Source organism: Salvelinus namaycush, chromosome 20 (assembly GCF_016432855.1).
Source record: "Salvelinus namaycush isolate Seneca chromosome 20, SaNama_1.0, whole genome shotgun sequence".
In the NCBI taxonomy this organism is placed as follows: domain Eukaryota; kingdom Metazoa; phylum Chordata; class Actinopteri; order Salmoniformes; family Salmonidae; genus Salvelinus; species Salvelinus namaycush.
Window position 1 is genome coordinate 38,543,512 of NC_052326.1, and position 60,948 is coordinate 38,604,459.

The 60,948-nt window shown below is 42.5% G+C and overlaps 2 protein-coding genes and 1 pseudogene across 2 annotated transcripts; 2 read left to right on the forward strand and 1 right to left on the reverse strand.

Annotated features, from left to right (window-relative positions):
* Window positions 1-4,611: 4,611 nt before the first annotated feature.
* Window positions 4,612-6,825, forward strand: fmoda (fibromodulin a). The gene is made up of 5 exons (XM_039015499.1): window positions 4,612-4,983; window positions 5,113-5,235; window positions 5,468-5,608; window positions 5,784-6,051; window positions 6,674-6,825. The coding sequence occupies exons 1-5, from the start codon at window positions 4,612-4,614 to the stop codon at window positions 6,823-6,825; spliced, it is 1,056 nt and encodes a 351-aa protein (XP_038871427.1).
* Window positions 6,826-22,891: 16,066 nt separating this feature from the next.
* slc6a14 (solute carrier family 6 member 14) lies at window positions 22,892-50,747 on the forward strand. The gene is made up of 15 exons (XM_039015400.1): window positions 22,892-22,915; window positions 28,404-28,551; window positions 37,884-38,015; window positions 40,548-40,709; window positions 40,943-41,081; window positions 41,218-41,350; window positions 42,718-42,858; window positions 42,939-43,074; window positions 43,215-43,307; window positions 43,410-43,535; window positions 47,472-47,590; window positions 47,696-47,795; window positions 48,445-48,554; window positions 48,688-48,855; window positions 50,586-50,747. Exons 1-15 carry the CDS (start codon window positions 22,892-22,894, stop codon window positions 50,745-50,747), a joined length of 1,893 nt encoding a protein of 630 aa, XP_038871328.1.
* Window positions 50,748-51,627: 880 nt separating this feature from the next.
* Window positions 51,628-59,473, reverse strand: LOC120064801 (annotated as a pseudogene).
* Window positions 59,474-60,948: the final 1,475 nt, after the last annotated feature.

A 60,948-nucleotide genomic window follows, 5' to 3' on the forward strand; every position in this document is an offset into this window, starting at 1 on the left:
TCTGGACAGGGTGTCTGTTGATCTGTAGCTCTTGAGGTGTTGGGGCTGCGTTTGAGGGCGATGTCCTTCAGGTTCCAGGCAAAGGTGGGCACTGCTGCCTTGTATAGGTGGACCGGGTCGTAAAGGATGTTCAAGTCCAGGGTGGAATTGTGGGCCATGTAGACATTTGGTTTTGAGGCACAGTCACGGGAAATACTTGCATTTACCTGCTGTATGGTAGCAGGGTGAGAGTGTTTTCATGGTAGCAGGGTGGAGTTAACAAGAAATTTGTGGAGTGGTTGAAAAACAAGTTTTAATGACTCCAACCTCAGTGTATGTAAACTTCCGATTTCAACTGTAACTATTTGTTCAGCACTTTTGAAATGTACAGCGATATAATTCAGAACATGGGCAATTTCCCTGTACATCAAGCCAGAACCGTAGGATAAATAAAAGGGCCATATACGCAAACAACGAAAGCTCTTGCAATATTTGATGAGGACATTTCTCTAAAACAGGCTATAGGCTACATGTGCACCACCAAGTCAGAACAGTAGGCTAACTTATGAGGGGGAAGGGACAACATTATTAGGGTGAGGCACATGGACTACTAACAGCTTAGCTACAGTATAAATATATCCTTGGCATATTACATAATTTATGCAGCAGCATAGAATACATTTTTGGACTCACAATTGTGCTGTGCAGACTCGAACAGCAAGGTGGCGCAGCAGTCCTTCTTCTGGGTAAATTTTATCACCACACTTTTTCATCAAAGTGTGGCATTCTCTGGATTTATGGTGCTTTTAAGACAAATGGAAACAAAAAAAACCTAACAAGGTCAAATCATGATGTCAGTGATTTTCAATTCGGAGCTCTAGAAAGAGGCCCAAGTTCCTGACTTGGAATTCCGAGTTGGATAACCGTTCAAAATGTATTTTCCCAATAGTAGCTCGTTTTTCTCAGAGTTCCCAATTGTCTTGAACTCACTGAGGTTTGAGATTTTCCAGTTCCAAGTTTCCACGGCAGAAATCATACTGGATTAACAGCATGGCCAATGTATTCAACCTTTTCTGGCCCATGGTGTTGAATGTGAATGCTTGCATTTAGCCACTGACTCCTTCCAAACCACTCATTGTTGAATTTGCGATGACCAACTTGTTGTGTAGTGTTTATGTCCAATGGCCGATGAGCACCGATACGTTTTATCTATAATTTATCTTCATACAACAAAGATTGAAAAGGATTTGCCAGTGGATTGCAGATTGTGATTCATGATGTTGACTGATTGTTTAGCTTGCTAGCTAAGATTTTGAAAGTATGATGTCGACATGTTCAGTCCAATCAAAGCTACAGTAGATATAATGTGATTTGACATCATTTTATCTGTGGCCAATGACCTTGAGCCTTCTTGGATGGGCATCATCAGGCTGGAACACCTGCATTTTGGAGCTGCCTTACTCAAGAACGTAAAAAAGAGACCATGAGGGTATGCGGCTTTATTAAGTCAATAATTATTGTATTTTTTTTAACATTGTCTGCGAACTGATATGTGACATGTATTCATGTCAAAATAACATGCAAAACAGGATCATTTTTTATATATATATCCTATGTATATTGTGTCTACTGTCTGCTCTCTTCTCTCATCATCGTCTCCCTTCTCCTCATCTATCCTCCCTCTCCCTCTCCCTCTCTGTTTTTTATCTCCTAACAGCTGCCCATCCCATCTCCTCTCATCAAAACCAGCAGGATTCCACTGGGAAAAGAGAGATGGATAGAGAGAGGCACAGAGAAAGGCACAGATAGACAAAGAGGCAGGTAGAGAGATTGACAGGGGCAGAAAGATAAAGAGAGGCAGACAGTGGAAGAGAGAGATAAAGAGAGGCAGACAGGTAAAGAGGGAAATGAAGAAAGACAGACAGGGACAAAAGAGAGACTAAGAGAGGCAGACAGGTGAAATAGAGATAAACAGAGACAGACGGTACAAGAGAGGTAAATAGAGGCAGACAGGGTAGAAGAGAGATAAACAGAGACAGACAGGGAACAAGATAGATAAAGAGAGGCTGGCAGGGGAAGAGAGAGATAAAGAGAGGCAGACAGGTGAAGAGAGAGCTAAAGAGGCAGACAGGGAAAAAGAGAGATAAAGAGAGGCATACAGGGAAAAAAGAGAGAGACTAACAGAGGCAGACAGGGTACAAGAGAGATAAAGCGAGGCTTACAGGGTAAGAGAGGCAGACAGGTGAAGTAATAGATTCAGAGAGGCATACGGGGAAGAGAGGCAGACGGGGAAAGAGAGAGATAATGTTAGCAGACAGGGAAAGAGAGAGATAAAGAGAAGGAAGACAGGTAAAGAAAGAGATAAAGAGAGGCATACAGGGTAAGAGAAGTAGACAGGTGAAGAGAGAGATTCAGAGAGGCAGACAGGGGAAGAGAGAGATAAAGAGAGCCCTGGCAGGGAAAGAGAGATATGAAGAGTGAGGAAAGTAGAGAAAGGCCAAAGAGATTCAGGAGAAGGACAATACTGTGGTCTTTTAGGAATGCTTTTACGCCAGGCTTAATTTTGTTCAGTTTCTATTGAGTTTCATGGTTGAACAGCTTTTCAGACTCAGTAGAGTACAGCATCTGAATGTGTTTTCCAAATACAGTATTCAGCTTCTTTCAGCGATCGTCTTCTTATGTTCTGAACAACCAAACACTCTGCCTGTTGAGACAAGAACAGAGACACTCAGCAGAGGAGAGGAGGGAGCAGATGGGCAGGGTTGTGTGTGGTAACAGGAAAGGGTGAGGGAGGAAAGAAAAGGCAGGGGGACGCTAGCAAAAGTAGAGTGGGGGGGGTCGAGAGGAATGGAATGGATGGGTGGAGAGGGGGATGGAGGAGGGAAGGAAGTGAAGGAGAGAGAGGTTTTCATAAAGTGTTTGGCAAAGACCCTCTCAGTCCTGCACAGCCTCTCAAGAGGGACTCAAGAGGTACTGGTTCTCACTGGTCAGGTAGGTAGGTGTGTGTGTTTGCATGTGTGCATGAGCATTGTATGTGTGTTTTCTTGTGTGTGTGTTTGTGTGTGTGTGCGTGTGTGTGTGCATGAATACTGTATGGGTGTGTGTGGACGTGGGTGTGTGTGGACGTGCGTGTGTGGACTTGTTTAACTACCAGAAGTCCGCACAAGAATAGTAAACAAACAAACATTTTACCAAGTGGGGACATTTTGTTGGTCCCCACAAGGTGAAATGCTATTTCTAGTGGGTTTATGGTTAAGGTTAGAATTATTGTTAGGGTTAGAATTAGGTTTAGGGTTAGGTGCTACAGTAGGGTTAGTTTTAGGGTTAGGGTTAGGAGCTAGGATTAGGGTTAGGGTTAGGAGCTAGGATTAGGGTTAGGGTTAAGATTAGGTTTTAGGGTTAGAGTTAAGATTAGGGTTAGGGTAAACGTACGGGTTAGGGTTAGATTTAGGGTTAGGGTAAAAGTACGGGTTAGGGTTAGATTTAGGGTTAGGGGTTACAAAATATGATTTTGAATGGGACTGAATTGTGTGAAACAAGTTTAGCTGTACAAGAGTTATTTGTCTGTCCCCATCAGATAACCCTTTTTGGTTCCAGATAGAACCCTTTTTGGTTCAAGGTAGAACCCTATTAGGTTTTCCCAGAGGGTTCTACATGGAACCCAAAATAGTTCTACCTGTGGGGACAGCCAAATAACCCTTTTGGAACCCTTTTTTCTAAGAGTGTACATTCTTCTCTTTTTTTACATTCTCCTCTGTGGATCCATTACCTGATGAAGAAAGATCCTTAAATATAGCCCCTGCAGTAACGTACAGTATTTAACATGCAGTATATCTAGTGTTGAGTCAATAGTGCCTGCTGTTTGGATGGGCAGCTGCTCTTTGGCTTGTTTTCATATCTGTTTTATGTGTGTGTGTGTGTGTGTGTGTGTGTGTGTGTGTGTGTGTGTGTGTGTGTGTGTGTGTGTGTGTGTGTGTGTGTGTGTGTGTGTGTGTGTGTGTGTGGTGTGTCTGTGTGTGTGGTGTGTCTGTGTGTGTGTGTGTGTGTGTGTGTGTGTGTGTGTGTGTGTGTGTGTCTGTGTGTGTGTGTGTGTGTGTGTGTGTGTGTGTGTGTGTGTGTGTGTGTGTGTGTGTGTGTGTGTGTGTGTGTGTGTGTGTGTGTGTGTGTGTGTGTGTGTGCTGTTCATGGAATCTCTTTTCATGTGGTGATAGATTACATTTTGATAGATAACATTTGACTTGGGTTTTTCTTTGGTTATGGTGTTTTGATGTTTAGCATCTACATTTTACGGTCATTCCAGGAGTACATTATGTACTAAAGCTCTGGCAGCAGGAATGCATTATGTTGTTTTTACAAAGGGGGGCAGAGAAACGTCTTGATGGTAATTTATGAGTTTCAACTGCCAATGGGAGAGTGGGTCCTATACAATGTTCTCTCATTTCTATGGGCCCCTTTTTTATACAGTAGGGTCAGGTTGGTTGATGATTATTTTTCCACTGTCATTTGGAGTATTTCCCAGGATGTTCAGGTAGGTTTAACTCACATTTCTGAACACTGGGTAAGTCTCCTCTCTTTCTCTCCTCTTAGCTGCAGCAGATTTGTGTGTGAGTTCTTTCCTGCGTGTGTGTGACCATGCGTGGTGTGTGCGTGTTCCTTTTGGCATGCATCATGCCGCTATCCGTCGCCATGCCAGACAGGCAGGACCCGTTTCTCTGGCTGTCCGCCCTGCATGGTCGCGGTTACAACGAGGGCTCCCTATTGGCCGACACCACCGGGGGGGAGTGTCCTGATGAGTGTGACTGCCCGCCCTCCTTTCCCATCGCTATGTACTGTGATGGACGGGGGCTGACAGCCATGCCCACAGTGCCCTCCAGGATGAAGTACCTGTACCTGCAGCACAACGAGATCACCGCCCTGCCAGACTCCGCCCTGGCTAACACTACTAACCTAGTCTGGGTCATGTTGCATCACAACGCGCTGTCTACAGACAAAATCGGCAAGAGGGTAGGTTACTCTATATAACATGACACGTCACTGCACGTCACAATACAGCACTAGACTACACTACACTAGGCTTCGATCAACCAATCAATACATAGATTATAACATCATTTCATCATCATTGTATTCCAGGCGTTTGCCAAGCTGCAAGGATTGGAGCGTCTGTACCTACAACATAACAACCTGACTGGTGTTCCCCCCAACCTGCCACGCTCACTACGAGACCTCAGACTCAACAACAACAACATCAACAAGGTAACGACATCATTCAGACCCTTCATCACCGCTGCACTTTCAAACACTTGTATTCTTCTTCATCTTTATTCAGTCTTTATTTTGATTGTGAATTGCATCCAGATGTTTTTCAATCAAGTGTCAAAGAGGCATGTAAAAAAACACACTCTTGGAAAGACCACAAGCGTTCTGGGCTTCATCACTGTTTTTATGCAATCATTTCAATAAAGTTTCCTTTGTTGTGGTTGCCTAGATTACGCCAGAGGCCCTGGAGGGCATGGGCAACCTGACCATCCTGTATCTCCATGACAACGCTCTGACGGAGATGGGCACATCTCTTAGGGGGTTGAACTCACTCACACTCCTCGACGTCAGCGGCAACAAGCTGAAAAAGGTACCATAATGTAAATGGTGTGTGTGTATGTGTGTGTGTGTGTGTGTGCTTTTCACTTTTCTGTCTTCTCTTTGTGAAGCATTTAGTCAAAAATACCTTTGTAAAAACACAATATATAAATACATTTGTATTGATTGATCAAGTGATCTATTGATTGACTGACTGACCCCCCCAGGTTCCAGACAGCCTCCCAGAGCGCATCCACCAGCTGTACCTGGAGTCTAATGCCATCAGCGCTGTCCCAGAGGGATTCCTCAGTAAGTTCTCCCAGCTGCAATACATTCGCATGGGCCACAACCAGCTGACGGACAAGGGCATCCCTCCCAACACCTTCAACGTGACTGGCCTGGTGGAGCTGGACCTCAGCTTTAACCAGCTGGAGAGGATCCCCCCCGTCAGCCAGACGCTAGAGCACCTCTACCTACAGGCCAACCACATCAAAGGTGTGTGTAATTAGTGATGTCTGACAACCTAATTAAGCATAATCAAAACTAATTTATGAGTCATCTCATCATGAACTACGGAGGCCCCTGAGGATCAACAGCAACCACATATCATATCCTTAAACTGTATACAGTATGCATGTTTGCATGCAAGCAGAACATACACATGCACATGTATGAGCACAACATCTTGGCTGTCCATTGAAGTCCATGATGACAATACTCCATTGAAGTCCATGATGACAATACTCCATTGAAGTCCATGATGACAATGCTCCATTGAAGTCCATGATGACAATGCTCCATTGAGGTTGGGGGGAAGCTAAGTTACAGTAAGGCTTCTGGTGCTTGGGACACGTCATGTGGTTGTGCAGCATAGTGTGGCTGTGGTGCACAGATGCCCTTACACTCTGCTGCAGGTAGGACACGTCCAGAGTCTAATGACGTGATTCCAGCAGCACTTAGAAGTTGAAGAAACACATTTGCTCTTTGTTTGAATGCCAGAATTTGTTTGAATGCCAGAATGTAAACAATATCTCTCTCTGTCTCTACCTCTCTCGCTGGCTCTCTCCCACACTTGTCTCCTTCCCCTCTCTGTTGCTCTCTCCCTCTCTCTTTGTAGAGTTTACCCTGGGTAGTTTCTGTAGTGTCGTGGACGTGATTAACTTCTCCAAACTGAGGACGGTGCGTCTGGATGGGAATGAGATCAGCACCGGGGATGTCCCCTCCGACTCAGTCCTTTGTCTGCGCATGGCCAACACCATCGAGGTGTAACACTCCCCTCTCACCACCAGGCTACAGCACCATCAAGGTGTAACACTCCCCTCTCACCACCAGGCTACAGCACCATCAAGGTGTAACACTCCCCTCTCACCACCAGGCTACAGCACCATCAAGGTCTAACACTCCCCTCTCACCACCAGGCTACAGCACCATCAAGGTCTAACACTCCCCTCTCACCACCAGGCTACAGCACCATCAAGGTGTAACACTCCCCTCTCACCACCAGGCTACAGCACCATCAAGGTGTAACACTCCCCTCTCACCACCAGGCTACAGCACCATCAAGGTCTAACACTCCCCTCTCACCACCAGGCTACAGCACCATCAAGGTGTAACACTCCCCTCTCACCACCAGGCTACAGCACCATCAAGGTCTAACACTCCCCTCTCACCACCAGGCTACAGCACCATCAAGGTGTAACACTCCCCTCTCACCACCAGGCTACAGCACCATCAAGGTGTAACACTCCCCTCTCACCACCAGGCTACAGCACCATCAAGGTGTAACACTCCCCTCTCACCACCAGGCTACAGCACCATCAAGGTGTAACACTCCCCTCTCACCACCAGGCTACAGCACCATCAAGGTGTAACACTCCCCTCTCACCACCAGGCTACAGCACCATCAAGGTGTAACACAACCATCTCAACACTGGAATGCAGCATTTCCAGTACACATCTGCAACTCTCCTATTTCCTGAACGGAGGGCAGCAGTTTGATCGTCACTAGTTACCAAAGCCACAAAGTCATAATTATGGCTAAACCCCACCTATTTCTATAATATATTAGCCATTCAGCAGACACTTCTATCCAGAATGACTTGCAGTCATGCATGCATACATTGGGTTGTCCTGGGAATCGTGCCAAGCGCTGCCAACTGAGCTACAATTTCTCTGCCAAAAATCGGATTTTAAATCTAACCCTAACCTTAACCACACTGCTAAACTTATGCCTAACCCTAACCTTAAATGAAGACTGAGAAGCACATTTTTGCTTTCATTAATTTTGACAATATAGCCAATTTTGACTCTGTGGCTGTGATAACTAGTGACAAAGCAGCAGTCCTAACTTTAGCATCACATTGCAATTCACCAATCTCACCAAGAAGGGGCAGCAGAGGGTTATGAGACACAAAGGCACACCAAGTTTATTTTGGTTTAGTTTGTTTTACTAATATCATTCAAAAGGACATTATCATACATCTCCATATCAGGACAAGTTGTTTTCTAAACTTTAGAAATAGAATGTTCAAAGCATGTTCAAAGTCAACTTCATGTCAACTTTTGACGGTCAGAAAAAAATGATGGACGAATGGTGGTTCTGGCCATAATTTACATTGTCTGACAACATATGAGCCTCAGAGAAATGCCATTGGCTCAGATCTCTGTGTTCCGGCCCTAACCCGAGTAGGGATGTAACTGTTGTGATTTATGATTGAGATTTATGATATGAAAGACATGTAGGCCTACTGCATGTATTGGTATTAGTATTGACTAAGGGCCTTGGTGTTTTGATGTCCTTTACAGGGCTTTCTTATTGACTTAATAAAGGTATTCATGTTTTACTAAGACTTAACCGGTTTTGATTTTGGATTATTGTTTAGGTTCAATCTCTTGTTTCACAAAATCAATATAGTTTTCGGGACAAAAAATGTAACTTGAGTGCCACAGTAAACCCACTGGGCCAGACGATACCCAGAAATTAGCTTTCATTGGGTAGGGTCTGCAGTTTGTATGTGATACGAGAGACAGAGGCAGAGACAAGGACAGGGACAGAGGCAGCGACAAGGACAGAGACACAAACAGAGACCCGATCACCCAACTATTTCTCTATGGCGCACACACATACACTCTTACAAACACACTTTTTTTTATAGACTCACTCTTTCTGCACACACAAAATCACACACTTCCAGTCATAGCCAAGGTAAGTGCTTTGAATGGTAAGGTGGGAAAACCTTGTCAACAAATGTGGGGGGGGGGTCAATGTAAATAGTCCAGGTGGCCATTTAACAAATTGTTCAGCAGTCTTATGGCTTAGGGTAGAAGCTGTTAAGGAGCCTTTTGTTCCTAGACTTGGCGCTTTGGTACCGCTTGCAATGCGGTAGCAGCGAGAACAGTCTATGACTTGGGTGACTGGAGTCTGACAATTCTTTGGGCTTTCGTCTGACACTGCCTACAGTAGTGTATAGGTCCTGGATGAAAGGAAGCTCGGCCGCAGTGATGTACTGGGCCGTACGCTCTACCCTCTGTAGCGCCTTACTTGCAGTCATGCATGCATACATTGGGTTGCCGAGCAGTTGCCATACCAGGCGGTGATGCAACCGGTCGGGATGCTCTCGATGGTGCAGCTGTAGAACTTCTTGAGGATCTGGGGACTCATGCCAAATATTTTCAGTCTCCTGAGGGGGAAAGGTGTTGTGGTGCCCTCTTCACGACTGTCTTGGTGTGTTTGGAACATGATAGTTTGTTGGTGATATGGACACCAGGAACTTGAAACTCTCGACCCGCTCCACTACAGCCCCGTCGATATGAATGGCGGCCTCTGCCTCTATTTGGCCCGCCTTTTCCTGTAGTCCACGATCAGCTCCTTTGTCTTGCTCACATTGAGGGAGAGGTTGTTGTCCTGGCACCACACTGCCAGGTCACTGACCTCCTCCCTATAGGCTGTCTCATCATTGTCGGTGATCAGGCCTACCACTGTTGTGTCATCAGCAAACTTAAGGATGGTATTGGAGTTGTGTTTGGCCACGCAGTCAAGGGTGAACAGGGAGTACAGGAGGGGACTAAGCATGCACTCCTGAGGGGCCCCAGTGTTGAGGATCAGCGTGGTAGACGTGTTGTTGACTACCCTTACCACCTGGGGGCAGCTCGTCAGGAAGTCCATGATCCAGTTGCAGAGGGAGGTGTTTAGTCCCAGGGTCCTTAGGTTAATGATGAGCTTTGTGGGCACTATGGTGTTGAACGCTGCTGAGCTGTAGTTAATGAACAGCATTCTCACATAGGTTTTCCTTTTGTCCAGGTGGGAAAGGGCAGTGTGGAGTGCGATTGAGACTGCGTCATATGTGGATCTGTTGGGGCGGTATGGGAATTGGAGTGGGTCTAGGGTATCCGGGAGGATGCTGTTGATGTGAGCCATGACCAGCCTTTCAAAGCACTTCATGGCTACCAAAGTGAGTGCTACGGGGCGCTAATCAATTAAGCAGGTTACCTTCGCTTCCTTGGGCCCAGGGACGTTGGCGGTCTGCTTGAAACATGTTGTCACGATCGTCTATGGGTGAGAGAGAGGACCAAGGCGCAGCGTGTGCAAAATACATCTTCTTTTATTTAGAAGAGAGAAAAACACGAAACGAACACTATACACAAACTAACAAAATGACGACCGTGAAGCTATAATGACAAATAGTGCTGACACAAACACTACACATAGACAATTACCCACAAAACCCAAATGCCTATGGCTGCCTTAAATATGGCTCTCAATCAGAGACAATAAACCACAGCTGCCTCTAATTGAGAACCAATCTAGGCAGCCATAGACATACAAACACCTAGACAAGACACTGAACCATTAAACGTACAAACCCCTAGACAAACCAAAACACATACTTCCCCATGTCACACCCTGACCTAACTAAAATAATAATGAAAACAAAGATAACTAAGGCCAGGGTGTGACACATGTAGGTATCACAGACTCAGTCAGGCAGAGGTTGAAAATGTCAGTGAAGACACTGTAATCCTAGATTCAGATCATTCAGGCGAGAAAAAAACATCACCCAGATAGGCCAGTCATGTGAGAAACACGTCATCATGCAAGCAGTCAGACAAGTGAAAATGATGGTCATTAAAGAAAACTTTAAAATCGTCTCTCAATTCAAAAAAGCCAGTCAATACTTTGCCCCTTGATAACCAGCGCACTTCTGTATGTTGTAAAAGCGTTACATGGTCGCTGCCCATGTCATTGCATAGCGCAGAAAATACAAGAGAGTTTAAGGGCCTTGCTTTAACAAAGTTAACCATTTTCACTGTAGTGTCCAAAACGTCTTTCAAGCTGTCGGGCATTTACTTGGCAGCAAGAGCCTCTCGGTGGATGCTGCAGTGTACCCAAGTGGCGTCGGGAGCAACTGCTTGCACACGCGTTACCACTCCACTATGTCTCCCTGTCATGGCTTTTGTGCCATCAGTACAGATACAGACACATCTTGACCACCCGAGTCTATTTGATGTCACAAAGATGTCCAGTACTTTAAAAATATAATCTCCTGTTGTCCTGGTTTCCAGAAGAGGATGTCTTCCTTAATTGACCCCCTATACACGTAACGGACATACACTAAAGAAATGTCCTTGTTTTCAAAAGAAAAGCATTTTTTTCATCCATTAAAATAAAATAAAATAGTTCAGAAATACAGTGTAGACATTGTTAATGTTTTAAATGACTATTGTAGATGGAAATGGCTGATTTTATATGACATATCTACATAGGTGGACAGAGGCCCATTATCAGCAACAATCACTCCTTTCTTCCAATGGTACCTTGTGTTAGCTAATCCAAGTTTAGCATTTTAAAAGGCTAATTGATAATTAGAAAACTCCTTTGCAATTATGTTAGCACAGCTAAAAACTGTTGTTCTGATTAAAGAAGCAATACAACTGGCCTTCTTTAGACTTGTTGAGTATCTGGAACATCAGCATTTGTGGGTTCGATTACAGGCTCAAAATGGCGAGAAACAAAGAACTTTCTTCTGAAACTCGTCAGTCTGTTCTTGTTCTGAGAAGTGGCTATTCCATTCAAGAAATTGCCAAGGAACTGCAGATCTGGTACAACACTGTGTACTACTCCCTTCACAGAACAGTGCAAACTGGCTATAACTAGAATAGAAAGAGGAGTGGGAGGCCCCGGTGCACAACTGAGCAAGAAGACAAGTACATTAGTGACTCTGGGATGCTGGCCTTCTAGGCAGAGTTCCTCTGTCCAGTGTCTATGATATTTTGCCTTATTGGCCAGTCTGAGATATGGCTTTTGCTTTGCAACTCTGCCTAGAAGGCTATCATCCTGGAGTCGCCTCTTCGCTGTTGACGTTGAGACTGGTGTTTTGCGGGTACTACTGTTCGCTGAACACTAGATTGTTTAATTTTATTTTTGGAAGTGAAATGATGCTACTCAGGAGAGAAAAAAACCTCACCCAAATGTAAAGCCCTGTTGGAAAATATACAGTTGAAGTCGGAAGTTTACATACACTTAGGTTGGAGTCATTAAAACTAGTTTTTCAACCATCACAAATTTCTTGTTAACAAACTATAGTTTTGGCAAGTCGGTTAGGACATCTACTTTGTGCATGACACTAGTCATTTTTCCAACAATTGTTTACAGACAGATTATTTCACTTATAATTCACTGTTTCACAATTCCAGTGGGTCAGAAGTTTACATACGCTAAGTTGACTGTGCCTTTAAACAGCTTGGAAAATTCCAGAAAATTATGTAATGGCTTTAGAAGCTTCTGATAGGCTCATTTGAGGTGTACCTGTGGATGTGTTTCATGGCCTAACGTCAAACTCAGTGCCTGTTTGCTTGACATCATGGGAAAATTAAAAGAAATAAGCCAAGAACCCAGGAAAAAAAATTGTAGACCTCCACAAGTCTGGTTCATCCTTGGGAGCAATTTCCAAATGCCTGAAGGTACCACGTTCATCTGTACAAACAATAGTACACAAGTATAAACACCATGGGACCACACAGCTGTCATACCGCTCAGGAAGGAGACGCGTTCTGTCTCCTAGAGATGAACGTACTTTGGTGCGAAAAGTGCAAATCAATCCCAGAACAACAGCAAAGGAGCTTGTGAATATCCTGGAGGAAACATGAACAAAAGTATCTATATCCACAGTAAAACGAGTCCTATATCAACACAACCTGAAAGTCCGCTCAGCAAGGAAGAAGCCGCTCCTCCAAAACCGCCATAAAAAAGCCAGACTACGGTTTGCAACTGCACATGGGGACAAAGATTGTACTTTTTGGAGAAATGTCCTCTGGTCTGATGAAACAAAAATAGAACTGTTTGGCCATAATGACCATTGTTATGTTTGGAGGAAAAAAAGGGAAGTTTGCAAGCCGAAGAACACCATCCCAACCGTGAAGCACGGGGGTGGCAGTATCATGTTGTGGGGGTGCTTTGCTGCAGGAGGAACTGGTGCACTTCACAAAATAGATGGCTTCATGAGAAAGGAAAATTAGGTGGGTATGTTGAAGCAACATCTCAAGACATCAGTCAGGAAGTTAAAGCTTGGTCGCAAACGGGTCTTCCAAATGGACAATGACCCCAAGCATACTTCCAAAGTTGTGGCAAAATGGCTTAAGGACAACAAAGTCACTGGGTGGCCAGTCCTCTTCTTGCTGTGCCGGGTGGAGATTATAACAGAACATGGCCAATATGTTCAAATGTTCATAGATGACCAGCAGGGTCAAATAATAATAATCACAGTGGTTGTCGAGGGTGCAACAGGTCAGCACCTCATGAGTAAATGTCAGTTGGCTTTTCATAGCCGATCATTCAGAGTATCTCTACAGAGTATCTCTGCTGTCTCTAGAGAATTGAAAACAGTAGGTCTGGACAGGTAGCACAGTTGAAACTGCAGCAGCAGCACGGCCAGGTGGACTGGGGACAGCAAGGAGTCATCATGCCAGGTAGTCCTGAGGCATGGTCCTAGGGCTCAGGTCCTCTGAGAGAGAGAAAGAAAGAAAGAAAGAAAGAAAGAGAGAAAAGGAGAGAAAGAGAGAGAATTAGAGAGAGCATACTTAAATTCACATGGGACACTGGATAAGACAGGATAAATACTGATATATAGAAATACAGATATAACAGATAGACCCTAGCCCCCCGACACATAAACTACTGCAGCATAAATACTGGAGGTTGAGACAGGAAGGGTCGGGAGACACTGATACAACTGGATAGGGCCAAACAGGAAGGATATAACCCCACCCACTTTGCCAAAGCACAGCCCCCACACCACTAGAGGCATAACTTCAACAACCAACGTACCATCCTGAGACAAGGCCGAGTATAGCCCACAAAGATCTCCGCCACGGCACAACCCAAGGGGGGGTGTCAACCCAGACAGGAAGATCACGTCAGTGACTCAACCCACTCAAGTGACGCACCCCTCCTAGGGACGGCATGGAAGAGCACCAGTAAGCCAGTGACTCAGCCTCTGTAATAGGGTTAGAGGCAGAGAATCCCAGCGGAGAGAGGGGAACCGGCCAGGCAGAGACAGCAAGAGCGGTGCGTTGCTCCAGTGCCTTTCCATTCACCTTCATACTCCTGGGCCAGACTACACTCAATCATAGGACCTACTGAAGAGAGTCTTCAATAAAGACTTATAGGTTGAGATCATAGTCTGCATTTCTCACATGGGTAGGCAGACCATTCCATAAAAATGGAGATCTATAGGAGAAAGCCCTGCCTCCAGCTGTTTGCTTAGAAATTCTAGGGACAGTAAGGAGGCCTGCGTCTTGTGACCGTAGCGTACGTGTAGGTATGTACGGCAGGACCAAATTGGAAAGATAGCTTGGAGCAAGCTCATGTAATGCTTTGTAGGTTAACAGTAAAACCTTAAAATCAGCCCTTGCCTTAACAGGAAGCCAGTGTAGAGAGGCTAGCACTGGAGTAATATGATCAAAGTTTTAGGTTCGAGTCAAGATTCTAGCAGCCATGTTTAGCACTAACAGAAGTGTATTTAGTGCGTTATCCGGGTAGCCGGAAGGTAGAGCATTGCAGTAGTCTAACCTAGAAGTGACAAAAGCAAGGATACATTTTTCTGCATAATTTTTGGACAGAAAGTTTCAGATTTTCGCAATGTTACGTAGATGAAAAAAGCTGTTGTTGAAACAGTCTTGATATGTTCGTCAAAAGAGAGATCAGAGTCCAGAGTAACGCCAAGGTCCTGCACAGTTTTATTTGAGACGTCAGATTCGACAGAAGATCTCTTTGTTTCTTGGGAGTTTAAAAGTAGTACATTTGCAGGCATCCACTTCCTTATGTCTGAAACACAGGCTTCCAGGGAGGGCAATTTTGGTGCTTCACCATGTTTCATCAAAATGTACAGCTGTGTGTCATCTGCATAGCAGTGAAAGTTAACATTATGTTTCCGAATGACATCACCAAGAGGTAAAATATATAGTGAAAACAATAGTGGTCCTAAAACGGAGCCTTGAGGAACACCGAAATTTACAGTTGATTTGTCAGAGGACAAACCATCCACAGAGACAAACTGATATCTTTCCGACAGATAAGATCTAACCCAGGCCAGAACTTGTCTGTGTAGACCAATTTGGGTTTCCAATCTCTCCAAAAGAATGTGGTGATCGATGGTATCAAAAGCAGCACTAAGGTCTAGGAGCACGAGAACAGATGCAGAGCCTCGGTCTGACGCCATTAACTTCTTCTGGCTGCAAGCCCGAAGCCGGGCACAATATGACAACAGCCACTTCAAGTGCAGGGCGCGAAATTCAAAATATATTTTTTAGAAATATTTAACTTTCACACATTAACAAGTCCAATACAGCATATGAAAGATAAACATCTTGTGAATCCAGTCAACATGTGTAACGGTCGTCGTAATCCTCCTCTTCGGATGAGGAGGAGAGGCGAGAAGGATCAGACCAATATGCAGAGTGGTTAGTGTCCATGATTATTTAATGAAAACAGACTGAACACTTAACATACAAAAACAACAAACGTGACAAACCGCAAACAGTCCCGTGTGGTGCTAACACAGACACGCGATACAACCACCCACAAAACACACGTGAAAACCCGGCTGCCTTAGTATGATTCTCAATCAGGGACAAACGATCTACAGCTGCCTCTGATTGAGAATCATACCAGGCCGAACACAAAACCCCAACATAGAAAAACACACATAGACAACCCACCCCAACTCACGCCCTGACCAACTAAATAAAAAATAAAAAAAGGAACAATAGGTCAGGAACGTGACAACATGTCCGATTTTTAAAATGTTTTACAGCGAAAACACCACATATATTTATGTTAGCTCACCACCAAATACAAAAAAGGACAGACATTTTTCACAGCACAGGTAGCATGCACAAAGCCAACCTAACTAACCAAGAACCAACTTCATGTCTTATAACATGTTATACAATAAATCTATGTTTTGTTCGAAAAATGTGCATATTTGAGGTATAAATCAGTTTTACATTGCAGCTACCATCACAGCTACCGTCACAAATAGGACCGAAGCAGCCAGAGTAATTACAGACACCAACGTCAAATACCTAAATACTCATCATAAAACATTTCTGAAAAATCGATGGTGTATAGCAAATTAAAGACAAACATCTTGTGAATCCAGCCAATATTTCCGATTTTTTAAGTGTTTTACAGCGAAAACACAATATAGCATTATATTAGCTTACTACAATAGCCTACCACACTACCGCATTCATTCATCAAGGCACGTTAGCGATAGCAATAGGCACGTTAGCGATAGCGAATAAACCAGAAAAATATATATAATTTTTGACTAACCTTGATAAGCTTCATCAGATGACAGTCCTATAACATCAGGTTATAAATACACTTATGTTTTGTTCGAAAATGTGCATATTTAGAGCTGAAATCAGTGGTTATACATTGTGCTAACGTAGCATCTTTTTCCCAGAATGTGCGGATATTTTTATGGCACTCAACTATTCTGACCAAATAACTATACATAAACGTTACTAAAAAATACATGTTGTATAGGAAATGATAGATACACTAGTTCTTAATGCAATCGCCGTGTTAGAATTCTAAAAATAACTTCATTACGACATCCAGCTTAGGTATAGCGAGAGAGCACCCAAAATCTGGGCGCAAACGACTATTTCACATGTTCGACAGATATATGAAATAGCATCATAAAACGGGTCCTACTTTTGATGATCTTTCATCAGAATGTTGTACAACGGGTCCTTTGTCGGGAACAATCGTTGTTTGGATTTAGAATGTCCTCTTCTCCAGTCAATTAGCACGGAAAGCTAGCAAAGTGGCGCTAAGCTCTCCTTCCTGAACAAAGGCACACAACGCAACACGCCTAACGTCCCGAATAAATTTCAATAATCTAATAAAACTATATTGAAAAAACATACTTTACGATGATATTGTCACATGTATCAAATAAAATCAAAGACGGAAATATTAGTCGTCCATAACGACAGCTTATCAGAAGGCAAATCCAGGTCCCTTCACGCGCTCTCCAGAAAACAGGAAACTGGTGACACGTCATGCCGAGAGCTATTATTCGACCCCAGATCAAGTTACACACTCCATTTCTTCTCTCACTGCCTGTCGACATCTAGTGGAAGACGTATGAAGTGCATGTATTCTAATAAATATCAAGGACATTAATAGGCAGGCCGTAGAACAGAGCATCGATTTCAGATTTTCCACTTCCTGTCAGGAAGTTTGCTGCAAAGTGAGTTCTGTTTTACTCACAGATATAATTCAAACGGTTTTAGAAACTAGAGAGTGTTTTCTATCCAATAGTAATAATAATATGCATATTGTACGAGCAAGAATTGAGTACGAGGCCGTTTGAAATGGGCACCTTTTATCAGGCTACTCAATAACTTGTAATTTATGGGTGCGACTGCATCTAGGGTAATGTTCAAGGTTAAATTGAGTTCCTCAGTTAGGTGGTTAACTGATGTTTGTACTCTGACATCCTTGGGTAGACGGAGGGAGTCTGGAAGGGCATCTAGGAATCTTTAGGTTATCCGAGAATTTATAGCACGACTTTTGATGATCCTTGGTTGGGGTCTGAGCAAATTATTTGTTGCGATTGCAAATGTAATAAAATGGTGATCCGATAGTCCAGGATTATGAGGAAAAACGTTAAGATCCACAACATTTATTCCACGGGACAAAACTAGGTCCAGAGTATGACTGTGGCAGTGAGTAGGTCTGGAGACATGTTGGACAAAACACACTGAGTCGATGACTGTTCCGAAAGCCTTTTGGAGTGGGTCTGTGGACTTTTCCATGGGAATATTAAAGTCCCCAAAAATTAGAATATGATCTGCCATGACTACAAGGTCCGATAGGAATTCAGGGAACACAGTGAGGAATGCTGTATATTGCCCAAGAGGCCTGTAAACAGTAGCTATAAAAAGTGATTGAGTAGGCTGCATAGATTTCATGACTAGAAGCTCAAAAGACGAAAACGTCGGATTTATTTTGTAAATTGAAATTTGCTATCATGAATGTTAGCAACACCTCAGCCTTTGCGGGATGTGCGGGGTATATGGTCACTAGTGTAACCAGGAGGTGAGGCCTCATTTAACACAGTAAATTCATCAGGCTTAAGCCATGTTCCATTCAGGCCAAACACATCAAGATTATGATCAGTGATTAGTTCATTGACTATAACTGCCCTGGAAGTGAGGGATCTAACATAAAGTAGCCCTATTTTGAGATGTGAGGTATCACAATCTCTTTCAATAATGTCAGGAATGGAGGAGGTCTTTATTCCAGTGAGTGTGTTAAGGCGAACACCGCCATGTTTAGTTTTGCCCAACCTAGGTTGTGGCACAGACACGGTCTCAATTGGGATAGCTGAGCTGACTACACTGACTGTGCTAGTGGCAGACTTCACTAAGCTGGCAGGCTGGCTAACAGCCTGCTGCTTGGCCTGCACCCTATCTCCCTATACCAAATAGTAATTGAGTGTATGTAAACTTCTGACCCACTGGGAATGTAATGAAAGATATAAAAGCTGAAATAAATAATTCTCTCTACTATTATTCTGACATTTCACATTCTTAAAATAAAGTGGTGATCCTAACTGACCAAAGACAGGGAAGTTTTACGAGGATTAAATTTCAGGAATTGTGAAAAACTGAGTTTAAATCTATTTGGCTAAGGTGTATGTAAACTTCCAACTTCAACTGTAAATGGACTGTTTGAAAATGTGAAGATAAAAGAGTATCCCAGTTTGGGAATACCTGCCATGGGCGATTAGTATGAACATTTATGCAGTTGCTCTGTGTAATAGTGTCTGCTAAAATGTAAAATGGTATTTATTTATCATGTTACCATTGATGTATTATAATGAGAGATAAGGTGATGTCACCTTGTGCCCTTAATAATAAATCCAAGTGTTTGACATGGGGGAGTGGACCAATAACTTTATGATCAAATACTTTCAATCAATCAAATGTATTTATAAAGCCCTTCTTACATCAGCTGATGTCATAAAGTGCTGTACAGAAACCCAGCCTAAAATCCCAAACAGCAAGCAATGCAGGTGTAGAAGCATGGTGGCTAGGAAAAACTCCCTAGAAAGGCCAGAACCTAGGAAGAAACCTATAGAGGAACCAGGTTATGAGGGGTGGCCAATCCTCTTCTGGCTGTGCCGGTTGGAGATTATAACAGAACATGGCCAAGATGATCTGGTTTCCATGGCCAAGTTTCCATGACCAAGATGACTTTGATCTGGTTTCCTTTAAATATCATCCAATTTCATCAAAAACCTGATTTTGACTCTCAATGCACTTTAAACGAACAATATTTTGGCGCTTTTAGGGTTAAAACAGGGGGCTTTGGTGATGCGTAACATGTCTGTTGTCTTTACTAGTTTCCTGCGGTCAGGATTACCGTAAAATGACTGTTTAAGACTGAAAACATGCTGTAATCTCTGAAAACACAGTCCTGGAAAAATACAGTGTCCTGTACAATGGCAACAACATGATGTAGCCTGTGTGTATATATGTGTGTGTGTGTGTGTGTGTGTGTGTGTGTGTGTGTGTGTGTGTGTGTGTGTGTGTGTGTGTGTGTGTGTGTGTGTGTGTGTGTGTCCAACTAACCTCTAATCCTATGATGAGGGTGCTGCTACTGTAATGTGACCATCTCTTTCTGTGTCAGCAGATGCGTAATGAACTCACTTCACCCTTGCTCACATACACAACAATCATGTAGTGCAACAGTCAGTCATGACGGATAAATGAGGTAACTCAGTGCTTAACTATATTTGTCGATAGCTCAATATACATTATTCCAATTGCGTGTTTACTCTATACGTGTGTATTTTTGATGCCATAGAAACTATTGTCTATACAGCCCAGCTCTGAGAACCACCTCCAAGCTGTAGGCCTACTACAGTAGACTACATCCTGTATCTCTGTATATCTGACCACATCCTCTCTGCCCCTGCCTCACCTCCTCTGCCTCTGCTGTTACTGCTACAGGTAGTCTGAGAACATCAACAATACTTCTCACCACTTCCCTGACATCGGTGGTGGCTGATAGCGATAGTGGTAGCTTAGCAGTTCAGAGTGTTTGGTCAGTAACCAAAAGGTTTCTGGTTCAAATTCCCAAACCAACTAGCTGATATATTCGTTGACGTGCCCTTGAGTAAGGCACTTAACCCTAACTGCTCCTGTAAATTGCTCTGGATAAGAGTATCTGCTAAATTACTTAAATTTAAGGACAAGATGGCTGTTCTGGAGAGGTCCAAAAACTCTTCCTTAACGAGGACTACTCGGAAGCTATTTGCGCCAGAGGTGTAAAGTACTTATCACTGCCAGAGAGCGTGGGAACATTGCTTACATTCACTATGACAGGCACATTGTCCACCCTCCCTCCCAAAATACTTGTAGCAGTGAGAGAGCCTAGCTTCGGGTCAGCAGCTTCAGCCCCACATCACACATACATCAATCAATTGATACTCAAAAGTGCCTGATTGACAATGTTCTTGTCATGCTTTCTGTATTTTTCTTCATATGTCTAACTCCGATAAGCTACCCAGGAAAGGGCAAAACATTGTAAATATTAAATATTACCTTAGAAATAAGGTTTATGAAATCAATAACTTGCTAAAATCAGATAATGTTCATATATTGCTCATCACAGACTCAGTTACACATTCACCTGCCTCACCTAAAGCCTTTTCATTTGGGGTGCTACTATAGGCCATACACCTTTACATACACCTTAGCCAAATACATTTAAACTCAGTTTTTCACAAATCCTAACATTTAATCTGAGTTTTACAAAACGGTCTTAGGTCATTTAGAATCACCAGTATTTTAAGAATGTGAAATGTCAGAATAATAGTAGAGGGAATGATTTATTTCAGCTTTTATTTCTTTCATCACATTCCCAGTGGGTCAGAAGTTTACATACACTCAATTACTACTTGGTAGCATTGCATTGGAATTGTATAACTTGGGTCAAACGTTTCGGGTAGCCTTCCACAAGCTTTCCACAATAAGTTGGATGAATTTTGGCCCATTCCTCCTGACAGAGCTGGTGTAACTGAGTCAGGTTAGAAGGCCTCCTTGCTTGCACACGCTTTTTCAGTTCTGCCCACAAATGTTCTATGGGATTGAGGTCAGGGCTTTGTGATGGCCACTCCAATACCTTGACTTTGTTGCCCTTAAGCCATTTTGCCACAACTTTGGAAGTATGCTTGGGGTCATTGTCCATTTGGAAGACTGAATTGCGACAAAGCTTAACTTCCTGACTGATGTCTTGAGATGTTGCTTCAATATATCCACATAATTTTCCTGCCTCATGATGCCATCTATTTTGTGAAGTGCACCAGTCCCTCCTGCAGCAAAGCACCCCAACAACATTATACTGCCACCCCCGTGCATCACGGTTGGGATGGTGTTCTTTGGCTTGCAAACCTCCCCCTTTTTCCTCCAAACATAACGATGGTCATTATGGCCAAACAGTTCTATTTTTGTTTCATCAGACCAGAGGACATTTCTCCAAAAAGTACGATCTTTGTCCCCATGTGCAGTATGGCGATTTTGGAGCAGTGGCTTCTTCCTTGCTGAGCGGCCTCTCAGGTTATGTCGATATAGGACTCGTTTAACTGTGGATATAGATATTTTTTGTACCTGTTTCCTCCAGCATCTTCACAAGGTCCATTGCTGTTGTTCTGGGATTGATTTGCACTTTTCACACCAAAGTACGTTAATCTCTAGGAGACAGAACGCATCTCCTTCCTGAGCTGTATGACAGCTGCGTGGTCCCATGGTGTTCATACTTGCGTACTGTTGTATGTACAGGTGAACGTGGTACCTTCAGGCGTTTGGAAATTGCTCCCAAGGATGAACCAGACTTGTGGAGGTCTACAATTTTTTTTTGAGGTCTTGGCTGATTTCTTTTGATATTCCCATGATGTCAAGCAAACAGGCACTGAGTTTGAAGGTAGGCCTTGAAATACATCCACACCTCCAATTGACTCAAATGATGTCAATTAGCCTATCAGAAGCTTCTAAAGCCATGACATCATTTTCTGGAATTTTCCAAGCTCTTTAAAGGCACAGTCAAATTAGTGTATGTAAACTTCTGACCCACTGGAATTGTGATACAGTGAATTATAAGTGAAATAATCTGCCTGTAAACAATTGTTGGAAAAATGACTAGTGTCATGCACAAAGTAGATGTCCTAACCGACTTGCCAAAACTATAGTTTGTTGACAAGAAATTTGTGTAGTGGTTGAAAAAATAGTTTTAATGATTCCAACCTAAGTGTATGTAAACTTCCGACTTCAACTTTCTATGTGCTATGCTTGATAATGTGTGTGATGTTAACAGAGTTATATTTTCTGGGTGACCTGAATAAAGACTGCTATTCATCAAGCTGTCCGCTCAAGAGGAAGCTTCTCACTATAACCAGTCTGGTTCAAGTTGTTAATCAACCTACCCGAGTGTTTACGAACAGTACAGGAACTATATCATCCATGTGTATTGATCACATTTTTACCAATTCTGCAGAACTCTGTTCTAATGGTGTATCCATATCCATTGGATGTACTGACCATAATATAGTGGCCATATCTAGAAAAGCCAGTTCCAAAGGATGGGCCTAACATAGTGTATAAGAGATCATACAAAACGTTCTGTACTGATTCCTATATGTACTGATTCCTATATTCCTATCTTGGTTGGTCTAATGTGTGTAATGAGGAGCATCCAGATGCTGCACTTGATGAATTTATGAAATTGTTTCTTCCAGTTATTGATAAGCCTACACCTATGAAGAAATTGACTGCTAGCACTGTTAAGGCCCCGTGGATTGATAAGGAATTTAAAAGCTGTATGTTTGAGAGGGACGAGGCAAACAGAGTGGTGAATAAATCTGGCTGCACATTTGATTGGCAAATTTACTGTAAATTGAGAAATGATGTGACTAAACTGAACAAAGAGAAAGAAGACATTTTATTATGAAATCAAGACAAAGTATGATGGAAAAAAGTTTTGGAATACTTTAAAGAACATGATGGGCAGAAAGACTAATTCAACTCCATCTTTCATTGAATCAGATGGCTAATTTATCACAAAATCTTTTGATGTTGCCAATTACTTTTATTATTATTTAATTGGCAAAGTAGGCATTAAATGCCAACAACAAACTGTGTGCCTTCACATTCATGCATAAATGACCTAATAATGAAAGAAAACATTGTAATTTTGAATTCTGTAAAGTTAGTGTGGGTGAGGTAGAAAAATTATTGTTGGCCATCAACAAAGTAAATCACTTTTTACTGGTTCTAACAGCCGACCAATCAGCTTGCTGTTTTTGACAACTCAATTTCTCTCTAAACAAATTAACAACAGACGTTCAGCATGCTTACAGAGAAGGGCACTCAACATGTATTGCACTGACACAAATGACTGATGATTGGTGGAAATAAATTGATAACAATAAGATTGGGTGTGCTGTACTGTTTGATTTCAATGCAGCCTTTGATATTATTGACCAGAACCTGTTGTTGAGGCTTTTCAACCTCTACCATATCGTGATTTCAGAGCTATCGATCTAATAGAACACAGAGGGTTTTCTTTAATGGAGGCTTCTCTAATGTTCAAAATATATAAAGTGTGGTGTAACACACGGCCGTTTTCTAGGCCCTCTACTCTTTTCTATTTTTACTAATGACCTGCCACTGGCATTAAACAAAGCCTGTGTGTTTATGTATGCTGATAATTCAACCCTATACGAGTCAGCAACCACAGCTAGTGAAATCACTGCAACCCTAAACAAAGAATTGCAGTCAGTTTTAGAATGGGTGGCCAGTATTAAACTAGTCCTGAACATCTCTAGAACTAAGAGCATTGTATTTGGTAAAAATATTTCTTTACGTTCTAGACTTCAGCTGAATCTAATAATGAATAACGTGGCTGTTGAGCAAGTTGAGGAGACTAAATTACTTAGTGTTACCTTGGATTGTAAACTGTCATGCTCAAAACATATTATTTCAATGGCTGTAAAGATGGGGAGACAATGACAGAGGACAAAGATATGCTCTTCTTTTTTGACACCACATTCCACAAAGAAAATCCTGCAGGCTCTAGTTTTATCTTATCTTGATTATTGCCCAGTCATATGGTTAGCTGCTGCAAAAAAAGACCAAGAAAAACTGCAGCTGGCAGAGAAGAGAGCAGCACTTCTTGCTTTTCACTGTAATCAGAGGGCTAATATCAACATTATGCATGCAAGTCTCTCTTGGCTAAAAGTAGAGGAGAGACTGACTGCATCACTTATTTTTATAAGAAACATTAATGTGTTGAAAATTCAAAATTGTTTGCATAGTCAATTTACGCACATGCACTTACCCCACCAGACATAGTCAATTTACACACATGCACTTACCCCACCAGACACGCCACCTGGGGTATTTTCACCAGGGCCTAAAATTAACACCCGCCACCCGTCAAATGTGGTTAGATTTTGGCTTTGGTGGGTAACACGTTGGCGGGTGGTCAAGGCTCCACACTGTGAGCATTTCACTCACATTTGTGAATAAAAATAGTCAAGTATGGTCACATTTATAGCTAAATAAATGCTGTAGTAGCCGTTTTAAAAGTATTTCTGCCGTTTAGTTTCATGGTTGGTCAATTCATCGCACAAAGTCAAAGAACTAGGAATCCTATAGCCTGTCCCACCTTGCACTGCAACACTGCCTGGCTGGGAGCTGTGCACAGCCTGTCCCACCTTGCACTGCAACACTGCCTGGCTGGGAGCTGTGCACATGTGAAGAGCTGAGTGAAAGACTCATTTTAGAAGTGCTGCGCAACCCATAAAAGTTGGTCTCATTAACTTGAAATGAAAGTCTACTGAAGTGAGACTTTGTCCTGGTGTTTCTTGGCTATTTACATTGTTTTGTTCACAAGCTAGGTTGTTTTTCAATGTTTGAGTTTCAACAGCTAGGGAAGAGAAGACAATGGGCTACTAGTCATGACTGGAGCAGTGTTACCACGGTAACCTCCCGCCCTTAAAGGGGTAGGTGAACATTTTTGTATCTAATATTTTGGTTAAAAGTTTATTTAAATTAAACAATATACCACATTACTTCTTCCAAGTAACACATATATTGTTTTAGAAACATTACAAAGCATGGACATCCATTTCGGGGTGTTTTGTTGGTGTCATTTTTGCACACAAAGGATTTGTGTGCAAAAATGGATCACAAAGTATATTTTAGGCCCTGCTTTTCACAGTTCCCAAATCCAGTACAAATTCAAGAAAACTTACAGTATTATATAAAGCCATGATTACATGGAAATCCCTTCCAACAGGGATTGCTCATGTGAACAGCAAACTCAGTTTAAAAAAACAGATAAAGCAGCACCTCATGGCGCAACGCCTCTCCCCTATTTGACCTAGATAGTTTGTGTGTATGTACTGATTTTTAGGCTATATGTAATGTTTTAAATATATGTAGTTCTGTTCTTGTATATTAATGTTTTGTATTATGTCATGTTTCATGTTTTGTGTGGAACCCAGGAAGAGTACTTGCTGCTTTCGCTAATAAAATACCAAAATAGCTTTTAATGAATGTGAAAACAAATCTGCATTTGTGCACCAACTAAGTTGGTGTATTTAGTGATGGTGTAATACAGTTATACATCCCCAAAGTGATATGACATATCTTAATATTTGAGAACAGTTATATTAGACACAGATATGACACAATCCCCTAATACAATAGAATCAGTCAAAAGAGTCCAGAAAAAACACCTGCTTCTCTTATTGTTTCCAATAATGTTGCAATGCATCAATACATTATTAATAAAACACCATCAGTATGTTTTTCAAAACAGTTACCAGGAAATCAGCTAACCCGTGGCAGTCACACAGAACACACAACCCATATTTGTTTGTGAGGCAGGTATGCTTTTACAAGATGATTCTCAACAACTATCTGATCCTGTGACATAGGCACACACTAGCTTTTGTTCAACAAAGAGGGCTCCCTCTGTGGTTCTCAGCTGAAGCATTGACGATGGTGCAGGACTGTCTACAATATTCCCAACGCTCTGTCTACATGTTAAAACCCTTGCTTGTGATACGGCTTTGGAAACCTTTGGAAATGTACTGTCATATAATCAAGAACGTTTTTCATAAAACAAAAGGTTAAATTACTACACACCTTTATAGGGTTAGGGTTCCCACACGGCTATATTTCAATGTTACAGCGCTTGTTAAAGGAAGACCGATGGAAGACAGAGACAACCAACTGTTCTAATTAGCTCCGAACACCTGTGTGTATTGGAAGAAGGATGCCAGAATAGTGTTGTAATCAAAACATACTGTCGGCTGCAACTGTGTTAAAACCGGTTAAAACAGTGTACAGTAAGTGTTTATGTTGCATTTGCTAAATTATTTTTATGTGATATGAAAATAGAGGGCTTTATGTTTTAGAACCGTATCACTATTGAGAATCGATTGACGTTTAGATGGAATATTCGGCTGTTTTTGCTGCCAGAGCCAGTTTACCTCTGAACATAACATATAAGGTCTTTGGACTTTAAAGGAGTGGGCTCGCATACACTCTTTAATAGTAACATTTTGGTCTAAGACACACACACACACACACACACACACACACACACACACACACACACACACACACACACACACACACACACACACACACACACACACACACACACACACACACACACACACACACGAATCCACACATGCATCCAAAACACATGCACCTGCAGACACACACATACACACACATAAGCACATACTCACACAAAGAAAAAACTACAAAGCACTTGACCAAAATTATAGGTAACCTGTTTTGTTTGGCATTGATAGTATAAACCCACTCGAAATAGTCAGTGGTGTAAAGTACTTAAGTAAAAATACTTTAAAGTGCTACTTACGTCGTTTTTTGGAGTATCTGTACTTTACTTTAATATTTATAGTTTTGACAACTTTTTCTTTCACTCCACTGTCTCTGACACCCGAAAGTAGTAGTTACATTTCGAATGCTTAGCAGGACAGGAAAATGGTAAATTTCACACACTTATCAAGAGAACATTCCTGGTCATCCCTACTGCCTCTGATCTGGCAGAATCACTGAACACAAATGCTTCGTTTGTAAATTATGTCTGAGTGTTGGAGTGTGCCCCTGGCTATATGTAAATAAATAAAAAAACAAGAATATCGTGCCTTCTGGTTTTAATATAAGGAATGTGGAATAATTAATATTTTAGCAATTACATTTACTTTTGATACTTAAGTATATTTAAAACCAAACACTTTTAGACATTTACTCAAGTTGTATTTTACTGCGTGACTTTTACTTTTACATTAGTCATTTTCTATTATGATATCTTTAGTTTTACTCAAGTATGACAATTGGGTACTTTTTACACCATTGGAAATAGTTAGTCATATCTGAAAGAGGACAAAATAATGAACGATTTAGGTCTATTTACAAGAAAATACTATGGGTACAGTATGTTTTAGCACTCTGGTTGGAAACACGCACGCGCAAATGCACACACACACACGCATGCGGGCGCACGCGGTTTCAAACGTTTCACTCAAGCTATAATTTGGTACGCGGGTAATGCAGATGATTTCGGGATCAGAGCGGCGATTGGCTAGAGAGACGAGCGTGTCACTCAGGCTCACGGGAGTTTAGGTAACTGTGTACCTGTCTGTCCCAAACAAACGCTTCTCATCACATCACTTCTTGATGTGACAAACAGCAGCAAAATTAGGAAATATTGGAGCAGTTTCACAGACGTAATATTTAAAAACCCCGCGGCCACTGACATGGTAGGATGATATGCAACTGTCTTGGTGTAGCAGTTAATTAAATCATGGTTGTTGGCGGGAGGAACGATATTTTGACCAAAGCAACTTCATTCTGACGACTGCCTTTTTTATTTATTTAACTGGGGAGGAGGTTAGCCTACTTATAAAGATAAACGCATAAAGTGTATGAAGCGATTAATGGGTAAATATGCTATTATTTGCGCGGTCCAAATAACAAACAGGTAGAATTCAAATTAATCTGGAATTGAGAATTTAACTGTATAGCCTACTTCTCTGTCACGGTTGGGATGCTATTCACTGTAAATTAATAAAAACGAAATCCAGTGTGTTGCATGTTTGTAACAATGGCTTGACATTGGCTTCTAAACTTTATGAAATATGCTCTCACTTACTATGAGCGTGCTTGCGTTGTCTGTCTGGCTGTTTGTGATACAGGTTAAGGATGACCATGAGAAGCAGCAGCAGGACTCCCATGTGGGCAGCAAAGATGAGAATATTGACCGGGGGAACTGGACCAATAAGAGGGAATACATGTTGTCTATGATTGGCTATGCTGTGGGTCTGGGGAATGTATGGAGGTTCCCCTACCTGGCCTATAAGAATGGAGGAGGTAAGTGGACACACACACACACCAGTGGGTCTCGGTGCAGTTTAAGATTAGGGATGATGATTTTTGAGAATGGCCTAATTTCTATTACAGCCTATTGGATGACTGTCATTCATACTCCATTCACCCAGCTCAATGTTTAGTCTACTACATGATACTTGAATTTGCCCAATACCCATCATGAGGTTGCTACAACCTAGCCTACGGATGAAAGTTTATAACATAGGTACACAGGTTGAGAGACAAATTTGACTAATCAAGGTGACGGATGGTGAAACATTCAATACCGCTTTGCACACTCTTGCCATCATCTAGCTGATCTAGGCTGTAGTCACTAGTCCAAACAGTGGCAACACGGAACATCTAAAAGTAGAGTTTCTATTGGACAAATTCTGATAGTTTCATCCCGTTTTGTTCCGTTTCCTTCTGTTTAAGAAATGTTTTGCAACAGAATGGGTGGAATGAATCCACCCCTGATCACCCGTTCACCTTCATAGCAGGCACATACAGCATCATCACTTTGCTTGTTAAATAATTCCTTCTCAGATCTACGCTCTCTCTCCTCTCACCTTTTCCCTTTGCTTGGTGTTAAGTGCACAACACAACAGCTGTCTGTGACCAGGTGAAAATATGTATCTAAGTCAAACCTTCATACCCTAACTGCTAACCACTGCACAGCCTACATCGAGTGCGGTTACATGCATACAATAATGCGACTATTGTGGATAGTCAGATTAATTTAAAAGTTTGATTTAAAAAGTTTACACGCTTTGCAAGAACAACGATTTGCCTAATAATCCTGTTTACATGGACACATCTGCAATCAGGCTACCTGATGGCACTCTGATAAATGCAAAAAATCGGTAATCAAAATAAACGTTCTACCACAGCGAACATGTTATGTTTGGGAAGCATATTTGATTTTGAGTTCGGACATGTAACGTTTTATGTGAAAACTACTTCTAAGACATACTACCGTTCAGAAGTTTGGGGTCACCTGTCCGTGTTTTTGAAAGAAAAGCAAAAAAAAATTGTCCATTAAGATAACATCAAATTGATCAGAAATACAGTGTAGACATTGTTAATGTGGTAAATGACTATTGTATCTGGAAACAGGCGGATTTTAATTATTATTATTATTTTACATTTTTAAATGGAATATCTACAGAGGCCAATTATCAGCAACCATCACTCCTGTGTTCCAATGGCACAATGTGTTAGCTATTCCAAGTTTAGCATTTTAAAAGGCTAATTGATCATTAGGAAACTCTTTTGCAATTATGTTAGCACAGCTGAAAACTTGTTCTGATTTAAAGAAGGAATAAAACTGGCCTTTTTTGGACTGCTTGAGAATCTGGAGCATCAGCATTTGTGGGTTCGATTACAGGCTCAAAATGGCTAGAAACAAAGAACTTTCTTCTTAAACTCAGTCTATTCTTGTTCTGAGAAATGAAGGCTATTCCATGTGAGAAATTGCCAAGAAACTGAAGATCTGGTACAGTGCTGTGTACTACTCCCTTCACAGAACAAAGCAAACTGTCTCTAACTAGAACAGTGAAGAGGCAACTCCAGGATGCTGACCTTCTAGGCAGAGTTCCTCTGTCCAGTGTCTGTGTTCTTTTGCCCATCTTAATCTTTTCTTTTTATTGGCCAGTCTGAGATATGGCTTTTTCTTTGCAACTCTACCTAGAAGGCCAGCATCCCGGAGTCGCCTCTTCACTGTTGACGTTGAGACAGGAACACGACTTTCCCGAAGCGGATCCTCTGTTTGGTCCACCACCCAGGACAATGGATCAAAACAAGGCTCCCTAAATTTGATCAGCATATCAAATGCGCGACCCGGGCTGGACTAATTCTGGATCATTGTTACTCTAACTTCCATGACGCATACAAAGCCCTCCCTCGCCCTCCTTTCGGCAAATCTGACCACGACTCCATTTTGTTGCTCCCAGCCTATAGACAGAAACTTAAACAGGAAACGGCCGTGCTCAGGTCTGTTCAGCGCTGGTCCAACCAATCTGATTCCACTTTTCAAGATTGCTTTGATCACGTCGAACAACATTGATGTATATGCTGATTCGGTGAGCGAGTTTATTAGCAAGTGCATCGGTGATGTTGTACCCACGGCGACAATTAAAACCTTCCCCAACCAGAAACCGTGGATTGATGGCAGCATTCGAGCAAAACTGAAAGCGCGAACCATTGCTTTTAATCAGGGCAAGGCGGCCGGAAACATGACCGAATTCAAACAGTTTAGCTATTCCCTCCAAGGCAATCAAACAAGCTAAGCGTCAGCATAGAGACAAAGTAGAGTCGCAATTCAACGGCTCAGACACGAGAGGTATGTGGCAGGGTCTACAGTCAATCACGGACTACAAAAATAAAACCAGCCCCGTCGCGGACCCCGATGTCTTGCTCCCAGGCAAACTAAACAACTTCTTTGCTCGCTTTGAGGACAATACAGTGCCACCGACACGGCCCGCTACCAAAACCTGCGGGCTCTCCTTCACCGCAGCCAACGTGAGTAAAACATTTAAACGTGTTTACCCTCGCAAGGCTGCCGGCCCAGACGGCATCCCTAGCCGCGTCCTCAGAGCATGCGCAGATCAGCTGGCTGGTGTGTTTACGGACATATTCAATCAATCCCTATCCCAGTCTGCTGTTCCCACATGCTTCAAGACGGCCATCATTGTTCCTGTTCCCAAGAAAGCGAAGGTAACTGAGCTAAACGACTATCGCCCCGCAGCACTCACTTTCGTCATCGTGAAGTGCTTTGAGAGACTAGTCAAGGACCATATCACCTCCACCCTACCTGACACCCTAGACCCACTCCAACTTGCTTACTGCCCCAATAGGTCCACAGACGATGCAATCGCAATCACACTGCACACTGCCCTAACCAATCTGGACAAGAGGAATACCTATGTAAGAATGCTGTTCATTGACTACAGCTCAGCATTTAACACCATAGTACCCTCCAAACTCATCATTATGCTTCTGTATACTGTATACTTCTGGCCCTTCTTTGGATACTGTGTTAACAACCCTCCAAACGAGCTTCAATGCCATATAACTCTCCTTCCGTGGCCTCCAATTGCTCTTAAATACGAGTAAAACTAAATGCATGCTCTTCAACCGATCGCTGCCTGCACCTGCCCGCCTGTCCAACATCACTACTCTGGACAGCTCTGACTTAGAATATGTGGACAACTACAAATACCTATGTGTCTGGTTAGACTGTAAACTCTCTTTCCAGACTCACATCAAACATCTCCAATCCAAAGTTAAATCTAGAATTGGCTTCCTATTCCGCAACAAAGCATCCTTCACTCATGCTGCCAAACATACCTATGTAAAACTGACCAATCTACCAATCCTCGACTTCGGTGATGTCATTTACAAAATAGCCTCCAATACCCTACTCAATAAATTGGATGCAGTCTATCACAGTGCCATCCGTTTTGTCACCAAAGCCCCATATTCTACCCACCACTGCGACCTGTACGCTCTCGTTGGCTGGCCCTCGCTTCATACTCATCGCAAAACCCACTGGCTCCAGGTCATCTACAAGACCCTGCTAGGTAAAGTCCCCCCTTATCTCAGCGTTCCAGCAGGTATATCTCTCTGGTCACCCCCAAAACCAATTCTTCCTTTGGCCGCCTCTCCTTCCAGTTCTCTGCTGCCAATGACTGGAACAAACTACAAAAATCTCTGAAACTGGAAACACTTATCTCCCTCACTAGCTTTAAGCACCAACTGTCAGAGCAGCTCACAGATTACTGCACCTGTACATAGCCCATCTATAATTTAGCCCAAACAACTACCTCTTTCCTTACTGTATTTATTTATTTATTTATTTTGCTCCTTTGCACCCCATTATTTCTATCTCTACTTTGCACATTCTTCCACTGCAAATCAACCATTCCAGTGTTTTACTTGCTATATTGTATTTACTTTGCCACCATGGCCTTTTTTGTTTACACCTCCCTTATCTCACCTCACTTGCTCACATTGTATATAGACTTATTTTTCTACTGTATTATTGTCTGTATGTTTGTTTTACTCCATGTGTAACTCTGTGTTGTTGTATGTGTCGAACTGCTTTGCTTTATCTTGGCCAGGTCGCAATTGTAAATGAGAACTTGTTCTCAACTTGCCTACCTGGTTAAATACAGGTGAAATAAAAAATATTTAATTCAATTCAATTTAAAAAATGCTTGAGGCCCTGGGTTTCAACCCCGCCCTGTGCAACTGGGTCCTGGACTTTCTGATGGGCCGCCCCCAGGTGGTGAGTGTAGGTAACAATATATCCACCCCGCTGATCCTCAACACTGGTGCACCACAAGGGTGCGTTCTCAGCCCTCTCCTGTACTCCCTGTTCACCCATGACTGCGTGGCCATGTACGCCTCCAACTCAATCATCAAGTTTGCAGACGGCAGTACAGTGGTAGGCTTCATTACCAACAACGACGAGACGGACTACAGGGAGGTGAGGGCCCTCGGAGTGTGGTGTCAGGACAATAACCTTACACTCAACATCAACAAAACAAAGGAGATGATCGTGGACTTCAGGAAACAGCAGAGGGAGCACCCCCCATCCACATCGACGGGACAGTAGTGGAGAAGGTGGAACGTTTTTAAGTTCCTCTGAATACACATCACGGACAAACTGAAATGGTCCACCCACACAGACAGCGTGGTGATGAATCTTCAACCTCAGGAGGCTGAAGAAATTTGGCTTGTCACCAAAAACACAAACTTTTACAGAGGCACAATCGAGAGCATCCTGTCGGGCTGTATCACCGCCTGGTACGGCAACTGCTCCACCCACAACCGGAAGGCTCTCCAGAGGGTAGTGAGGTCTGCACAATGCATCACCGGGGACAAACTACCTGCCCTCCAGGACACCTACACCACCCGATGTCACAGGAAGGCAGAAAAGATCATCAAGGACAACAACCACCCGAGCCACTGCCTGCTCACCCCGCTATCATCCAGAAGGCGAGGTCAGTACAGGTGCATCAAAGCTGGGACCGAGAGACTGAAAAACAGCTTCTATCTCAAGGCCATCAGACTGTTATACAGCCATCACTAATATTGAGTGGCTGCTGCCAACATATTGACTCAAATCTCTAGCCACTTTAATAATAAAAATTGGATGTAATAAATGTATCACTAGTGACTTTAAACAATGCCACTTTATATAATGTTTACATTACTCATCTCATATGTATGTACTGTATTCTATACCATCTACTGCATCTTTCCTATGCCGTTCGGCCATCGCTCACCCATGTATTTATATGTACATATTCTCATTAATTCCTTTACACTTGTGTGTATAAGGTAGTTGTTGTGAAATTGTTAGATTACTTGTTAGATATTACTGCATGGTCGGAACTAGAAGCACAAGCATTTCGCTACACTCGCATTAACATCTGCTAACCATGTATATGTGACCAATAAAATTTGATTGGATTTGAGGGTACTATTTAATGAAGTTGCCAGTTGAGGACTTGTGAGGCATCTGTTTCTCAAGCTAGACACGAATGTACTTGTCCTCTTGCTCAGTTGTGCACCGGGGCCTCCCACTCTTTCTATTCTGGTTTGTCAGTTTGCGCTGTTCTGTGAAGGGCGTAGTACACAGCACTGTACCAGATCTTCAGTTTCTTGGCAATTTCTTGCATGGAATAGCCTTCAATTCTCAGAACAAGAACAGACTGAGTTTCAGAAGAAAGTTATTTGTTTCTGGCCATTTTGAGCCTGTAATCAAACCCACAAATGCTGATGCTCCAGATACTCCACGAGTCTAAAGACGGCCAGTTTTATTGCTTCTTTAGTCAGCACAAGTTCAGCTGGGCTAACATATTTGCAAAAGGGTTTTCTAATGATCAATTAGCCTTTTAAAATGATAAACTTGGATAAGCTAACACAATGTGCCATTGGAACATAGGAGCGATGGTTGCTGATAATGGGCCTATGTAGATATTCCATAAAAAATCTGCCGTTTCCAGCTACAATAGTCATTTACAACATAAAAAATGTCTACACTTTATTTCTGATCATTTTGATGTTATTTTAATGGACAAAATAAATTTGCTTTTCTTTCAAAAACAAGGACATTTCTAATTGACCCCAAACCTTTGAACAGTATTGTACATTGTTGCGCCCAACACACTTCACTCGCCCTAAAGAGGGCAGTGTGCTTGGCAGGTGCAAGCACACGCACAGAACCAATACACTGCTGGAATGCCTTTTTTTTCTTTTTTAAGATGTTTTTACATGTCCTACTCATTTCAAAGATTACTTAGCAAACCAGGAGTTTTAATCGGCATTTATTTACTTAGATTTGTACCTTACGCCGATTTAAGATAAGCAGAGTAAAGTTGTGTGTGTATATGACTATTGCATAATCTGCCTAGTGCCATAATCAGTTTAATATGAAATTATTAGTGTGCATGTAAACGTACCATATTTGCTATTGTCATAGTCAACATAGCTAGGCCTACTAGAACTAATGCATTAGTAAACCCACAATCCAATCTATGTGTACAGCTAGCAGTTAGACTGGCAGGCACTGGCGGCAATACATTACTAAAACCGAAAGCTTACCTTGACTTGGAAGAGTTGCAGTGTTGGATTGCTTTAGCCAGCTGGCTAACATAAATGGCATTCCTCGCTGTTTGAGTCAGGTTGTTGAGTAGGCTAAATTAGCTGCCTTAGCTAGCTAAGTGAGTGAAAGGTAATGAACTGCTTATCCTTAATTTAAGAAATGAATTTGTTTAAAACTGTTCAACTATTGTCTTTCTGAGTCAACAACACACCACACTTGATGCACTGCTGTGCTAGCTAGCTAGCTGTAGCTTATGCTTTCACTACCAGATTAATTCTCTGATCTTTTGATTGGATGGACATGTCAATTCATGCTGCAAGAGCTCTGAGATTGGAGGACGTCCTCCGGAAGTCATCATAATTACTGTGTACGTCTATGGAAGTGGGTGAGAACCGTGAGCCTCCTAGGTTTTGTATTGAAGTCAATGTACCCAGAGGAGGATGGAAAATATATTTTTCCTCCACCTACACTATTATTCTACCCTAGAAGGTGCTGTTGATGCTACTGTAGACCCTCATTGCAAAACAGTGTTTTAATCATTTTGGTAACATTAATATATTTAGTATAGTTTTATCTTATGTTGACATTAGGTTTTTCTGAAATTCACTGAGTAGGATGGTCCTCCCCTTCATCTGAGAAGGAGCCTCCACTGACACACACATACACAGTGACCTAAGCTTGCTTAGTGTGCACTAATGACACACCTGTTCAATAGTAACGCAATACCGTATAACGGGTCCCCAGTTGCATTCAGCCGTGTGGGTCGATTTCTTTTCTTTTTTTCTCTTTTTCTTTTTTTTTTCCTTGAGCAGATGGTCGGGGGCCGGAACATAGTTATAAACTCAGCAAAAAAAAGAAACGTCCTCTCCCTATCAACTGCGTTTATTTTCAGCAAACTTAACGTGTAAATATTTGTATGAACATACGATTCAACAACTGAGACAAACTGAACAAGTTCCACAGACATGTGACTAACAGAAATTGAATAATGTGACTCTGAACAAAGGGGGGGCTCAAAAGTAACAGTCAGTATCTGGTGTGGCCACCAGCTGCATTAGGTACTGCAGTGCATCTGCTCCTCATGGACTGCACCAGATTTGCCAGTTCTTGCTGTGAGATGTTACCCCACTCTTCCACCAAGGCACCTGCAAGTTCCCGGACATTTCTGGGGGGAATGGCCCTAGCCCTCACCCTCTGATCCAACAGGTCCCAGACATGCTCAATGGGATTGAGATCCAGGCTCTTCGCTGGCAATGGCAGAACACTGACATTCCTGTCTCGCAGGAAATCACGCACAGAACAAGCAGTACGGCTGGTGCAATTGTCATGCTGGAGGGTCATGTCAGGATGAGCCTGCAGGAGGGTACCAAATGAGGGAGGAGGATGTCTTCCCTGTAATGCACAGCGTTGAGATTGCCTGCAATGACGACAAGCTCAGTCCGATGATGCGACACACCGCCCCAGACCATGACGGACCCTCCACCTCCAAAATGATCCCGCTACAGAGTACAGGCCTTGGTGTAACGCTCATTACTTTGATGATAAACGCAAATCCGACCATCACCCCTGGTGAGACAAAACCGCGACTCGTCAGTGAAGAGCACTTTTGCCAGTCCTGTCTGGTCCAGCGACGGTGGGTTTGTGCCCAATGGTGACGTTGTTTCCGGTGATGACTGGTGAGGACCTGCCTTACAACAGGCCTACAAGCCCTCAGTTCAGCCTCTCTGTCCGCAATAGGCTGAGTCTGAGCACTGATGGAGGGATTGTGCGTTCCTGGTGTAACTCGGACTGTTGTTGCCATGCTGTATCTGTCCCGCAGGTGTGATGTTTGGATGTACCGATCCTGTGCAGGTGTTGTTACACGTGGGAGACAGTGTTGTTACACTGTCTCCCTGTAGCGCTGTCTTGGGCGTCTCACAGTATGGACATTGCAATTTATTGCCCTGACCACATTTGCAGTCCTCATGCCTCCTTGCAGCATGCCTAAGGCACGTTCACGGAGATGAGCAGGGACCCTGGGTATCTTTCTTTTGGTATTTTTCAGAGTCAGTAGAAAGGCCTCTTTGTGTCCTAAGTTTTCCTAACTGACCTTAATTGCCTACCGTCTGTAAGCTGTTAGTGTCTTAACGACTGTTCCACAGGTGCATGTTCATTAATTGTTTATGGTTTATTGAACAAGCATTGGAAACAGTGTTTTAAACCATTTACAATGAAGATCTGTGAAGTTATTTGGATTTTTACGAATTATCTTTGAAAGACAGGGTCCTGAAAAAGGGAAGTTTCTTCTTTTGCTGAGTTTAAATTTGAACATTGCAAATTGACCGCAAAAATCCTAACCGATCACGTATTTGACAAAAACGGAATCATTTAAATCCTAGATAAGCTCACATGCCTCTATTTATGCGTGGGTTTACATGGCAACAGATTTCCTAAATTAAAATCACTTGAAGCTTATTTCCTGGTGATTTTAGTCTTATGTCCCAAAATAATTTTATGTGTCAGAACTTGGGGGGCCAAATAAAATCACCTACTGGCCGACTTTGTCCCGCTATTTGGGAATCCTACCCTATAATCACTTATAAACTAGACCATGGCAGAACATTCTTAAAGATTCATTTCAGATTATTGGAGTTAAGCCCATATACGCTCCCACCATCCACTGGCTACCTCATATTCCTGCATTTGTTATTAGTGTCAAGTTTTCTGTCCTCTCTGTCTCTAGGTGCTTTCCTCATCCCGTATGTCATAATGCTGGCTGTTGCTGGTATACCTCTGTTCTTCCTGGAGAGTTCCTTTGGTCAGTTCTGCAGCCAAGGCCCTGTCAATGTGTGGCGGGCTCTGCCCATATTTCAGGGTAAGACTAACCCTTCTACTCCTAATTTACCACCTAAGCCCAAACCGGTCCCAATTCAATGTCTACCCATTACTCTTGGTCTCAACCCTTCGATGTTTGCAGATACAGTATGTAAGATATAAGCTATGTTTTTGGAACCTTCACCACTACACTGCTTATACCTAGCCAGACTCTTCAGATCTGCAGACATTGAAGGGTAAGGGCCAAAGGGAATGGTTAAGGAGTGAATTGGGACCAGCTGTATGACTTTTCTTTCCACTTCTAGGAACTCATCCATTCACTTCACCACTCAGACTTTTTGGGAGTGTTTGCTACTACTCTCTGTTTGAATGTTGTGTGAGCAGCCAGCCCATTACACCACGGGATCAGCTTTATTGACCTTAGAGGACAATTGTCTCAAGTTTGTTTGAGCAGTGTATTAATGGTTAACCATATGACCTGAATCTAAACTCTATGTATGAGCTGGAGGAACTATCAGTCTAGCCCCAGGGCTAACCCTATAAGGCTGCTAGTCCATTTATTGTATGTACCCAGCCCCTGAGCAAACCTATAACCCTACCAAGCCCAATGGGTTACTGTGTCACTCTGTCAGACTGGCCTCTAGCTGCTGAATGTGCCAAAACACAGAACACATTCATGGTGCGTATTGGACCAAGTCCTTCTCTACTGCTATTGGTTAGTTATAAAACTGTCAAGGGTAGTGTTTCCAAATCCTGGTTTTTGTTTTATACCCTAGCACTACGCAACGCACCTGATTCACATTTGTTGTTTATTTCAATCCGGTGTGTAGTGCTAGGTCAAAAACAAAAATGTGCACCCCTTTTGGATCCCCAGAACCAGGATTAAGAAACACTGCTCTAGGATGTGCATGTAAGCAATTTCTTAGTAATACTTGTTTGTGAGCTGAAATAAAAGATCCTAGAAATGTTCCATAAGCACATCTAATTTTGTTATTATGTTTAGCACAAAGTTGTTTACATCCCCGTTAGTGATAATTTCTCCTTTGGCAAGATAATCCATCCACCTGATAAGTGTGGTATATCATTACACAGGTGAACTTTGTGCTGGGGACAAAAAGCCACAAATGTTTTGTCACATAACACAATGCCACAGATGTTTTGACGGAGTGTTCAATTGGCATGCTGACTGCAGGAATGTCCACCAGAACTGTTGCCAGAGAATTTAATGTTTTAGAGAATTTGGCAGTACGTCCAACCGGCCTCACAACCGCAGACCGCCTGCAACCACGCCAGCCCAGGACCTCCACATCCGGCTTTTTCACTTCCACCCATACTGCTGATGAAACTGAGTTTGCACAAGTGAAGAATTTCAGCACAAACTGTCAAACCGTGTCATAGAAGCTCATCAGCTTGCTCGTTGACTTTACTGTTGTTTGGCATTTTAACCGACTTCAGTGGGCAAATGCTCATCTTCGATGGCCACTTGCACGCTGGAAAAGTGTGCTCTTCACGAATGATTCCCTGTTTCAACTGTACCGGGCACATGGTGATGAGTGCTTCTATACCTGCATTGCTTGCTGTTTGGGGTTTTAGCCTGGGTTTCTGTACAGCATTTTGAGATATCAGCTGATGTAAGAAGGGCTTTATAAATACATTTGATGAGTGTTGTGTGGTGGCAGGCATAAGGTACGGGCAACAAACACAATTGCATTTTATCAATGGCAATTTGAATGCACAGAGATTAAAATGAAATCACCCATTGATCATGTTTGGGATGCTCTGGATCGACATTTACGACAGCGTGTTCCAGTTCCCGCCAATATCCAGGAACTTCGCACAGCCATTGAAGAGGAGTGGGACAATATTCCACAGGCCACAATCAACAGCCTGATCAACTCTATACAAAGGAGATGTGTCGCACTGCATGAGGCAAATGGTGGTCACACCAGATACTGACTGGTTTTCTGATCCATGCACCTACTTTTTTTTTTTTTTTAAGGTATCTGTGACCAACAGATGCATATCTGTATTCCCTGTCATGTGAAATCCATAGATTAGGGCCTAATGAATTTATTTAAAGTGACTGAGTTTCTTATATGAACTGTAACTCAGTAAAATCTTTCGAATTGTGTATTTGTGGTCAGTGTAATTTTTGTACATTGCCACTGTAGTTATTCTTTCGCGTGCTTTGGCGGATACATCCTACCATAGAATGTCTCACTTATCATGTGTTCTCTGTTATGTCGTCCTTGGAAAAGATCATGTTTTCCTCAATGGGACTTCCTTGATTAGATAAATCTTAAGATGAGGAACTACAATGTGACCGGTTGACCAGTATACCAGGAAGCACTGGTTCTGGCTGTTTGCCTTCGGCTGAATCAGTATGTGATAAAGATGGAACTTCACAGAACTTGTCAATAAAGTGACTGCTATCAGGGATGGTGACGATTCAATCTATTCAGGAAGTGAATTGAAATTAAAATATTGAAGAATCCGCCTTGATTTACATCTAACTCAATTCCTGCTCCCTCTCTCCTTCTCTCCTCACTCTCCCTTTCCCTATCCTCTCCAGGTGTGGGTGTAGCTATGGTTTTGGTCAGTACGTTAGTAGGCATCTACTACAACGTCATCATTGCCTACAGTCTCTACTACATGTTTGCCTCATTCCAGTCCCCTCTGCCATGGAGTGACTGTTTCTACTGGTCCAACAGCAACTGTAGCCTCACACCTAGAGGTACCTGTTTTATAATGTAGTGTCACATCTAAAGATGTAGTGAAGTTTCCCTGTTGTACAGCTTTTACTCTTCTATCATGTTAATTAGGCTCCAAACAAAATAACCTTGACCAATATTTTCCATTACCTGACATTAATGTTTTCCATGATATGCTTTAATGAACATGACCTAGGTGAACCTGAACAGAGTGCCATGTAACTTTACCACTGACAATGGCTTCTGACCTCTATAGAAGTGTGCAACATTACCCTAGCTGCCAACTGGAGTGAACCAGTAATTGCAGCCAACATGACGCTGTGGGAGAATGAGACTTGCCCAATGGAAAACCTCATCAGCATCCCAGTACAGAGCCCCAGCGAACAGTATTGGGAGTGAGTAGCACACACACACTTTATTCTATTTGAATTTCACTCAGTTGAAAATACTTCAGAGGTCGCACAGGTTGTGTTGAATCTGTCTGTAAAATTGACCACCTTACAGTCAGACAATCTCTTTGTCTATCCCCAGCCTGGTGGCCTTACAAAGGTCTAGTGGTCTGGATGAGACCGGTCCGGTGGTCTGGCATCTGGCTCTCTGTCTGCTACTGGGATGGCTGCTCATCGCTGCTGCCCTTTACAAAGGCATCAAGTCTTCAGGGAAAGTCTGTATGACCCATTTCCTGTTTGTGTGTGTGATAGTGATGTGCGGGTTGACTCATAACCAACCCACAATCGCCGCGGTTATATCCACGAGGCGGGCAGGTTTAGGGTCATGAAATATTGAATAAAGGGAAAACGATACCTTTCATTATTTTAGGCTAGCTGGCATTAGTGCATAAGCTGTAGGGCCTAACTGTACGTGCACCAAATAGCTTACATGCCAGTCGCCAAATGCATTTGGAACGGCCAGGACAAGTTAACGTCGTTCCACGGAGGGAAAAAAAGGACAATGTCTGAGTTTAGAGAAAAGCTGCGAAATGGAGAGTCGAAAATAAAGACAAGGGAGGCCCAGAAAAGTCATATTTGAAGTGGTAAAAGAGGATGATAGCAGTGCTGGCTATGTTATGTGTGATTGTCAAATTTGTACAGTGCCTCAGTCACAAGACAGGGACTTCAAATAGGCCTATGGCATGTCAAGGGAATTGTAGCCTGCTGTTGATGGGTTAAATGGAAAGTGAAATCTGGACACTGACTGTAGGTCTATAACCTCTCACTTAGCCTTAATATTAACTCCTGCAGAATTTAAGCATTTCTTGCAGTAAAATGATACAGCATATGTAGGCAACATTTATACTCACAGGAGTGGAGAAATATGATTTCTTTCTTTCAGCATCTTGAGAGAATACAAATCTGCAGTTAGATACTGTCTGTTGCGGTGCTATCTTTATCAGCATCATAAAAGCTGATAGTATTTCAACCACAAAATATGCATCCAAGCTGAACTGAAATCTTATCAGAAACACGTTGGGTTGTTTTCACAGCTTTCTATTTCCTTACAACCGGTCAAACTGATATTATTTGGAAATTTTACACATCTTTTAAGTTTTAGTTATTTCATTTTCTTGCTGGTCCCTAAATGTCTTTGCTCCATGGAAGTATCAGAGATGACTGAAAACTTTACCAATGTCAATTAGATTTTTGTAAGCAAGGGTTTATTTAGTCTTGGGCAACATAATGACAGAAGAGATGCTGCACATATCTAATTATAGACAAGTTGACTTACAAATAGCCTACCAAAACATTGGAAGTTACAAGCAAAAACATATCTGAAATCAGGCTACTTAGTACCAAAAAAAAAACCTTACGGTAACCTACAACATTTTCTATATTAGAGGGTTAGGGTCGGGTGCGGGCCTCCGATTTAAACTTATCACATATAGTCGGGTGGTTGTGGATGGGTTATTAGCAATTGCGGGCGAACAAAGAGCTGACCTGCTCACCACTAGTGTGTGAGTTGGTCCTGTCTTTCTAATGTGTGTCTTTCGGATGTGCGTGTGTCTCTAATATTTTTGTGTGTGTCTGTCCCCAGGTGGTGTATTTCACCGCTACGTTTCCCTATGTGGTGTTGCTGATCCTGCTGATCCGGGGAGTTACACTAGAGGGCGCCAGAGACGGGATCGAGTTCTACATTGGCTCCCAGTCCAACCTCACAAAACTGGGCGAGGCAGAGGTTAGAGCCTAACCTCTTACCTGTCAACTCAAAATACACATGCCTTACTGAAGTAACTAAATAGTAGGTCTTTCTGGCAGGTGTGGAGAGATGCAGCCACACAGATCTTCTATTCTCTGTCAGTAGCGTGGGGTGGTGTCACGGCCCTGTCTTCATATAACAAGTTCCACAACAATGTGTTCAAGGACGCACTGACCGTCTGCCTCACCAACTGTGGTACGACTCAAACACCACACACGCACCAGATGGATGCTAATGGTATCATAAAGAAGAAAATATACATTGAAGATCACTTTCAAGGTTTCATTGTGTTCCAGTACATTGTTTTTCCTTTCCTGTTTAATGTCACTCTATAGGTACCAGTGTGTTTGCAGGCTTCGCCATCTTCTCCATCTTAGGTCACATGGCTCATGTCTATGGAAAGCCTGTATCAGAGGTGGCCCAGGCAGGTGAGTAGTACACCACTGTACACCACTGTACTGTGTTTAACTTTACCTTACTGACACAATAGCCACTTAACAAACACTAACAAAGTGTGCGCATGCGTGTAGGTTTTGGCCTAGCATTTATTGCGTACCCTGATGCCCTGTCCAAGCTGCCCATTTCTCCTCTTTGGTCCATCCTCTTCTTCTTCATGCTGCTCACCCTTGGACTGGACTCGCAGTTCGCTGGCATAGGTCAGTCAGACAAACACACACCCATGCACATGGGACACACACACCAGGGTATTTCAGTTACTGCTAACTATTTGGGGTATTTCAATTACTTTCAAAAACATTTGGAAGTAAGTATTTAGATATTTTTTTATTTGAAAAGACCAGTAGTTGAATATTGGAATGTATTTGGAAATACACTTGGAAAGTTTTTGAAAATACTCATACACTACCATGCATTTAAAGATGCACTATGCAGAAATTGCACTGCCACTTCCTGACTGCTAAAATTTGAATTGTTCACCTAATTTCAGTTTGTGACAAAACAAGCAAGTATAGTGTAGAGTCATTGTAGCATCTAAAACGCTGTGAAATATATTTTCCATAACAAAAAATATTGTATTTTCAGCTGTTTGACGTTGGTGTACAAAATACTAAAATGCACAGAAAAATAAGTATTTAAACAACAAATAATAAAATGTGCATGCATTTTAACCCAGGGCTGAGATACATACATACATACATACATACATACATACATACATACATACATACATACATACATACATACATACATACATACATACATACATACATACATACATACATACATACATACATATATATACACACACACGGCACAAGTGAAAAGTTTGGACACCTACTCATTCCAGGATTTTTCTTTATTCTACATTGTAGAATAATAGTGAAGACATGAAAACTATGAAATAACACATGGAATCGTGTAGTAACCAAAAAAGTGTTAAACAAAAAATATATTTGAGATATTTCAAAGTAGCCACCGTTTGCATTCATGACAGCTTTGCACACTCTTGACATTCTCTCCACCAGCTTCAGGAGGTTGTCACCTGGAATACTTAAGACCCACCCATAAGACCCATCAGTCTTGAAGGAGTTCCCACATTTGCTGAGCTCTTGTTGGCTGCTTTTCCTTCACTCTGCGGTCCAACTCATCCCAAACCATCTCAATTGGGTTGAGGTCGGGGGATTGTGGAGGCCAGGTCATCTGATGCAGCACTCCATCACTCTCCTTCTTGGTCAAATAGCCCTTACACAGCCTGGAGGTCTGTTGGGTCATTGTCCTGTTGAAAAACAAATGATAGTACCACTAAGCGCAAACCAGATGGGATGGTGTATCGCTGCAGAATGCTGTGGTAGCCATGCTGGTTAAGTGTGCCTTGAATTCTAAATAAATCAGTCACCAGCAAAGCACCATCACACCACCACCTCCATGCTTCACGGTGGGAACCACACATGCGGAGATCATCCGTTCACCTACTCTGCGTCTCAAAGACATGGCAGTTGGAACCAAAAATCTCCAATTTGGACTTATCAGACTAAAGGACAGATTTCCACCGGTCTAATGTCAATTGCTTGTATTTCTTGGCCCAAGCAAGTCTCTTTTTCTTATTGGTGTTCTTTAGTAGTGGTTTCTTTGCAGCAATTCAACCACAAAGGCCTGATTCACACAGTCTCCTCTGAATAGTAGATGTCTGTTACTTGAAGCATTTATTTGGGCTGGTTACTAATGAACTTATTCTCTGCAGCAGAGGAATCTCTGGGTCTTCCTTTCCTGGGGCGGTACTCATGAGAGCCAGTTTCATCATAGCGCTTGATGGATTTGCGACTACACTTGAAGAAACTTTCAAAGTTCTTAATTTTCCGGATTGACTGACCATCATGTGTTAAAGTTATGATAGACTGTTTCTCTTTGCTTATTTGAGCTGTTCTTGCCATGATATGGACTTGGTATTTTACCAAATAGGGCTTTCTTCTGTAAACCACCCCTACCATGTCACAACACAACTGATTGGCTCAAATGCATTAAGAAGGAAAGAAATTCAACAAATTCACTTTTAACAAGGCACACCTGTTAATTGAAATGTATTCCAGGTGACTACCTCATGAAGCTGGTTTAGAGAATGCCAAGAGTGTGCAAGGGTGGATACTTTGAAGAATCTCAAGTGTGAAATATATTTGGATTTGTTTAACACTATTTGTTTGGTTACTACATGATTCCATATGTGTTATTACTTAGGTTTGATGTATTTTACAATGTAGAAAATAATTAAAAATACAGAAGCCCTTGAGTGAGTGTCCAAACTTTTGACTGGTACTGTAATTATTCAGACTCTTTACTCAGTACTTTGTTGAAGCACCTTTGGCAGTGAATACAGCCTCAAATATTCTTTGGGTATAACGCTACAAGCTTGGCACACCTGTATTTGGGGAGTTTCTCCCATTCTACTCTGCAGATCCTTTCATGCTCTGTCAGGTTGGATGGGGAGCGTTGCTGCACAGATATTTTCAGGTCTCTCCAGAGATGTTCCATCATGTTCAAGTCCGGGCTCTGGCTGGGCCACTCAAGAATATTCAGAGACGTGTGCCAAAGCCGCTCCTGCTTTGTCTTGGCTGTGTGCTTAAGGTCGTTGTCCTGTTGGAAGGTGAAACTTTGCCCCAATCTGAGGTCCTGATTGCTTTAGAGCAGGTTTTCATCAAGGATCTCTCTGTACTTTGCTCTGTTCAGGTGAGACTTGAAATTGAGCTCAGGCGCATCCTCTTTCCATTGATCATCCTTGATGTTTCCACAACTTGATTTGGAGTCCACCTGTGGTAAATTTAATTGATTGGACATGATTTGGAAAGGCGCACACACCTGTTATGTAAGGTCCCACAGTTGACAGTGCATGTCAGAGCATAAACCAAGCCATGAGGTTGAAGGAATTGTCCGTAGAGATCTGAGACAGGATTGTGTCGTGGCACAGATCTGGGGAAGGGTAGCAAAACCTTCCTGCAGCATTGAAGGTCCCCAACAACACAGTGGCCTCCATGATTCTTAAGTGGAAGAAGTTTGGAACCACCAAGATTCTTCCCGAGAGCTGGCCGCATGGCAAAACTGAGCAATCGGGGAGAAGGGCCTTGGAGGTGACCAAGAACCCGATGGTCACTCTGACAGAGCCCCAGAGTTCATCTGTGGAGATGGGAGAACCTTCCAGAACGACAACATCTCTACAGCACCACCAATCAGGCCTTTATGGTAGTGTGGCCAGACGGAAGCCACTCCTCAGTGAAAGGCGCCTGACAGCTCGCTTGTAATTATCCAAAAGGCACCTAAAGGACTCTCAGACCATGAGAAACAAGATTCCTTGATCTGACGAAACCAAGATTGAACTCTTTGGCCTGAATGCCAAATGTCACGTCTGGAGGAAATCTGGCAGTATCATGCTGTGTGAATTTTTTGTTTTTTTTCTCAGCAGTAGGACTGGGAAACTAGTCAAGATCGAGGGAAAGATAAACACTGGAAAGTGCATATATCCTTGCTGAAAACCTGCTCCAGAGCGCTCAGGACTTCAGAATGGGGAGAAGGTTCACCTTCCAACATAACAACCCTAATTACACAGCCAAGACAACGCAGGAGTGGCTTCGGGACAAGTCTCTGAATGTCCTTGAGTGGCCCAGCCAGAGCCTGGACTTGAACCCGATCTCTGGAGAGACCAGAAAATAGCTGTGCAGCGACGCTCCCCATCCAACCTTACAGAGCTTGAGAGGATCTGCAGAGTAAAATGGGAGAAACTCCCTAAATACAGGTGTGCCAAGCTTGTAGTATCATAGTCAAGAAGACTCAAGGCTGTAATCGCTGCCAACGGTGCTTCAACGAAGTACTGAGTTAAGGGTCTGAATACATATGAAAATAGGATATTTCAGGTTACATTTGTTTATAAATGTGTTCAAATAAACTGTTTGTGCTTTGTCGTTATGGGGTATTGTGTAGATTGATGGGGAAAAAAGTTTTGATCCATTTTAGAATAAGGCTGTACCGTGAAATAGTAAAGGGGTCTGAATACTTTCCGAAGGCACTGTGTGTGTGTGTGTGTGTGTGTACAAACACACACACTACTAACTAGACCTGGACAGTGACCTCTTGCCGTGTTCCCTCAGAGGTCATCTCCACCTGCCTACAGGATGCCTTCCCTGAAAGGTTCAAATCAAAACGCTCTATCATCTCTGTGGGAACCTGTGCCATCCTTTTCCTGCTCGGCCTGCCGTGCGTAACCCAGGTAAGTCCTTAGTTACCATAACTAAAATAGGTCCTTAGATACCATAATTTCGTTCACATTAATTTATTGCGAGTGCGTGTGATTACTGTGTGTGTGTCACTCCAGGCAGGGATATATTGGGTGACTCTGATGGATCAGTTCTGTGCTGGCTTTGTTCTACTGATCGCTGCTCTGCTGGAGCTTGTTGGGGTATTCTACTTCTATGGTAAATGGAAGTATATTACATGTTATAGCTACATCTACAGCATATATTATGTGATGGGTACATGTAGAGGATATTTTATGTTATAGCTACATACACTGAGTATACCAAACATTTAGGGTGCCCCCCCCCCCCCCCCCCCCCCCCTCAGAACAGCCTCAATTCATTGGGGCACAGACTCTACAAGGTGTCGAAAGCGGTCCACATGGATGCTGCCCCATGTTGATTCCAATGCCTCCCACAGTTGTCAAGTTGGCTAGATGTTCTTTGGGTGGTGGATGAAACCCCAGCAGCATTGCAGTTATTGACACAAACCAGTGCGCCTGGCACCTACTACCATACCCTGTTCAAAGGCACTTCAATATTTTGTCTTGCCCATTCACCCTCTGAATGGCACACATACACAATCATGTCTCAAGGCTTAAAAATCCTTAATCCTGTCTCTTCACCTTCATCTATACTGATTTTGAAGTGGATTTAACAAGTGACATCAATGAGGGATCATAGTTTTCACCTGGATTAACCTGGTCAGTAGAAAGAGCAGGTGTTCTCAATGTTTTTTATACTCAGTGTATATATTGCATGTTATGTTATAGCTATATACAGTATAGTACATTTTATAGAGTATGGCACATTCTGTGTTTGTTTGAAGGAGGAAATCGTTTCATTAAGGACATAGAGATGATGATTGGGACGAGGAGCTCTCTCTTCTGGCTGTGGTGGAGAGCATGCTGGTTTTTCATTACTCCTGCTGTCATCACTGTGAGTACTCTCTGTCTTTCTCTTTAACTTAGATTCTATCCTACCTGGCTCTCTGTTCCAGGGTCCTCATTTCTTTAACCCCTTTTTTCTGGCACGCATACACACTTCTCTAATGCCTGTGTGTGTTGTGTAGGTGATCTTGGTGTGGTCGTTGTTGACTTTCCGTCCGCCATCCTACGGTACGGTGCAGTACCCTGTGTGGGGCGTGGCTCTGGGATGGTGTATGATCGCCTTCTGTCTCATCTGGATACCCCTCGTCGCCATCTGGAAAATACTCTGTGCCCAAGGAAACCCTTGGCAGGTAGGTGTGTCTGGCAGAGATGTGGATGCTTAGGACTTCTGAGAGTGTTTGGAACTTCTCCTGGAATTGTCAATCCATTTCTAGCCAGGTATCAAACCCAGGTCCTGGAAAGTTCAGGTCAAAATGCATGCAGTATATCAAATCAAACTCTCCAAATACAGGTGTGCCAAGTTTGTAGTGTCATACCCAAGAAGACTGTAGTTGCTGCCAAAGTTGCTTCAACTAAGTACTGCGTAAATGGTCTGAATACTTATGTAAATGTGACATTTCTGTTTTTTTTATTTGAATACATTTGCTAAAATTAATACGAACCTGTTTTTTTTTCTTTCTTAGTGATTACAGGGTATTATGTTTAGATTGAGGGATTAAAACAAATTCAATTTTAGAAGGCTGTAACGTAACAATGTGGAAAGTCAAGAGTTCTGAATTCTTTCCGAATGCCCTGTATACAGGGAGTGCCAGTACCAAGTCGATGTGCACAGGTAATTGAGGTTGCTATGTACATGTATGTAGGAGTAAAGTGACTAGGCAACAGGATAGATAATAGACAGTAGCGCGTGTGTGTGGCATGTTATGAGGTGTAGATTCAGGCTGAGGGTCAGCATCAGATATGTCATGATTAATTTCTTCCCTGAGTCGTTTTCATTCAGATCTTGTAGCAGCGTTAACGCAGCATGTGCATCCAATCGTCTTGGTCTTCTTGCCATTGTAAATTACGCACGATCTCACTGTGTACTCCAGGTAGGCCAGAGTAGACTGATAAGACTGCTTGGATTCAGTGGACTGATATAAGGTACATTAATTTTTTTATTTTTTTCACCTTTATTTAACCAGGTAGGCAAATTGAGAACACGTTCTCATTTACAATTGCGACCTGGCCAAGATAAAGCAAAGCAGTTCGACACATACAACAACACATAGTTACACATGGAGTAAAACAAACATACAGTCAATAATACAGTGAAAAATAAGTCTATATACAATGTGAGCAAGTGAGGTGAGATAAGAGAGGTGAAGGCAAACAAAATATATATATAAATAAATAAAAATATAAAAAAGGCCATGGTGGCGAAGTAAATACAATATAGCAAGTAAAAACACTGGAATGGTTGGTTTGCAGTGGAAGAATGTGCAAAGTAGAGATAGAAATAATGGGGTGCAAAGGAGCAAAATAAATAAATACAGTAGGTAAAGAGGTAGTTGTTTGGGCTAAATTATAGATGGGCTATGTACAGGTGCAGTAATCTATGAGCTGCTCTGACAGCTGGTGCTTAAAGCTAGTGAGGGAGATAAGTGTTTCCAGTTTCAGAGTTTCCAGTTTACATACCATATTGAGATTATAATTAGAATATACCAATGCAATAGAATGGCCCACCCTGTTCTTAATTATGCATTATTCGCTTCCCCTCGCTCATCAACGCACCCTTTCTCCCCATCATAACTTACTGCAAAACCATAAGAAAAATGACATTCCCTTCTAAAACTGGTTACAACTACAGTTCTGTTTGCGATATTAAGATTCTAACAACTGCAGTGTGTAATATAGACTTATTTAGTAAAAATCAAGGACGGCGGGGGGCTTGACTTAAATGATGGAGTAATAAAAAAAGAATAAAATGGAGCCAATGTTACTTCTTTAGCATTTCTAGTGTTAATGTCTCCCTACTAAATTCTGCCTGTGTCTCTCCAAGCATCCTCTCTATTACAGTGCATTGTGTCTCTGTCTGCAGCGTATGTGTGCTGTGTGTTCTCCTGTGGAGGGTTGGGGTCCATACTTGGAGGTCCACCGGCAAGAGCGTTATGCAGACGGACAACGGTACTATAGGAAGAACTCTCTCCACCTGCCAGACAACAATGTAAACCACATCTCCAACCACCTCACACGCCTCTAACCCCCTGGGGTGTGTGTGTGTGTGTGGTGTCAACATTTGTTATCACCACTTTTCATACTATTTTTATAAGCGTTGTATACCACTCTCTGATCACAATGATTAATGCTTAGTTTCACTTTGCACTGTGGTGTGGTCAGTTTTTTAGTTCATAACGTCACAGATTTTAAATGTTTTTTTGTGTACATGTTTTCTACGTGTTAAATGTCAATGCCTTAACTTAAACTGTCATGTTAATGACCACTTAGTCTAAGCTCTGTGTGCTTTGTATTGTGTCTGTCAGCCTGGTAACGTTTGACCGCAATAAAGGACTACTCTCTCTGCTATTCGCTGTTTGTTAAATGGATTCTATTGAAACTAAACTGACAGAGGGTGTTTGAGGCAATCCGTTTGAGCAAGGTTGGCCGTCATTGTAAATAAGAATTTGTTCTTGACTTGTCTAGTTGAATAGTTAAACTTTTTTTTATTTTTTTATTAGTTGAGGTGCAGAGTTGCTAATATTGATCACATACTGAGTAGTTATGTGGGATGCAAGGTGATTTGTAGATCAGTGATTCTGCACAGTTCAAGGGCAATGTAGTTGACCTCAAAGGAAGTGACAGACAGCAGGATGCATTCATATTTTGGGAGTTTATTAGAGTGGGTTAGACATTACATGGTGCTGATGTTAGAATGGGCCATGACAACTGGCCCTAACAACACAGCCTTTAGACCCAGCTCCTTCATGACATACTTAGGGGTCGGAATTATTTAATGAAGCTGATGAAATGACCTGGGAGAGATGAGATGGGGTTGATATCATTTCAACTACTATTTGAACCCAGATCTGGTTGAGAAAGTGATGGAGAGGGTTGTGAATGTAACAGAGTAGTTTGCTACTCCATTACCCTCTAGTCATATATTTCCCCTCACAGATACAAACACAGATCTTGTTATGGAAGCTCTTGATGTTATCGTATCTGACCGACACGTTCTGCTTGTTGTAGGGCACCATCTGGGTAGAGTCCCAGACCTCGATCTCTCCCTGCTTCAGGAAGGTGCAGATCTAAAGACACACTTACGTTAGGGTTGGAAGTTTACATCATCTTCAAAGGGAAGCCTGCTTCAGGAAGCTACAGATGTAATCTCACACACACACACTGTGTTTGAGTCCAAAATGGCACCCTGTTCCCCATATAGTACACTACCTTTGACCAGAGCACACAAGTAGGGCACTGTGTAAGGAATAGGGTGTCATTTCACACCTACTGTGTCCTGTGTCAGTTACTTCGTAGTAGGCCAAGAAGCCAGCCTGTCTGGTGAAGAGTCCGGCAGGGCCAAGGCCAATGGTGGGAGCGCCCACAGCAGTGTTAGAGCCACTGGCCAGCTGAAAGGTGTGGCAAATCCAGCCAGGAGCTTCTCGGCAGGGGCACTGTTGCTTTTCCAGTACTTCATAGCATAGTCCTTAGAACACACAGTATCTGGTACTGAGAACACTAAAGAGCGAAGGTTGGAAAAATAAAGATGTTACTCACGCTCAACTGGAACCTAGACAGGCAGGAAGAGACTGATTTGATAAGCAGGGGAAGAGATGGGTAGAGAGAAATATGAGGGGGAGATAGAGGGAAGTAGAGTGAAAGTGTCTCTCCACATTGTAGTAGATATGGTTTCCCTGACCAGCCGGTCCTTGGTAGAGGGCTGTTTTCTCCAGTGTTAAATTCCCAAGATCCATGGAAGTCATAGGTCATCACATTCAGAAGGCCAACAGCCTGAGTGTTAGGTAGAGAGATACAAATATATATTTAGTGGCTTGAATAAACAAACCATTTCCAATATGCAAGGTATTATTTGATAGATCATGCATGTTTTTGTCCACACATTTTGCATGAGAATTGATATCATTGAGGCTCAGTGTCTATGTACTGATCGTCCAATCTTGGGGATCTGGTATGCAGTGTCAATGGTCCTCTTTCCGGACACAGCTGCAGTCAGAATCAGACGAGGACGGTTGGTCATCTTTTCCTCAACCTCGAAGGCAGCCATCAGCTCCTAGAGGGAGACAGTACACAGATGGGTGTGTGATGACTAGCCTGTTCGGGTCAGGTTACTGTGGACCACACTCCTACAAGAGACATCTCACACCCGCCAGAGGGCGAGAGATCGAGATGTATGGAGGTGGGGAGTTTTGACACCTCACGCCCATTGTAAATCTTAAGGCAGCAGACAAAATTCATTTGTCCTCTCACTGTGAAGGAATGGAATGTATGATGGGCCTATGGCCTACCTCAGGACAGTAACATGCAATAAATGGACTTTGGGACAATATGTTTTGCCAGCCAAAATGGTAGTAATGACGATAGATGGAATATGAAAATGGATGTCGTTTATGTTATGTTATTAAAAGTTAAACAACGACATAATGAAAACATTGTAACTTGAAGAGTTTTCACAATATGTACCTGATGTTTGCATAATGTACGTTGTGTGGAAAATGTCCAGATCAAAGAGAATGTTTTTGTAAAGATGAAATGTGAAGTTGTCTAAATTGGATCTGAGTAAAATCCAGACCTTGCCTCGTAACTAGTTACGCCAAGAGAACTTGACCTAAAGGCGGAAACACCCATTTCTGACCCGAGGGTGCCCACGAGCTGCAGCCAAAGTTCAATTAGTTGTAACTCCAAAACGCAACACGAGATTGAAGAAGGCAAAGAAACCTTTTAACAATCTATGCTACGGATAAGTAGCTGTGTAAGAGGTTGAATTCAAGCAGGACCACCCGGTTATTCTCTCCAAGCAATCGTGTGTCTACACTGCTTTCATTCCCACGCTGGAACCACCTATATGGCTGATTAGCCGTCCTCAGAAGACCCCTCTTTCAGAACAAGTGCGAGGAAACAGACCACTAAGAGAAAGGACACTGACATCGTGAGGACAATCAGAGAGTTACATCCGGTAACCGAAGAAGTGCCGTCATCAGAGGAGAAGACGAACCCGGTCCATGAAGAGACACCCCATTGGAGCCTTTCGACACGTAATTGCATCATTATATTCTGACCCATTAGAGCGGCAGTTCGGGTCAAGGTTAGGGTTAAACTAAGCATAGTTTACAAATGTACCCAAGTGTGCTTTTCTCTCGTACTCTCTCCCTCTTTTTCTCTCTTTTGAAATCCCCATTTTGTGTAACATGTGTCATATTGTGTTGGTCCGCTAGGGACCTGTTTCAGTGTACTAAGTTCTATTCAATAGCCTAGACTGTGTGTTTGTGTATGTATATCTTATATTATCATTTTAGCTTGTTCGTAAATAAATACTCAACTCAATTGGTGTGGTACGGACTTATTTAGTGTGACTCGGGTTTGTGCAGATTCCCGGATTATGCAACGTTCAGAATGAGACTAGAGGAAATTAATTAATTAGCGACTGTTGTAAAATCGATATTCTGATATTCTTTGAGTTAATTTGGGAAATAGAAACGTAATAAAGCCAAACTGTCCCATGGTGCCCCAGGTTACTGAATTAATAATTACCTGATTCATTTAATCACGTAATTATAAACAGTTAATCATTTGATGAACAGCAGTCATCACATTAATCAATCCAACATTACAACAGGTGTGTGTGTTCATTCGTGTTTGTTCATTCATGTGTGTGTGTGTATATGTGTGTGTGAGTCTGACCTGCACCAAGATGGTGAATCTGTACTTGTCTGCGGGCCTTTGGAACTCCCAGTCAAAGTCCAGGCCATCAAACTGATACTGCTTCAGAAACTTAATCGCACCGTTGATGAACTTCTGGTGGTTGGCTGTACTGGACACTATCTCTGTGAACCTTGGGACACACACTGCTCAGACACTGTGTGTGCGTGCGTGTGTCTGATTCAGGCACGTACACACACATACCTAAACCAGGACTAAGCCTAACTCTTATATTTGCTTACAAGAACAGCAACCTAAAGACCTTGTCCGTCCGTCCACTTGCGGCCGAGTGCCAAAGTTCCCTCCAATTGCCAGCAAGGTCTTTAGGTTGCTGTTCTTGTAAGCAAATACAAGAGTTAGGCATAGTCCTGGTTTAGGTATGTGTGTGTACATGCCTGAATGAGAATGTGCGTACCTGCTTTAGTGTGTGTATGTGCGTGCGTGCGTGCCTGCGTGCAAGAGTTTGTGTTTGTCTGTGTGTTTGTGCATGTGTGTCTCTCTCACTGGTTCTTGAGGGCCAAGAACTATTCCGAAGAGTATCTCATCGTTCCATTCGGAGGTCTTGATCTCGTTGTTGGCCATGCAGATGAAGGTATAGATCAGATGGTCAAAGAGGAAGGGGTCCAAGTCAGCGATCAAATACTTGCCTGCTCCTGGACGGTACTGGCCCCAGTTTGTGAAATAACAGGACAGGATGTAGGAGGATCCTATGGAAAGGTATTAGTAATGGTAGAGTTGGGAGTCAGGCAGTTTCAGAGTCAGGGTTGACAGACTCTGTAAGTCACATTATTGTTTTCTGATTTGCTACATGTAAATCTCAAATGTACGTAAAATGGCCTCCCAGCAGCCTAAGGTGCAGAGTTACGTAACCGGGTGGAAGCCACTTGTTGATGGCTATTTAACAGTCTGATGGCCTTGAGATAGAAGCTGTTTTTCAGTCTCTCGGTCCCAGCTTTGATGCAACCTGTACTTAAGTCATTTTTTTGAGTATCTGTACATTACTTTACTATTTATATTTTTGACAACTTTTACTTTTACCTCACTACATTCCGGAAGGAAAGAATGTACTTTTTACTCATACATTTTCCCTAACACCGAAAAGTACTCGTTTCATGTTGAATGCTTAGCAGGACACAAAAATGGTCCAATTCACGCACTTATCAAAAAAATATCACTGGTCATCCCTACTACCTCTGCACTGGCTGACTTTGTCTGTAAATTATGTCTGAGTTTTGGAGTGTGCCCCTGGCTATCCATAAATTCAAAACCCAAGAAAATGTTGCCGTCTGGTTTTCTTAATGTAAGGAATTTAAAATATTTTATACCTTTGATACTTGTTTATATTTTAGCATTTACATTTACTTTTGATACTTAAGTATATTTAAAACCAAATACTTTTAGAATTTTACTTAAGTAGTATTTTACTGGGTGACTTTAATTTTTACTTGAGACATTGTCTATTGAGGTATTTTTACTTTTACTCAACTATGAGAATTTGGTACTTTTTCCACCACTGCTCGTAATGACCTCGCCTTCTGGATGATAGCGGGGTGAACAGGCAGTGGCTCGGGTGGTTATTGTCCTTGATTATCTTTTTAGCCTTCCTGTGACATCGTGTGCTGTAAGGTGTCCAGGAGGGCAGATAGTTTGCGTTGGGCAAACTGCACCACCCTCTGGAGAGCCTTGCGGTTGCGGGCGGTGGAGTTGCTGTACCAGGCGTTGATACAGCCCGACATGATGCTCTCAATTGTGCATCTGTAAAAGTTTGTGAGGGTTTTAGGTGCCAAGCCAAATTTCTTCCGCCTCCTGAGGTTGAAGAGGCACTGTTGCGCCTTCTTCACCACACTGTCTGTGTGAGTGGACCATTTCAGATGGTCAGTGATGTGTACGCCGAGGAACTTGAAGCTTTCCACCTGCTCCACTGCGTTCCCGTCGATGTGGATAGGGGCGTGCTCCCTCTGCTGTTTCCTGAAGTCCACAATCATCTCCTTTGTTGCCAACATTGAGTGAGAGGTTATTTTCCTGGCACCACACTCCCAGAGCCCTTACCTCCTTTCTGTAGGCTGTCTTGTCATTGTTGGTAATCAGGCCTACTACTGTTGTGTCATCTGCAAACCTGATGATTGAGTTGGAGACGTGCGTGGCCATGCAGTCATGAGTGAACAAGGAGTACAGGAGGGGGCTGAGCACGCACCCTTGTGGGGCCCTTGTGTTGAGGATGAGCGAAGTGGAGGTGTTGTTTCCTACCTTCACCACCTGAGGGCGACCCGTCAGGAAGTCCAGGACCCAGTTGCACAGGGCGGGGTTCAGACGAGCTTAATGATGAGTTTGGAGGGTTTGGTTTTGAATGCTGAGCTGTAGTCAATGAACAGCGTTCTTACATAGGTATTCCTCTTATCCAGATGGGATAGGGCAGTGTGCAGTGCAATGGCATTCTAGTTTGCTCAGTTTTTTTGTAAATTCTTTCCAATGTGTCAAGTAATATACATATTTATTTTTTTCATGATTTGGTTGGGTCTAATTGTGTTGTTGTCCTGGGGCTCTGTGGGGTCTGTTTGTGTTTGTGAACAGAGCCCCAGGACCAGCTTGCTTAGGGGGCTCTTCTACAGGTTAATTTCTCTGTAGGTGAAGGCTTTGTTATGGAAGTTTTGGGAATTGCTTCCTTTTAGGTGGTAGTAGAATTTAACGGCTCTTTTATGGATTTTGATAATTAGCTGGTATCGGCCTAATTCTGCTCTTCATGCATTATTGCTTGTTTTACATTGTACGCAGTGGATATTTTTGCAGAATTCTGCATGCAGAGTCTCAATTTGGTGTTTATCCCATTTTGTGAATTCTTGGTTGGTGAGTGGACCCCAGTATTTTTTGCCAGATCCTAATTTGTATGTCGAATTTGATGTTCCTTTTGATGGCGTAGAAGGCCCTTCTTGCCTTGTGTCAAGAGAATTTTCAATCCCAATGATAATAACTAACAATTATTAAAGCTTTGACTATTTCCTGAGGTTTGTAAGACCCTGGGTTTAATAAAAATTAGGCAAAGACTCAGCTTATGCAAAAGGTCCGTACAATTTATTCAGAGAACGTTCTGAAGTCCATAATACAAAGACATCCATTTTATAACTCACTCCCTATTTACGCACATACCTTCACACAAACAGTAGATATCCTACGCACATACATACACATGAACAGTAGATGAGTTGTATCTTTTCCCCATAGTTCTCACCACTGTTTATCACTACCAAGCCGACAGTTCCATTCCCCCGAGTTTAGAGGAACCTTGAAAGGACTTGTAAGGACTCCCTGTTCTATCATAAGTTTCTCAGAGTTCTAGCCAGGTCGGGTCAAACACAGTTGAATTGTCCTCGGTATTTTCTTAGACACACACACACACACCTTTCTCTCCCTCACATGTCTCTACCGAACGTTATTGGACTTATGTTTAGTACTTTAATCATTCATTATACATGCTACATAAATTAATAATCACTAATAGTTACATTTCAGGGTGGAATACTTTAATCATTACCTTTAAGCATATAATTCCCTTATCACCTTGTCTCTCAGATCGTTCACAGCTTTGTGTTTAGGTCGAGGTATGTATCGTTTTTGTGTGCTCTATGGCAACGGTGTCTAGATGGATTTTGAATTCGTGGTCCTGGCAACTGGACCTTTTTTTGGAATTCAGAACTGCAAAAATAATGAACTAATGTGGCGTTGTTCTACTACTCCTTCCCCTCAGACATGAAAATACACACTGTGGCAGACCAGGGGGTTTGATCTAAATGTTTACACAGTGTGACACCTCAGTGTGACACCTCAGTTTCAAGGGTGTTTATTTAAAACAATAAAGAAAAATTCAATAAACTGGTCTCCCCCAGGAGACCTCTTCCGGGTTACCGTCTTCTGGGCTCCACAGAATGCTGTCTCCTCTGGGAACCCCTTGGTTCTAGCAGACAGTGAGGTCGTCTATCTGGTAGCAACCTCTCACTACCTCAAATATAATCAAATAAATACAAAAATGTCACATGCGCCAAATACAACAGGTGAAGAACTTACCGTGAAATGCTTACTTACAAGCCCTTAACCAACAATGCAGTTCAAGAAATAGAGTCAAGAAAATATTTACTAAATAAACTAAAGTAAAAAAAAATCTAATAACAGGTTAGTCGAGGTAATTTGTAAAGTGACTATGCATATATAATAAACAGCGAGTAGCAAATATGTAAAACAAAGCGGGGGGGTCAATGTTAATAGTCCGGGTGGCCAATTGATTAATTGTTCAGCTGTCTTATGGCTTGGGGGTAGAAGCTGTTAAGGAGCCTTTTGGTCCTAGACTTGTAGCTCCGGTACCGCTTGCCGTGCGGTAGCAGAGATAAGTTAATGACCTTTCCCGTGAGCTGCCCTCCTGGCAGCTTTATTGGCCCCATACGATGGTGAGCAATCAGCCCCTTGATTAGTCACCAGCCCCAATTCGTCCTGGCCGGAGGACACGTCGAGACCTGGCACGTCCAACAGAGGGAGCCCCCACCAGGCCGCGGTACGCCGCAACTCTTAGAAAGAAAGGTGCTATCTAGAATCTACATGGGTTCTTCGGCTGTCCCCATATATTAACCCTTTGAAGAACCCTTTTTGGTTCTAGGTAGCACCCTTTTGAGGTCCATGTAGAACCCTTTATACAGAGGCTTCTACATGGAACCCAAAAGAGTTATACTGGAACCAAAAAGGGTTGTCCTATGGGGACAGCCAAAGAACCCTTTTAGAACCCTTTTTTCTAAGAGTGTAGGCTGGTCATGGGGCTGGCAACCCCAGTCCTTAGAAACAGACTTTGACCACAGCAGCATTGACAAAATGCATAGCTAGAGGACATTTGCCAGTGGCCTATTCCCTCCCCAGGGAGCCAGCGCCTTAGTATAGAGCCTTGTATGTTTGAATGTCGGGGATTGTCATTACAATTAAAATATAAATAAAATGTTAGCTTTGGTACAGTTAGTTATAAGCTAAATAAGCCAGAAAGTGCTTCTACTTACCAATGCCAATGAGTAGTTTGCCCATGGTTGCTCTGTACTTTGCTCCATGGGCTGCTGAACCCTTTTATACTCTCAGCGACTTCTCCTATCTCTCTCATATCTCAATGGCTTTTCCATTATGCAACAAAACTCAATAAGCCTCATTCACCTGTTTGAACAAGGGTTTCTGCTGCCTTCACTAAAACTCTGATAAACTTCATACATCCTTGTTTTAAGATATTATTAGCTGACAATTAAAAAGTAAGTCTGTTTTCAGTTGTAATAATTTGCAGAAAAGTACAACCATAGGGACGGGGATCATTAATAACCCCTTAGCCTCTTCAGTACACCCTAGCCCCTAAGACTAGCCCTTGCACCTTAGCTAGCCCCCTTCTCCTACCACCAAACCCCCTATATACTTATACAAATTTACCTTGAAATGGGATAGATGTAAATGATATGGTGAACATTCCACCAAGTCCAGCTCAAGGTTGAGCTCAGCCCATATACCTATCTTATGTTTCAGTTCTCCTTGCAGTGGGCTGGAGGTTGGGGTAGGGAAGTGCCTCTGGGATAGGGGTATGAGGAGTGACTAAAGGGTAAGGGGCAAGGGGTCGATTTAAAAATGAACGTCAGGCTTAAGACAGACCTGTGTAACCTCATGATCTGCCTGGCAAAAATGTTGGTACTTGCCAAATAGTTAGGTTGGTTTATCTGGCTGTAGTGTAATTGTAATAATGTATTACAATGCAGCCATATATAAAGTGCAAAATAACAGATATTTCTAGCTTAAATTGACACATTTTGATGGGGATTTTGTTATTATGTTAAATAGGTTGACGCACCAGTGTGTCAATCGACTATAGGGGGGTAAACGAGAAGTAGCTGTTCTGGAAACAAGAAATCCCGGTCTCCCTTATCTGGTTTAGAGAAGCCGGATATGTTCAGGGAATCCAGAATTTTTTAAACCATCTTTCAGGGAATACCTTGCTGGCTAGGGATAGAAGCTATTGCCTTTTCCCATTTGTTCGGCTAATTTCCACCCCTGATCATAGCTAGCTAGAAAGGTTTTTGGTAAACTATCTAGAAAACATAGGCTAATAAGCAAGCATTTAAGCCTGTAAGCTATAGCTAATAAGAAAGCTAACTAAGCTAGCTAGTGAATATGCTTCATCATATTAATCTAGCTAGCTAAAGAGTTGTAATTTTATCCACAGTAAGCTGTATAATGGTATAGCTAATACACCCAGCTATCGAGATGGATAATGTGTAATTAAATTATCCTAAACTGCCTCTCAGTAGCTGTCATTGCCGGTGGAATGTATTCATGGATGCCAATGGAAGCCAGGCTTCCGCAAATTATTTTACCCACACTACTGATCACTACAAGTTATCTTGTTCCCTCTTCTGTTTACCTGGCTATGCAAATGAGATGACATCATCAGTCTAGGTAGGGGAATGAGGAAAGAGATGTGAAATTTCTGAACATTTGTGGGAGATTTGATATCTTTCTGCTGAATA

What these genes read in the sequence shown, in the direction of transcription:
- fmoda (XM_039015499.1), top strand. Translation starts at nt 4,612, where the DNA reads ATGCGTGGTGTGTGCGTGTTCCTTTTGGCATGCATCATGCCGCTATCC. An exon ending in CAGACAAAATCGGCAAGAGG is followed by an intron (nt 4,984 to 5,112) that starts GTAGGTTACTCT and finishes ATTGTATTCCAG; the next exon opens with GCGTTTGCCAAGCTGCAAGG. An exon ending in GCGGCAACAAGCTGAAAAAG is followed by an intron (nt 5,609 to 5,783) that starts GTACCATAATGT and finishes TGACCCCCCCAG; the next exon opens with GTTCCAGACAGCCTCCCAGA.
- slc6a14 (XM_039015400.1), top strand. Translation starts at nt 22,892, where the DNA reads ATGAAGAAATTGACTGCTAGCACT. An exon ending in CCCAGCGAACAGTATTGGGA is followed by an intron (nt 41,082 to 41,217) that starts GTGAGTAGCACA and finishes GTCTATCCCCAG; the next exon opens with CCTGGTGGCCTTACAAAGGT. An exon ending in CCCAAGGAAACCCTTGGCAG is followed by an intron (nt 48,856 to 50,585) that starts GTAGGTGTGTCT and finishes CTCTGTCTGCAG; the next exon opens with CGTATGTGTGCTGTGTGTTC.